The sequence below is a fragment of the Coregonus lavaretus genome (genome assembly GCF_964263955.1).
Source record: "Coregonus lavaretus genome assembly, chromosome: 7".
In the NCBI taxonomy this organism is placed as follows: Eukaryota; Metazoa; Chordata; class Actinopteri; order Salmoniformes; family Salmonidae; genus Coregonus; species Coregonus lavaretus.
Window position 1 is genome coordinate 19,193,650 of NC_139994.1, and position 72,089 is coordinate 19,265,738.

General features: G+C 43.0%; 3 protein-coding genes across 4 annotated transcripts; 1 reads left to right on the forward strand and 2 right to left on the reverse strand.

Moving 5' to 3' along the window:
- Window positions 1-6,839: 6,839 nt before the first annotated feature.
- On the reverse strand, window positions 6,840-27,998 carry LOC311132782 (nuclear migration protein nudC-like). The gene is made up of 9 exons (XM_084166104.1): window positions 27,803-27,998; window positions 25,944-26,021; window positions 25,465-25,683; window positions 11,342-11,440; window positions 11,039-11,152; window positions 10,269-10,463; window positions 10,080-10,163; window positions 9,335-9,453; window positions 6,840-7,254 (listed from the first exon to the last, which is right to left on the reverse strand). Exons 1-9 carry the CDS (start codon window positions 27,872-27,874, stop codon window positions 7,203-7,205), a joined length of 1,032 nt encoding a protein of 343 aa, XP_084022230.1. The 5' UTR covers window positions 27,875-27,998; the 3' UTR covers window positions 6,840-7,202.
- Window positions 27,999-30,789: 2,791 nt separating this feature from the next.
- LOC311132167 (nuclear receptor subfamily 0 group B member 2-like) lies at window positions 30,790-32,177 on the forward strand. The gene is made up of 2 exons (XM_084165387.1): window positions 30,790-31,553; window positions 31,812-32,177. Exons 1-2 carry the CDS (start codon window positions 30,935-30,937, stop codon window positions 32,063-32,065), a joined length of 873 nt encoding a protein of 290 aa, XP_084021513.1. The 5' UTR covers window positions 30,790-30,934; the 3' UTR covers window positions 32,066-32,177.
- A 3,792-nt stretch (window positions 32,178-35,969) lies between these two features.
- LOC311131658 (uncharacterized protein) lies at window positions 35,970-42,069 on the reverse strand. 2 transcript variants are annotated; one of them, XM_084164770.1, is made up of 5 exons: window positions 41,834-42,069; window positions 39,812-40,699; window positions 39,534-39,649; window positions 39,308-39,385; window positions 35,970-36,144 (listed from the first exon to the last, which is right to left on the reverse strand). In XM_084164770.1, exons 2-5 carry the CDS (start codon window positions 40,675-40,677, stop codon window positions 36,098-36,100), a joined length of 1,107 nt encoding a protein of 368 aa, XP_084020896.1. In that variant the 5' UTR covers window positions 40,678-40,699; window positions 41,834-42,069; the 3' UTR covers window positions 35,970-36,097. The 2 variants fall into 2 exon arrangements, with proteins under 2 accessions (XP_084020896.1, XP_084020895.1); XM_084164769.1 differs by having other exon boundaries at window positions 35,970-36,147.
- Window positions 42,070-72,089: the final 30,020 nt, after the last annotated feature.

A 72,089-nucleotide genomic window follows, 5' to 3' on the forward strand; every position in this document is an offset into this window, starting at 1 on the left:
TGCAACACAATGTAACCACAACTCTGTAGTATTATGGCACTTCCTGATACATTGACATGTCTTTATACAATATTTACAGTAACAATGACTTTTCTAGGACTACCGTCCATCCCTTCTGTCCATAGCCACCATTGTAATGAGCTGAAACACAGATTCACAGATTGTGGCTTTGGATTGATTATTTAGATGTTGACTTTTGAAGTGGATACGGCCGGGGCCACAGTCTTATATACTACTTTTTGTAATGTCAGGTAGCCTAGCAACACACTGTTGTTTCATTAGATGTTTTCTTACATTTTACATTTACATTTTTGTCATTTAGCAGACGCTCTTATCCAGAGCGACTTACAGGAGCAATTAGGGTTAAGTGCCTTGCTCAAGGGCACATCGACAGATTTTTCACCTAGTCGGCTCGGGGATTAGAACCAGCGACCTTTCGGTTACTGGCACAACGCTCTTAACCACTAAGCTACCTGCCGCCCCGGCCGCCCCTTGGTTAAACATGCCGCTCATGTTTAACCAAGAAGTGTTCCCACGGGGGGCCAGTATGAAAAAAATATATATATGTATGCACTCACTAACTGTAAGTCGCTCTGTATAAGAGCGTCTGCTAAATGACTAAAATGTAAAATGTAAATCTGAAGGTCCTATATAAATAGACTAATATTTTTTAAGTATAGGAGGGCTCCAGAAAAACTTTTTTCCCCAGTGTCACTGGTGCCCCTGTAACTAGTTTGGCACCTGAACACCAGACCATTTACATTTTAGTCATTTAGCAGACGCTCTTATCCAGAGCGACTTACAGTTAGTGAGTGCATACATTTTCAAGGTAAAATAGTTCACTGCTGGAATGTGAGAGTGAGCTTCTCAAAATATTTTGATAGCATTTATATTCTCACAGGCCTGTATACTATCTCAGAGGGAAAAAGTACAATAATTACAGGTATATGATTAAGGAAAATCCTTATTCTACTGAGGCTATATCATCAAGCCATTTAGTCTCCTGAAACTTGTCTGCCGGCCGGTCCGTCCGTCCGTCCGTCTGTCCCCCCCCCCCCCTCTCTCTCTCTCTCTGTCTGTGAGTGTGTTTCTGTTTTCAGTCTGTTTTAGTGGGTTTGGTGTTGCCTGGTGTTAATATGAACAGCTGAGGTCAGCAGACACTAGTGTGTGAGAAAACATGGTTCAATCTGCTCAGTCCAGCCCCCAGCTGTGCCATCTCCCACACACACGCACACAAGCACGCACACACACATGATCATTGGTCATGTGTGGGTAAGTCATAGTTTGGATTTCCTGACTGCCTTCTCTAAGAACCCAAAACCCTTTCCACTGGATATGAGGTGGCTGGGTTACATACTGTAGGTATGGAAGGAAGGACATGAGCTGGCAGGATGGAGAGAGATCAAAAGGACGGAAGCACAGACACACAGACAGATAGCTCTGACAAATATAAAAATGTGTTAACCACCACCATGCATGGATTAATGGTAGCAGATTTCAAGACCCCTGAGGACGTTATTTACCCAGAAGAGTGATGGGATGTGAGCCCACAGAGCAGACACATCACTGAGCACTCTCTTCCTGTTGCATCACTTCCTCTTTATAAATGCAAAATTACATGTTCACACGATACGGTGTCAGCTACTGATGAATGTTCTATGAACTATTAGGATTTATTTTTTATCTATTAAGAAGCCTTTGTTGCCACTGGCATACAACAGACTAACAACACAATTTATTTGTATGGTTTTCTGGTGTTAATCCTGGGACACATAGGGGAGATGGATTAAGATGGTCTGTTGCTGAGTAGTTGAACGTAATCTTTAGCTAATCTTTGTTAAAAGAGAAAGTGCTGGAACACACACTGCTGAGGCAATGCCCTACAGAAGTACTCCTTTTTTGACTGATCGGCTTCCCTATATGTGTCCCAGGTTTTCCACGTAGGAAGGAGCTCCTCTCTGGGCAGCCAGAACCAAAGCGAGGATAAGAGCCAGCCAGGGCACCAGCCCAGAGTCTTGTCTGTCTGGCCAGTCTGAGGGGGCTAACCAGAAGCTGTAGGCCAGCAGACTATAAAATGGGGTAAACAAAGGGGTTGGGCCGGAGCTGGGGGCTTTTTACTGCATTCCCACGCCAGCAGCAGCAGCAACTCACTGAGAAGTGCTACCTGGAAAACGCAGGCAGCCCCCCCCCCCCCCCCCCCCCCCACCCAGTCTCCACCCATCTACCCCCATCCCCACTACCAGCAGCAGGAGTAGACAACCAATCCAAGGCTAGTGCTGCAGCCCAGGTGTACAAACACTAAACACAGCCCCAGATCAAAGGGTCTCATTAAAGGATAATAGATAGACCCCCGTCCCACAACCTAATCCAGGTTTGTACCACAACATGAGCCTTCTCTATATCAATCCCCTTCCTTAGGCTACACCCGCTAGAGCTCCCCCTACTGTCTGGTCAATCCAGCGGCAAGACAGTCACTTTGAGTCAGGGAATCTATCAGGATCGCAACACTGCCCCTATTGGCCGGTTACTGACTGGCCCTTGTTCTGATCTTTAAGTTTAGCTGAGATTCTAGGTGGTTTGCTTGTATACAACGGCCATACAACTCTACGTTATCATCACCCAGGACTTTACATGTTGTATTGTATACACACAAATAAAGACACACAGCAGTACTGAGCTAAATAGATTGTCCAGAACAATCATTCACTCTATCCAGTCATTTTGGACAGGAAATGCAATATCGAACTGGTACTAGGCAACAGTGGATTTCGGCCTGTTCATGTATTCACCCACACTTGTGAGTGAGCAGTGAAACTGTATCGGCCTCTTATAATAAGATAAACAAATGGAAAAACACAATCAAGTGGATGTCGTGTCACTATGACCCAGATGTGCTGGGTATTACAACAGCTTTATATAGCAATGATAAATATACACAAGTGGGTAGATACTTCATAGCAGAATCATCCTTAAGAATTTGTGTGTCAACTCAGGCAGGCTCTCAAAAACAAGCTGTAAAAAAAGAGAAGAAGATCAGAATCCCCATAAAAGGTGCACTGCCGCATCATTTGATTTAGATTCAGAAAGATTTATTGATAGATGTCAGTGAGTCAGTCAGGTCAGGCCTGGGAAAGGTCTGTCTTTCTGGACTGAACAGACCTCTGAGGCCCCTACCAGCTCCTGTGTGTCTTTGATGGGGAGGCCCTCTCTTTGTAGTTGGCGTGTTAGTCAGTAAAAGTTAAAGGGCTTAAATGGTCCCTAACAGGAAGCAGTTTACACGGTGACGCTCAAGCTGCCTGTGGCCCCTATTGTTCCAGGGCCCCTCACCACTTCATTACCATTTCCATAAGAAAGGAACAGTAATTTACCCTTTTCTTCTTGTCTCCCTTCATCTTGGTGGAGTGCACCTCTCTCTCTCTTTTCTCACTCATTCCTTCTCTCCTCCAACGTACCCATTTATGGTTTGGATATCTAAGGGTTGGTTATGTAATGGCCATGTATGTTTTGAAAGCAAGTTTGAAAGCATTTCAAAATCATGGAGACCAGTTAGTAAGGATTACAAATAAGTAAAATTGCCAAATTAGAATAAAAGTGTGACTAGAAGTAGGACTAATTTGTAGAGCACATTGACCTGAGAAAGTCAGGTCTGTCTATTGATGAAAGAGTGGTTAGAGTTCATAAGGTGAAACTTGATGTCTTTGGTGTCTTCTGAGGAGCTGTACATAGAGAAAATGTTCAAATCCTGACTGACTGAAGGGTCACTTTGACTGACCCCTCTGTCCTCTGACCATTCTGTCTTCTGACCTGGACGGAGAGAAAGCTACCAGCTGAGTTACCGAGACAATTGTGGAGAGCGGGAATGATACTTTCAAGAAAATATAGATATAATGGTCATCCACATTATAAGGCATGGATGGTGTTCAAAACCAGCAAAGTTGACTGTATAGTGAATCCCAGCTGTGGCAACGCAAATGAAGGAAAGAGACCCCCCCCCACACACACACACAGCCCACCCCATCCTCCCCTTCCCCTTCCCCTGCCCCTCATCCCACACTTTGAACCTCTGAAGTGAGAAGGGGAGAAATGCAGCGAGAGCAGAATTAATCTATGCAGAGAGAACGATGTGTAACCTCTCCAGTTAATCCCATCAACCCTAGCGCATGGACACATCCTGGGACACATGCAAACACCGATCAAACATGTCTTCTCTCACTCACACCTGGTAGGATACCCCAGGATCCCCATATAACCTACTGGGTGGGCAAATACCCCTGAGTCTCCTATGGTAGCCCTCAGTCCTGTAAACCTGTGAACGACCTTAGTATTACCCACAGATATAATGCATGACACATCTGGATCACAGCATTACATGTGTTTAGGAGTGTTTGCATGGTTGAATGCACCAGATTCTGTTTTCAGTCCAACAGTAGCCCTGTCCTGCCCTGCCACTCCATTCACAGGAGTAGGTGGTTTGATTGTTCCCCCTCACTATTGAATGTCACTTGTCAACATGAGGTGAAACAGTCTGTCATTATATCATCCAGGGTGGTTATAATTCCAGCTATAACACCTCTCTATAAGGACCCATGGTTCTATGGTTCCTGTTTCTCGAGGGTCTTGGCTGGAAGGCTGGTTGTTGTTCCTCCAGTCTGAGAAGGGGAGAGCACCCGGCAGCGGACCCCCTCAGTGAGTTGGGCTGTTTTACCCACGGCCCCATGCAGACCCTGACAATACAGCCAGGCTGGAATCATCGTCTGACCTATTGTTGCATGGGGAGCCAGAGAGGCTGGAGGCTGGTTGAAGTCCAGAGCACATATTCACAACGTGTCTCAGAGTAGGAGTGCTGATCTAATCAATATGATTTAAAAGGCATAACAGATCCTAGATCTGCAATCCTACTCTGAGACGCTTTGCCACCGCCCCAGCATGCCTCCTTAGTACACTGTGACTCTATTTGATTTGGAGATGACCTCATCCCAGGTGACCCTTTATAGGTTACCGGCTCCTCTTAATGATCCTATATTCCTTTACAATGCCATCATTTTTTTTTGGTCTGACCCACTAACTACATATTCTAAAGAACGAATTTGATAAAAAATATATACTGATACAAATATAAACACAACATGTAAGGTGTTGGTCCCATGTTTCATGAGCTGAAATAAAATATCCCAGAAATGTTCCATACGCACAAAAAGCTTATTTCTCTCAAATTTTGTGCAACATTTTGTTTACACTGCTATTAGTGAGCATTTCTCCTTTGCCAAGATAATCCATCCACAGGTGTGGCATATCAAGAAGCTAATTAAACAGCATGATCATTACACAGGTGCACCTTGTGCTGGGGACACTAAAAGGCCACTCTAAAATGTGCAGTTTTGTCAACAATGTCACAGATGTCTCAAGTTTTGAGGGAGCATGCAATTGGAATGCTGACTGCAGGAATGTCCACCAGAGCTGTTGCCAGAGATTTGAATCTTAATTTCTCAGTCGTTTTAGAGAATTTGGCAGTATATCCAACTGGCCTCACAACCGCAGACCACGTGTAACCACACCAGCCCAGGACCTCCACATCTGGCTTCTTCACCTGCGGGATCGTCTGAGACCAGCCACCCAGACAGCTGATGAAACTGAGGAGTATTTCTGTCTGTAATAAAGCCCTTTTGTGGGGAAAAACGTATTCTGATAAGCTGGGCTTGGCTCCCCAGTGGGGGAGCCTGGCTTCCAAGTGGGTGGGCCTATGCCCTCCCAGGCCCACCCCATGGCTGCGCCCCTGCCCAGTCATGTGAAATCCATAGATTAGGGCCTAATTTATTTATTTCAATTGACTGATTTCCTTATATGAACTGTAACTCAGTAAAATGGTTGAAATAGTTTATATTATTGTTCAGTATATAGATCAACATTTTCTTGTTTATAATGAATATAACATTCTGCAAATACTGTAGTTAAAAAAAAAAAATCAGATTTCCATTACCTATGGACAATTAACAGTCTTATCTTTTAATTTACCTGATCAAATGGATGGTAGAAAACTGCACAAAAAAAAGACTGCTGCTTTTCGAAGTAAAATAACGCTCATTGTGGTGAGATTGTATAAACAACAGGAGACAATATTCCATAAAGAATTATACCTAAATATATCTAAAATAATTTAGTAGGACTTTTAATCATATTTGTTTATTTAGTACACCCGTGACATTTATATTAATAATCTCTTCAGTGATGTCGGGTTCTTAATCTAAAATACCATGATGACCTCACCTAGTAACCTGGTAATATTGACTCAACCATTCCCAACCTATAAACTACAAATATTGATGTCATCCACTCTGTACACACTGAAGTTGTATGCTTGCTCTCCAGCCCCACCTGACACATGCTCCCTACTCTATATACCTGATTCTATCTCAGATCATATTTAAAGCGATTCATAGGGGATTCATACAAACCTCTAGTCTCAAGGGCATCACACATTGCACAATAGCAACACATGGTCACTCAACACCTACAAGTTTCATTTCAAACACATTGAATATGTCAGTCAGTCGGGAGCCCTTGGGCCTGAGGCTTGGATGTCCTCCAAAATCAATACGACTACCTGTTGAACTGGCCTTCAACTACGTTTTACGATAGTACACTTTAAATTCATGGGTAATAAAAACAATATGAGAACAAATAAAAAATGTGACATTTGCCGCCTGTCACAACGTCTCTGAAAGCTCTTGTTAGATTTCACAATGAATTAAATGCCTAATCTGCATGGTAGCTAATCTCACATGGTATTTCAGTAATTTTTCTCTTACAGTAAAGTACCAATGACGCCATATTTCAATGAATGTGGTTTGAATTAATTTATTTTTAAAAAAGGAAAAGGCTCCAAACATTTCTTTAAACATTCAGAACATAGTAACACATGCAACAGAACGAAGATGGGAGTTATTACAGTCGTCAAGTTTCTGTCACAGTCACAGGAAAGAGACTAACAAGAACCCAGAACCTCAGGACTACAGAAAAGGGGAGAGACAGAAAGCGAGAGAAAGGGTAATGAAGACAGATAAAGAGAAGAGAAAGATTCAATTCAACTGTAAGATCGGCGCTGGAGGTTGGTTTTGATAAGGATTCATAGTCATCGTTTTCCTGGGCAGAGTAAGAGCGCAGAGGGGTATGGAGGGTTGGCTGGGGAACGACAGCGACGTCTCTTAGCTGAATTTGGCTTTAGAGAAGTCCATCTCTGGGTGCTGCGACATAAACCTGGAACACAATGACAGAGGGGGGGTCACATCATAGAGTCTGAACAGTGAAAGAGTAGCCTGGTTCCAGGCTACAAGGGTTTGACAACGACCATAGGAGTTTGCAAGACTAGCCATGTTTAATAGAGTCAGATTACACCAGATAAACTCATCCCAGCTTTGAGTCCAGTAAAGGGACAGGGACAGTGGAGGAAGCCAAGCTGGTAGCAGCGCAGTGATGCCGGTTACTCCCGAGTGGCGCAGTGGTCTAAGGCACTGCATTGCAGTGATAGCTGTGCCACTAGAGATCCTGGTTCAAATCCAGGCTCTGTCGTAGCCGGCCACGACCGGGAGACTCATGGGGCGGCGCATAATTGGCCCAGCGTCGTCCAGGGTAGGGGAGGGAATGGCCGGCAGGGATGTAGCTCAGTTGGTAGAGCATGGCGTTTGCAACACCAGGGTTGTGGGTTCGATTCCCACGGGGGGTATGAAAATAAATAAATATATATATATAATATATGCACTCACTAACTGTAAGTCGCTCTGGATAAGAGCGTCTGCTAAATGACTAAAACGTTAATGTACAGATGTGGAAATTTTGGGTGATACCGATAGGTCAATATTTTCTTAGCAATACTGACCTCTCTCTTTGTTTTCTCACCACAACGGGCCGATGCAGATATATTTTTTGGTTATTATGGTCCGATACCGATATGGTCAAAAGAGCACCTACAAAGTAACCACATCAGACTAACATCCATTTATAAAGGATTTGGAATTATTATATTGTGTCACACAGTAATGAACATACGTCTAACCATAGTAAGTGTACTTGATATTTTGAACGAGACACTTTCATAAACAAGAGAGGAAGTGTGAGGCAGAATGACATCACACATATAACCAGCTAACCTATCATTGGCCTCGCCTCGTCATGACCAGGACAGGGAGTAGAAGGGCTTAATAACCTGAACTCTGATAAGAGACTGCCCTCTACATCCATCACCGACGCCTCCCCTCAAACAGTGTTTCTAGTAAGCCACAGGTGAACAAGGGTAACCTGGCCTTGCTCGTGACAGGAACTAGAAGAGGTTAATAACCTCCAGTGATAAGAGAAGGTCCTGTACATCCATATCCGATGGTTACTGCTCCTTCCCTCTATCCCTTACACACCCCTTATCTCTGTGTAATGGTCCTTCCACCTATACTAGCGTAGTGAGTCATACAGAGATAATTAATGCAGTATTTGCCAACCATCCCTAATGCACCTCACGATGCCCAAGTCACGTCACTAGGAAATAAGGACATTGTCACTGTCTGGTCATGTAATCTGTCGAATACAGAGCATATTCACAAGACTTATGCAGTATGTAAACTGCATATAACTTCATTCGTCAATAAAAAAAACAGGGCACATAAACTATGCAATCCACCTGCTCATATAACAAAAAGTTCAACAGTGGGAGACATGCGTTTCCCACAAACACACTGAGACTGCCTGTACAATGATGGCCGAGGTCAGTGTGCGTTCCTGACTTTGAATAGGGATAACTTATGCACTACTCATAACAACACACTGCATAATCCACCTGCTGAAAATGTGTGCAGTGGGTGACATGGTTACAGTGTATTATGATGGTGGAGGAGGAAGAAGCGAGGTCAGCTCTAGTCCCGGACTCCGTTGGGAAGCTGGTACAGACGTCTCACTATCCGTTTATGGCCGCAATGATCGTGTGACCTGACCTTGACAGGAAACAGTAGGAGGCAGCCTGCTTTTACATTCACTCTTTCCTTTTACCTCATTTCTATGGCTATGTTAAACTATCCAGTATACAGGAACATGTTAGACAATAAAAAGAAAAGCACCAAGTAAACCTATAGAAAGTTAACAGCATATAGATCATTTTCAGTAGGTGTATAATATGAAGTACTCTATTCTAATGTTAAATTCTGTCAGTAGATTGTCAGTAGTTAAGTCCCAGGGATGACTGGGAGGGGTCAAACTTTTCACTGTCTATGTGAAGAAAAGTATTGCACTACTTAAACGTTATCATGATGGACATGCTATATGATGGTGCTATAACCAATGTACTGAAAGCTACTTTTTGAGGATGTCTTGTTTCTTCTGCTCTTCGGAGGTGGGTAGACCCATAGACTTCTGTCTCTGGTCGTACATCATCTTCTCCACCATACCACGGGTCTCCCCATCCAGATCGGACAGCTGAGACAGCAGTGAGAGAGAGATGGAGAGGGAGATGGAGGGTGAGAGGGAGATGGAGAGGGAGAGAGATGGAGGGTGAGAGGGAGGGGGAGGGGGAGGGAGGGAGATAGGTTGAGAGAGAGATGGAGAAAGAGCGATGGAGAGAGATGGAGGGTTAGAGAGGGAGAGATATAGAGAGACGGAAGAGGAGAGAGAGATGGAGAGAGCGAGATGGAGGGTGAGAGTGAGGGAGAGAGATGGAAGAGCAAGGGAGGGAGAGAGGGAGAGAGAGAGAGAGATGGAGGGTGAGAGGGGGGAGATAGATGGAGAGAGATTGATGAGAGAGATGGAGGGTGAGAGGGAGGGATATAGAGAGATAAAGAGATAGAGGGTGAGAGAGGGAGGGAGGGATATAGAGAGATGAAGAGGAGAGAGAGAGAAAGAGATGGAGGGTGAGAGAGAGAGAGATAGAGATGGAGGGTGAGAGAGGGAGGGAGGGATATAGAGAGATGAAGAGGAGAGAGAGAGAAAGAGATGGAGGGTGAGAGAGAGAGAGATAAATTATTCACCTTTAAATAAAGGAGAATAATTACACGTTCTCTTGCAATATACAGTGAGCCTTGCATCTGTAGATTGGCGTTGGTTACCTTAGAGTTCTCAGGACAGATCTTCTTTGTATTGAGTTCTGGATCCGTGGTCACTATCTTATTCCACCACTCCATCTTGTTGATCTGAAACAGACGCAAGGCATGATTTAGTGACTTAAAAGGTTTCAGCGTGAAATACTTTTAATCTCAATGAAAGCACTTGTAATAAAATATAAATAAAAGCAGTACCTTCTCCAGGTGAATGGTGACCACCTTGCCGTCCTCAATGAGCCAGGAGCTCTCCTCTACCTTGACGTCGTTGTAGAGCTGTCCCTCAATCACAGGAGGATGGCCCTTCAGACCCACCTTCAGCACACGACGCTGGATGTCCACCACTACATCCTTCCCCTTCATACGGAACTTCACATCAAAAGGCACCACCAGCTGGGGGGCGGGATAAAGGGGAACACCCAATTAGAATGAAGGCACGACCAGCTGGGGGGCGGGATACAGGGAAACTCCCAATTAGAATGAAGGCACCACCAGCTGGGGGGCGGGATAAAGGGGAACACCCAATTAGAATGAAGGCACCACCAGCTGGGGGACGGGATAAAGGGGAACACCCAATTAGAATGAAGGCACCACCAGCTGGGGGGCGGGATAAAGGGGAACACCCAATTAGAATGAAGGCACGACCAGCTGGGGGGCGGGATAAAGGGGAACACCCAATTAGAACGAAGGCACCACCAGCTGGGGGGTGGGATAAAGGGGAACACACAGAATGCCTGATTACCTTGTCTGCCCAGATTACATGTTGCCCAATACTAAACCAATCCCTAGTGACTGGGGGCAAAAAGTTGATCAACATTTGCTGTGAAATAGAGGGAGCTGCCCATGCAAAATGAACAGAGAGCAGAAAATACCTCTTCATAGTTAAAGCAACAACCATGCTACAGTTAAACAACTTTAATATCCATATACTAGGGAACACTAACACTAAAGGCAAAAGGGAAACTCACGTCCACTTCAGACAAGGACTGTGTCCAGCGATAATTGGCCAGGTCAGCTCCGTTGCCAGCGTTAGGTTTTATTTTGTCCTTGTCTTTCTCATCATCTTCTCCATCTGAATCAGTCTGGCAGAAATGAACAAGTTATTCATTAGCTTCAATTGCCTTCAACATGCATAAAACACCCCTGTGCTGTAAACTATGTGCATACGTTTTTTCCCCATAGTTTATTTCCCAGGTGAGACGCCACGCCTATATGATAGCGGGGGAAACAGTGGTGTACCTCTACTGAGGCATCCCAACAGAATCTCTTACCCCCTTGTCTCCCTTCTCTTCCCTTTCCTTCTCAGCTTTCTCAGGTGGAGTTACAGCATTTGTGTTTGTGGCCTCTTTCTTCTCCTCTTGTTTATTTTGCTGAAACCAAGACAAGACAAAGACATTAAAGTAGTGCACATACGCTTCATCAAGACAAAGACATTAAAGTAGTGCACATACACTTCATCAATTCCTGAGTGGCGCAGTGGTCTAAGGCACTGCATCGCAGTGCTAACTGTGCCACTAGAGATCCTGGTTCGAATCCAGGCTCTGTCGCAGCCGGCCGCGACCGGGAGACTCATGGGCGGCGCACAATTGGCCCAGCGTCGTCCAGGGTAGGGGAGGGAATGGCCGGCAGGGATGTAGCTCAGTTGATAGAGCATGGCGTTTGCAACGCCAGGGTTGTGGGTTCGATTCCCACGGGGGGCCAGTATAAAAAAATATATATATGTATTCACTAACTGTAAGTCGCTCTGGATAAGAGCGTCTGCTAAATGACTAAAATGTAAATGTAAATGTAAATCAAGACAAAGACTAGGGCTGTCCCCGACTTTAAAAATCTTGGTTGACGTGTATTTTTCCATATATTGACACATCCTATGTCTTTTAATCAAATCAACTATATTCACTGAGCTTGTCTGATGCTTTAAGCACACTGTTTGATTAAATAATTAAGACACAAATGCCTAGAGAGTCCGACCAGCAAATTATTTGACTGTGCCGGGACGGGCTCAGACTTACTGCCCTGTGTAAAAAAAAAAAGACAGCAAGTGACTGTGACTAGCACCCATTGTCTCTCTCTCCTCCCTGCTGCCATGACCACCACAAAACATCAAAGTGTTTATCGCAATGTCCGTGTTGCTGAAACAGCAACATAATTACAGCCATTTCTGACTGAAAAGTTCTGTTACCAAAATCACTCATTTGTTTAGGAAAAACATTCCCTATTCCTTCAACCCTTGATCTCTTTACGTGACACGTGTATGAATCGCATGCATGTGACCAAAGACCTATTAGCACAGGACTAGTATTACTAGAGAAAACCTGAAAGCACGAACCACCGCATTTAACCATGGCAAGGTGACTGGGAATATGGCAGAATACAAACAGAGTGGTCGTTCCCTCCGCAAGGCAATTAAACAGGCAAAACGTAAATATCAAGACAAAGTGGAGTCGCAATTCAACGGCTCAGACACGAGACGTATGTGGCAGGGTTGACAGACAATCACGGACTACAATAGGAAAACCAGACACGTCGAGGACACCGACGTCTTGCTGCCAGACAAGCTATACAAGTTCTTTGCCCGCTTTGAGGATAACACAGTGTCACCGACGCGGCCAGCTACGAAGAACTGTGGGCTCTCCTTCTCTGTGGCCGACGTGAGTAAGACATTTAAACGTGTTAACCCTCGCAAGGCTGCCGGCCCAGACGGTATTCTTAGCCGCGTCCTTAGAGCATGCGCAGACCAGCTGGCTGGTGTGTTTACGGACATATTCAATCTCTCCCTATCCCAGTCTGCTGTCCCCACTTGCTTCAAGATGGCCACCATTGTTCCTGTACACAAGAATGCAAAGGTAACTGAACTAAATGACTATCGCCCTGTAGCACTCACCTCTGTCATCATGAAGTGCTTTGAGAGACTAGTCAAGGATCATTCACCTCCACCTTACCGGTCACCCTAGACCCACTTCAATTTGCATACCGCCCCAATAGGTCCACAGACTATGTAATCGCCATCACACTGCCCTATCCAATCTGGACAAAGGAATACCTATGTAAGAATGCTGTTCATTGACTATAGCTCAGCATTCAACACCAGAATACCCTCCAAGCTCATCATCAAGCTTGAGGCCCTGGGTATCAACCCCGCCCTGTGCAATTGGGTCATGGACTTCCTGACGGGCCACCCCCAGGTGGTGAAGGTAGGAAACAACATCTCCACTTCGCTGATCCTCAACACTGGGGCCCCACAAGGGTGTGTGCTCAGCCCCCTCCTGTACTCCCTGTTCACCCATGACTGCGTAGCCATGCACGCCTCAAACTCAATCATCAAGTTTGCAGACGACACAACAGTAGTAGGCTTGATTACCAACAATGATGAGACAGCCTACAGGGAGGAGGTGAGGGCCAAAAAGATAATCAAGGACAACTACCACCCGAGCCACTGCCTGTTCACCCCGCTATCATCCAGAAGGCGAGGAAAGTACAGGTGCATCAAAGCTTGGACCGAGAGACTGAAAAACAGCTTCTATCTCAAGGCCATCAGAATGTTAAACAGCCATCACCAGCACAGAAAGCTGGAAAATCACTGGCCACTTTAATAAATGAAACACTAGTCACTTTAATAATGCCACTTTAATGTTTACATACAGTGGCTTGCGAAAGTATTCACACCCTTGGCATTTTTCCTATTTTGTTGCCTTACAACCTGGAATTTAAATAGATTTTTTGGGGTTTTGTATAATTTGATTTACACAACATGCCAACCACTTTGAAGATGCAAAATATTTTTTCTTGTGAAACTTGAAAACTATACAGAAAACTTGAGCGTGCATAACTATTCACCCCCCCAAAGTCAATACTTTGTAGAGCCACCTTTTGCAGCAATTACAGCTGCAAGTCTCTTGGGGTATGTCTCTATAAGCTTGGCACATCTAGCCACTGGGATTTTTTCCCATTCTTCAAGGCAAAATTGCTCCAGCTCCTTCAAGCTGGATGGGTTCCGCTGGTGTACAGCAATCTTTAAATCATACCACAGATTCTCAATTGGATTGAGGTCTGGGCTTTGACTAGGCCATTCCAAGACATTTAAATGTTTCCCCTTAACCACTCAAGTGTTGCTTTAGCAGTATGCTTAGGGTCATTGTCCTGCTGGAAGGTGAACCTCCGTCCCAGTCTCAAATCTCTGGAAGACTGAAACAGGTTTCCCTCAAGAATTTCCCTGTATTTAACGCCATCCATCATTCCTTCAATTCTGACCAGTTTCCCAGTCCCTGCCGATGAAAAACATCCCCACAGCATGATGCTGCCACCACCATGCTCTACTGTGGGGATGGTGTTCTCGGGGTGTTGGGTTTGCGCCAGACATAGCGTTTTCTTTGATGGACAAAAAGCTCAATTTTAGTCTCATCTGACCAGAGTACCTTCTTCCATATGTTTGGGGAGTCTCCCACATGCCTTTTGGCGAACACCAAACGTGTTTGCTTATTTTCTTCTTCAAGCAATGGCTTTTTTCTGGCCACTCTTCCGTAAAGCCCAGCTCTGTGGAGAGTATGGCTTAAAGTGGTCCTATGGACAGATACTCCAATCTCCGCTGTGGAGCTTTACAGCTCCTTCAGGGTTATCTTTGGTCTCTTTGTTGCCTCTCTGATTAATGCCCTCCTTGCCAAGTCCGTGAGTTTTGGTGGGCGGCCCTCTCTTGGCAGGTTTGTTGTGGTGCCATTTTCTTTCCATTTTTTAATAAAGGATTTAATGGTGGTCCGTGGTATGTTCAAAGATTCAGATATTTTTTTAGAACCCAACCCTGATCTGTACTTCTCCACAACTTTGTCCCTGACCTGTTTGGAGAGCTCCTTGGCCTTCATGGTGACGCTTGCTTGGTGGTGCCCCTTGCTTAGTGGTCTTGCAGACTATGGGGCCTTTCAGAACAGGTGTATACAGTAATCCCTCGTTTATCGCGGGGGTTACGTTCCGAAAATGACCCGCGATAAGTGAAATCCGCGAAATAGAAAACTTTTTTTTTTTACAATTAGCAACTATTACATGTATACAAATACAGTGACTCACGTGTAGGCCGTTTCACTGCTCTTCAGACTGGGCCGCTGCATCCTGACTGCGCTCTGCAGTGTTCTCTTCTTCTGAAGCCCGCGGTGCAGGTGTGTTTGTTCGGGAGAAGAACATAGTGATAGGCAGCTGTTGTCGCTCTTTTTTCTTCTTTGCAAAAAGATCCTTGTACACCGACATGCCACCATCGATTACGTTGGAGAACTGTAATGAACGGCTCATCAAAGGGTCCCATTCCTCAGCTACTCGCTTAAGTTCAGTGGCCATTCGCACCATGGTTGCTAAGCGACCAAGCGTTAGTCCTTCCTCCTCATCTCTCGTGTCCTCTTCTCCCTCTTCTCTTTCATCGTCGCTTTGTGGCTTTGTCATTTCTGCCAGCTCTGCATCGGTCAGCGGCTGTGCGTCTCCATCAATCAGGGCGTTTATGTCATCCGGACTCATGTCATTAAAGCCGTCTCCTCCAATCTGTTTAGCCAGATTCACAGCTGTTTCTACGGCAGAGTGGTGGACCTCGTCAAGCGAGCCTCCGGTTGCGTTTTGCACTGCCTCTGGCCATAGTTTTTTCCAGCAGGCCTTCAGAGTTTCCGTTTTCATTTCCTGAATGGCCCTCTGAATGTTTTGGAGACACGATGCGATGGTGTATCCACGCCAGTAGTCCTTCAGTGAGAAATCTTGATCCGAGTCCATAGCGTCAACAAGATGTTGCAGGGTGTTGCGCGTATAGAGAGCCTTGAAAGCACGGATGACTCCTTGGTCCATGGGCTGAATCAGGGATGTAGTGTTTGGCGGCAGAAATTCGATTTGCACACCATCATATGCCAAATCATTACCGTGACCTCCGGCGTTGTCAAGGAGCAGAAGCACTTTAAAGTCCAGTCCCTTTCCTCTCAAATAACACTTAACCTCCGGGATGAAACAGTTTTTGAACCAATCCAGATTGAGCGCTTTTGTCATCCAAGCCTTTGCATTGTACATCCAGTAAACAGGCAAATCATCCTTATTTTTGTTTTTCAGCGCCCTGGGATTTTTAGACCTGTAAATCAGCCCCGGTTTAATCATGAAACCTGCGGCATTTCCGCACATAGCCAGGGTCAAACGGTCTTTGTGAACTTTAAATCCTGGGGCTTTGGCTTCTTCCTGCATGATGAAGGTGCGGGAGGGCATTCGTTTCCAAAATAAGGCAGTCTCATCCATGTTAAAAACTTGTTCGGGCTTATATCCCCCCTCCTCAATGATCGCCTTGAATTTATTGTTCACGAAGGCTTCTGCCTCAGCGGTATCCGCAGACGCCATCTCACCGTGCAGACAAACATTTTTAAGTCCAAAGCGTTTCTTAAACTTTTCAAACCAGCCCTTGCTTGCATTAAATGCGCTTGGCACTTTGTCAGCAGCACTTGCTGGGGGCCTGGCATCCTCTCCCACTGTGTCAGCAGCACTTGCTGAGGGCCCGGCATCCTCTCCCTCTTCCCCGTCACTGACAGCAAAGTTTTCATACAGCATTCTCGCTTTTGTGCAGATAACGTTTGTATCCAGGGTTATGTTTTTTTTCCTGAAGTCATTAATCCACAGAGCTAATGCCGTCTCCATCCGTACCATGGTCTTGTTGCGGACAGTTACAACCCTTTTTGCATTCGTATTAAAATTGACTGCTGCTGTCGTCCTTATGTTTTTTTCCTCCTTCTTTATGTAACGAACGGAAGATTCATTGATTCCGTAATGGCGAGCAACGGCTGCATAGCTTTTACCTTCCCTTAGCATGTCCAGAAGTTTAACTTTATCTGAGATAGGTAGCATCTTCCGCCGTTTGGGCCCATCCGCAGGTGCTTTTGTCGGTCCAGGCCGTTTCGTCGACATTATGGGTTTAGGAGATGTTCGAAATTACAAGATAATTTGGCCAACTTAATGTAAATTTGCCAAGCTGTTTTATGTACGTACACATAACTGCACGAGACGACAAAATGATAGCACAATTCGTAGCATGTTTTGATACAAGAAGCGGGAGTGAGTTTTTAGCGAATCAGAATGCAGAGCACAATGCACCAAAAAAAAAAAAATGCATTATGAAAATCCGCGAAATAGCGAATCCGCGATAAGTGAACCGCGAAGTGGCGAGGGATCACTGTATACAGTGGGGAGAACAAGTATTTGAGAGACGGAATCTAAAACAAAAATCCAGAAAATCACATTGTATGATTTTTAAGTAATTAATTTGCATGACATAAGTATTTGATCACCTACCAACCAGTAAGAATTCCGGCTCTCACAGACCTGTTAGTTTTTCTTTAAGAAGCCCTCCTGTTCTCCACTCATTACCTGTATTAACTGCACCTGTTTGAACTCGTTACCTGTATAAAAGACACATGTCCACACACTCAATCAAACAGACTCCAACCTCTCCACAATGGCCAAGACCAGAGAGCTGTGTAAGGACATCAGGGATAAAATTGTAGACCTGCACAAGCCTGGGATGGGCTACAGGACTATAGGCAAGCAGCTTGGTGAGAAGGCAACAACTGTTGGCGCAATTATTAGAAAATGAAAGAAGTTCAAGATGACGGTCAATCACCCTCGGTCTGGGGCTCCATGCAAGATCTCACCTCGTGGGGCATCAATGATCATGAGGAAGGTGAGGGATCAGCCCAGAACTACACGGCAGGACCTGGTCAATGACCTGAAGAGAGCTGGGACCACAGTCTCAAAGAAAACCATTAGTAACACACTACGCCGTCATGGATTAAAATCCTGCAGCGCACGCAAGGTCCCCCTGCTCAAGCCAGCGCATGTCCAGGCCCGTCTGAAGTTTGCCAATGACCATCTGGATGATCCAGAGGAGGAATGGGAGAAGGTCATGTGGTCTGATGAGACAAAAATAGAGCTTTTTGGTCTAAACTCCACTCGCCGTGTTTGGAGGAAGAAGGATGAGTACAACCCCAAGAACACCATCCCAACCGTGAAGAATGGAGGTAGAAACATCATTCTTTGGGGATGCTTTTCTGCAAAGGGGACAGGACGACTGCACCGTTTTGAGGGGAGGATGGATGGGGCCATGTATCGCGAGATCTTGGCCAACAACCTCCTTCACTCAGTAAGAGCATTGAAGATGGGTCGTGGCTGGGTCTTCCAGCATGACAACGACCCGAAACACACAGCCAGGGAAACTAAGGAGTGGCTCTGTAAAAAGCATCTCAATGTCCTGGAGTGGCCTAGCCAGTCTCCAGACCTGAACCCAATAGAAAATATTTGGAGGGAGCTGAAAGTCCGTATTGCCCAGCAACAGCCCTGAAACCTGAAAGATCTGGAGAAGGTCTGTATGGAGGAGTGGGCCAAAATCCCTGCTGCAGTGTGTGCAAACCTGGTCAAGACCTACAGGAAACGTATGATCTCTGTAATTACAAACAAAGGTTTCTGTACCAAATATTAAGTTCTGCTTTTCTGATGTATCAAATACTTATGTCATGCAATAAAATGCAAATTAATTACTTAAAAATCATACAATGTGATTTTCTGGATTATTTTTTTTTTGATTCCGTCTCTCACAGTTGAAGTGTACCTATGATAAAAATTACAGACCTCTACATGCTTTGTAAGTAGGAAAACCTGCAAAATCGGCAGTGTATCAAATACTTGTTCTCCCCACTGTATACTGAGATCATATGACACTTAGATTGCACACAGGTGGACTTTATTTAACTAATTATGTGACTTCTGAAGGTAATTGGTTGCACCAGATCTTATTTAGGGGCTTCATAGCAAAGGGGGTGAATACACACCACTTTTCTGTTATTTATTATTTGGAATTTTTTGAAACAAGTAATTTTTTTCATTTCACTTCACCAATTTGGACAATTTTGTGTATGTCCATTACATGAAATCCAAATAAAATCCATTTAAATGACAGGTTGTAATGCAACAAAATAGGAAAAACGCCAAGGGGGATGAATACTTTTGCAAGGCACTGTTTCTTGCATTACCCATCTCATATGTATATATTGTATTCTATACTATCTATTGCATCTTAGACTATGCCTCTCTGATAATGCCATATATTTATATATTCTTATTCCATTCCTTGACTTAGATTTGTGTGTATTAGGTTTTTGTTGTAGAACTGTTAGATATTACTTACTAGATATTCCTGCACTGTTGGAACTAGAAGCACAAGCATTTCGCTACACTCACAATAACATCTGCTAACCATGTGTATGTGACCAATACATTTGATTATATTTGAATGGTGGTTATGTAGTTTTTACTCCAGAATGTCCGTTATTCCAGAGGACGATTCGGACGGGATTAGTTTTCCCCCAATAAATTGACAGTAATAACGAAAGCCTGGAGGTTTATATTCTAGGCGTGAAGATACAGTATTTCAACATGCCCAGGTGATAGGGCCACACTGATAACTCCAGCTTGATTGCCAAGTTTCTAAACCATACCAATCCATCTTTCCTATAGTGTCGCCATAATATTTGAATTCAGGAAGTGTGATCATAATCATTAGGATATTTTAGCGATCCGCAGGATGTCCAAATGCCCCCCAGCCTTCAGATGTGAGCTAAACAGTGCAAATGCACTTGAGATGCATTTTTAGGCTATGGATGAGAAAGTTAATTTATCATTTCCAAACGTTTAGGTCAGTTGTATGCTGCTTTGCGAACTATTAACAACAAGGGTTGCATTAAATAGGCTCAATATTTTTTTACTGATGCATTTGGCAATATTCAATTCATACGCACAAAATATATAAAAAAAAGCATTCACTGTGAAAGCTGATAGGCTACATGTAGGCCAGTCATATATAGCTTATGCGCAGCACTTAGATCAATTGATTTAATCAGTTATTGTTTTCTTGCGCAATCCACGAGCAACACTTGTCAAACTCAGACATTTCTCTCAAAACACAGCGATGTCGATTCGCACGGGACTAGTATTATCAGAGGACCTTGGAGTTCGCCAAAAAACAGTCAGTTATTCTTGGTGGAATTGTTACTCTCCTGCCATTTAAAAATTACTGAAATGGCTGATTCGGACGGGACTAAAATTACAGATGTGGTGTTTTGTGCTCGTGCACATAATTACATTACCTGACCTCCCCCAGTAAAACTAATCCTGTCTGAATAGGGTACAATAGGTCCTGACCTATAGCATATCATAATCACGTCAATACATTGGTTATAATAAACTCTGAACACCATAACACGTGACAGCAAAATGGATGCAGAGGACGTGACAAAGAAACTTGAAATGTGGGAAGGTTTACTGGTTGCTCAGGAGGTAAAGGGAAAGTCAGATGTGTGGAATAAATGTGACTAGTTGTGGAAAATCCCAGAGATCAAGAAAAATAAGGTAAGGAGCAAGCGCTGCGTGCATATTATGTGTGCCAAACAGGTGCTGTATTGATTACACTATAATTATTCGGAACGTTTGGAACAATGTAAACAACACTAAATAAGGTATAAGCGTACCAGAGAGTCTGTTGTAATGTTTTTTTTTTTTGTTAAGCCTTCATTACAGTGAAGACTAAAAACAGTCACATTCATTCGTGAATGCAATTTCCCAAATGGAACGGTTTATTTATTGTATAAGCTAATTATTAAAGGCTCACTTTATTGTATTTTAAACCTAAAATGCTTGATTGCATTTAAAATCATGAATGACTCGTATGCTGTGTGATGACATGAACGAATGAATGATTGATACAGTAGCCTATAGAAGTATTGAAATATAGGCCTAAGTAAGTCACGGTATTAAGACTAAACAGGATGTGCTCTTAGGCCTACAGTTCGATGGTGGTTATACAAGGCTGCTATACTAAGCTTACTAATGATAATGACATTGCTTATTATTATGATAATAATAATAATAGTAATAATAACAATAAGGAGATCAAGAAAAAGGAGCGTTATTATTATTATTATAAATATAATTTTTCAGACAATTTGGAACAGTGTAAACACAAAATAAATTAAAAATAATACAAGAGAGGCTGTTCTAACAAAAAAAAATGTTAAGCCTTTATTACAGCAACGCAAAGATTAAAAACAGTCGAATTTGTGAAATTGTTTACTTAACATGTCGTTGCGTGAGGCTTGGCGCTCACGGAATCAGTAGGCTATTAAACAAACACTCAAACAGGCAACAGTAGCAAGATCTGTCTTATTTCTGTAGATACATTGATGAATTATAAAGCCAGGCACATTTAACAGTTAGGCTTTTGATTATAGACCTAATTAAGTTGGGGTTTCCTCTCTCCTCACTTTTCTTAGACAATAAGGCAAGGGCTGTTTTCTCATCTCCTCATTCTGCTGCTGCCGCCACGGCATTGTTCTCAACATCAATATGCTGGTTAACTTTGCTATTATGCACATAGCAACATGGTCTAGGAAAAGGCACTAATTCAACAGCGCACTGATGTGTTTCAGAACCGTGGACAGCGACCGCTATCCAATGAGGGAAAAAGCGCATTTGTTATAAAATAATATTATTTCTATTAGTGTTGCACCATTGTTTTTATGTAATATAACCATATACAATTTCAGTATAACATGTCTTACACTGATGGACTGTGCCATCCCCACGGCCTCCACAATGGATCAGTCCACTCAGTGCGAATAAGACAGGTGTCTTGTACACCATAATATTTTTAGCTACTGCTCGACTAAAGAAATTGACCAGTAGACTAAATGGGGTCAGCCCTAACAAAGACAAACGGTTAAATCTAGTGTGTATAGCACATCAATCAATCATAACTGACAATCCGTTTTTATTTTAATTTTATTTTTTATATTGCAGATAGATTGTAACTTCCATCAATGTAATTGTCTGCATCACTTCCAATCCCCCATGTTTTTTTTTCTCCTTTTCTCGCATATACAGTGAGGGAAAAAAGTATTTGATCCCCTGCTGATTTTGTACGTTTGCCCACTGACAAAAAAATTAGCAGTCTATAATTTTAATGGTAGGTTTATTTGAACAGTGAGAGACAGAATAACAACAACAAAAATCCAGAAAAACGCATGTCAAAAATGTTATAAATTGATTTGCATTTTAATGAGGGAAAAAAGTATTTGACCCCCTCTCAATCAGAAAGATTTCTGGCTCCCAGGTGTCTTTTATACAGGTAACGAGCTGAGATTAGGAGCACACTCTTAAAGGGAGTGCTCCTAATCTCACTTTGTTACCTGTATAAAAGACACCTGTCCTCAGAAGCAATCAATCAATCAGATTCCAAACTCTCCACCATGGCCAAGACCAAAGAGCTCTCCAAGGATGTCAGGGACAAGATTGTAGACCTACACAAGGCTGGAATGGGCTACAAGACCATCGCCAAGCAGCTTGGTGAGAAAGTGGAAGAAACACAAAAGAACTGTCAATCTCCCTCGGCCTGGGGCTCCATGCAAGATCTCACCTTGTGGAGTTGCAATGATCAGTGATGTACAGTGGGGAGAACAAGTATTTGATACACTGCCGATTTTGCCATGCTTTGTAAGTTTTCCTACTTACAAAGCATGTAGAGGTCTGTAATTTTTATCATAGTTACACTTCAACTGTGAGAGACGGAATCTAAAACAAAAATCCAGAAAATCACATTGTATGATTTTTAAGTAATTCATTTGCATTTTATTGCATGACATAAGTATTTGATACATCAGAAAAGCAGAACTTAATATTTGGTACAGAAACCTTTGTTTGCGATTACAGAGATCATACGTTTCCTGTAGGTCTTGACCAGGTTTGCACACACTGCAGCAGGGATTTTGGCCCACTCCTCCATACAGACCTTCTCCAGATCCTTCAGGTTTCGGGGCTGTCGCTTGGGCAATACGGACTTTCAGCTCCCTCCAAAGATGGTCTATTGGGTACAGGTCTGGAGACTGGCTAGGCCACTCCAGGACCTTGAGATGCTTCTTACGGAGCCACTGATGCCCCACGAGGTGAGATCTTGCATGGAGCCCCAGACCGAGGGTGATTGACCGTCATCTTGAACTTCTTCCATTTTCTAATAATTGCGGCAACAGTTGTTGCCTTCTCACCAAGCTGCTTGCCTATTGTCCTGTAGCCCATCCCAGGTCTACAATTTTATCCTTTATGTCCTTACACAGCTCTCTGGTCTTGGCCATTGTGGAGAGGTTGGAGTATGTTTGATTGAGTGTGTGGACATGTGTCTTTTATACAGGTAACGAGTTCAAACAGGTGCAGTTAATACAGGTAATGAGTGGAGAACAGGAGGGCTTCTTAAAGAAAAACTAACAGGTCTGTGAGAGCCGGAATTCTTACTGGTTGGTAGGTGATCAAATACTTATGTCATGCAATAAAATGCAAATGAATTACTTAAAAATCATACAATGTGATTTTCTGGATTTTTGTTTTAGTTTCCGTCTCTCACAGTTGAAGTGTACCTATGATAAAAATTACAGACCTCTACATGCCTTGTAAGTAGGAAAACCTGCAAAATCGGCAGTGCATCAAATACTTGTTCTCCCCACTGTACATATATACACTGCTGAAAAAAATAAAGGGAACACTAAAATAACACATCCTAGATCTGAATGAATGAAATAATCTTATTAAATACTTTTTTCTTTACATAGTTGAATGTGCTGACAACAAAATCACACAAAAATTATCAATGGAAATCAAATTTATCAACCCATGAAGGTCTGGATTTGGAGTCACCCTCAAAATTAAAGTGGAAAACCACACTACAGGCTGATCCAACTTTGATGTAATGTCCTTAAAACAAGTCAAAATGAGGCTCAGTAGTGTGTGTGGCCTCCACGTGCCTGTATGACCTCCCTACAATGCCTGGGCATGCTCCTGATGAGGTGGCGGATGGTCTCCTGAGGGATCTCCTCCCAGACCTGGACTAAAGCATCCGCCATCTCCTGGACAGTCTGTGGTGCAACGTGGCGTTGGTGGATGGAGCGAGACATGATGTCCCAGATGTGCTCAATTGGATTCAGGTCTGGGGAACGGGCGGGCCAGTCCATAGCATCAATGCCTTCCTCTTGCAGGAACTGCTGACACACTCCAGCCACATGAGGTCTAGCATTGTCTTGCATTAGGAGGAACCCAGGGCCAACCGCACCAGCATATGGTCTCACAAGGGGTCTGAGGATCTCATCTCGGTACCTAATGGCAGTCAGGCTACCTCTGGCGAGCACATGGAGGGCTGTGCGGCACCCCAAAGAAATGCCACCCCACACCATGACTGACCCACCGCCAAACCGGTCATGCTGGAGGATGTTGCAGGCAGCAGAACGTTCTCCACGGCGTCTCCAGACTCTGTCACGTCTGTCACTTGCTCAGTGTGAACCTGCTTTCATCTGTGAAGAGCACAGGGCGCCAGTGGCGAATTTGCCAATCTTGGTGTTCTCTGGCAAATGCCAAACGTCCTGCACGGTGTTGGGCTGTAAGCACAACCCCCACCTGTGGACGTCGGGCCCTCCTACCACCCTCATGGAGTCTGTTTTCTGACCGTTTGAGCAGACACATTCACATTTGTGGCCTGCTGGAGGTCATTTTGCAGGGCTCTGGCAGTGCATTGTGTTGTTTAAGTGTTCCCTTTATTTTTTTGAGCAGTGTACATATACATGCCCGTCTGAAGTTTGCCAAAGAACATCTGAATGATTTTTTTGTTGTTATTCTGTCTCTCACTGTTCAAATAAACCTACCATAAAAATTATAGACTGATCATTTCTTTCTCAGTGGGTAAACGTACAAAACGTTTTTCCCCTCACTGTATATATACATACATATCCTTAAAAATATATATATATTTCCCTTTATTACTTTCCAACCCCACCATCCCTCCCCTAATTGGAGTAAACTAGTGAACAACAATGCTTAGGCCTCTACTTCATGCTTATACATACTATATACATTTTATGGACCCAGTTAATAATTATATTTTGTTTGTTTTTACTCCTGAACTTCCTCCGATCATTTTCATGATGTTCATGATGTCCATCTGGTATGCTTCTATATATCTTTCTAACTGTGCTCTTTCACAAAAGCTCACAATATATAACCTATATACTTATTATGGACACAGCATGTCTTACACTAGTTATTAGTCGTTGTTATTAGTCCCATCCTTCAGCTCCATTCAACACCTCCCATATATCTCCTAACACCATCCATATTGGATTTCTATTTGCCATATATATTTTTTCAACTGTATTGTGATGTTTTACAAAAGTTCTGAACCTTTCTATTCTCATTGTTTCTACAGTTTGTGAATTGAAAATAAACATTTTTGCTAAAAGTATTATTATATTATTGATCGATTGACTATGACTTTTCAGATAGTGCTATCTGCAGGGTCCGTTTTTCTTACCTTGTCGATTTCGGACTGAAGTCTCTCTGCCTCTTCATCTGTCAGTTCTTTGATTTTGGGCTCGACATCTGCTTTCTTAATCTTCTTTTTCTCCTCTTCCTCAGCTAGCTTGGCAGCCCTCTCTGTTTTCTCTCTCTTCTCCTTCTCCTGTCTCTTCTCCTTCTCTCTATGGGCCTTCAGGGCAAGACCGCTGTGGTGGGCAAACGACTCCGTCACCAGCTGGGGACAGAGGGGTCGTCACTAGGTAACACAGCCACAAAGTCATAAACCCCTCTTATTTCTACAATTTCTCTTCTTAAAATCTGATTTTAAACCTGACCATAACCACAACCCTAAAACAAATTTTTGTTTTCATACATTTTTACAATATAGCCAATTTGGACTTTGTTATTGTGCTAGTTCATAAGATTAGACAGATTAGTTCAGTATCTCTTGATGTATGCATCTTTGTTCTGTTAGGTAGCCAATTCTGGACTTACCTTCTTTGGTGCACCTGCCTCGCCACCCGTGAAGAAGTCTGTTTTACGCCGGAGGAAGCTGAAAAACGTGTTTACTAACTGTTGGACGAATAAAAATTACATTAGAGATGATACAGTTAGTTTCTCAACCGACTGCCTCGCCTGGTTCACCAACTACTTTTCAGATAGAGTTCAATGTGTTAAATCTGAGGGCCTGTTGTCTGGACCTCTGGCAGTCTCTATGGGGGTATCACAGGGTTCAATTCTCGGGCCGACTCTATTCTCTGTGTATATCAATGATGTCGCTCTTGCTGCTGGTGACTCTCAAATCCACCTCTACGCAGACGACACCATTTTGTATACATCTGGCCCTTCATTGGACACTGTGTTAACAAACCTCCAAACGAGCTTCAATGCCATACAACACTCCTTCCGTGGCCTCCATCTGCTCTTAAAACGCTAGTAAAACTAAACGCATGCTCTTCAATCGAATGCTGCTTGCACCCGCCCGCCCGACTAGAATCACTACTTTCTGGTCTGACTTAGAATATGTGGACAACTACAAATACCTAGGGGTCTGGTTAGACCATAAACTCTCCTCCCAGACTCACATTAAGCATCTCCAATCCAAAGTTAAATCTAGAATCGGCTTCCTGTTTCGCAACAAAGCCTCCTTCACTCATGCTGCTAAACATGCCCTCGTAAAACTGACTATCCTACCGATCCTTTACTTCGGCGATGTCATTTACAAAATAGCTTCCAACACTCAACTCAGCAAATTGGATGTAGTCTATCCCAGTGCCATCCGTTTTGTCACCAAAGCCCCATATACTACCCACCATTGTGACCTGTACGCTCTCGTTGGCTGGCCCTCACTACATATTCGTCTCCAAACCCACTGGCTCCAGGTCATCTATAAATCACTTCTAGGCAAATCCCTGCTTTATCTTAGCTCATTGGTCACCATAGCAACACCCACCCGTATGATACGCTCCAGCAGGTATATCTCACTGGTCATCCCCAAAGCCAACACCTCCTTTGGCCGCCATTCCTTCCAGTTCTCTGCTGCAAATGACTGGAACGAACTACAAAAATCTCTGAAGCTGGAGACACTTATCTCCCTCATTAACTTAAAGCATCGGTTGTCAGAGCAGCTTACTGATCACTGTACCTGTACACAGCCCATCTGTAATTAGCCCACCCAACTACCTCATCCCCATATTGTTATTTATTTTGCTCATTTGTACCCCAGTATCTCTATTTGCACATCAAATAGCTCCAGTTTTAATACTAAATTGTAATTATTTTGCACTATGGCCTATTTATTGCCTTACTGCCATAACTTACTACATTTGCACACACTGTATATAGATTTTCTATTTTCTATTGTGTTATTGACTGTACGTTTTTGTTTATTCCATATGTAACTCTGTGTTGTTGTTGTTTTTATCGCACTGCTTTGCTTTATCTTGGCCAGGTCGCAGTTGTAAATGAGAACTTGTTCTCAACTGGCTTACCTGGTTAAATAAAGGTGAAATAAATAAATAAGTAAAAAATACATAGCCAACCTGAGCCTTATACAAGTCACAAGCCTATTTGCTATGGCTTACTAACGTTACCACACCAGCATGCATAAACACAACTAGCTAGCTAGCTAGCTAAACTATGGTTAACGATTACGCTACTGGTGTGATATTTATTATATGCGACTAACATTAGCTACAGGTTTGTGTTGCTATATGCATGGTGCAAACGCTGGACACTTTCCCATCCCCCATATAGCTAACATAATTTAGCCGGCTAGCCAATGGTTTAATGAGGAATGTGCTAGCTTATGTTAGCATACTAACTTGCTAGCATGCTATCAAGCTATAGTTTACCTCCTGTACACCTCCTTCGTGCTGTTGTGCCATAACAAGCAACATCCCGTCATACTTTTCATCATCACCCATTTTCTGTCCTAATGTTTACACTTGATTGAAAATATAATTTGAAATGGACAGGCTAGCAGCAACAGGGAGCAATGTAAAGTCACGTTGCTGTGCTACTTCCTGGAAACAAGCACCACCTTGTTTCTAAAAGAATGGGAAGTTTGATGCAATAGGAGGCCAACTTTTTGATTGACAAACCAAACAGCCAATTAGATCGTGTTAGATGAACGGATATGGCACGTTCAAATTATGATGGTGGGAAACGGAGTGCAGCAGCGAACCGAATATTCTAGATGAGGAATTAGTGTTTGATTGATGGCCAAAAATATTGGTAATTATTTATGCCACAATTATCGTATATTCATTTCATTTCACTATTACAACTTATTTCTTAGGTTAATCTGTTATAACTGTGCATTTTAATGAATTCAAATGTATTTATGGACAGATATTTTCACATGCAAACACATGATTTGTATGCCCAAGGATAACGTTCTGATTCTGAAATTCTTTGTTGTAGCCATTATAGCTAATTTCCCCACCTCTGAATTGGTAATGACCCATGTTTGTCTTCAGAAATCCCATTGAAAATGTTACATTTAATAGTTGGATAACATCTTTCTAATTCTAATCCTCATTTATTGTCAATGATAGTGATTTAGCAGGAGATATCGCTGATGGATAGGTGTCAATGACCAACAGCTCACTGTTCCATTCTTTGACCCCGATAACATATCTGTGGAGCCATGACTGAACTATTCAAATAAACTGAAATAAGGGTCACAGTGACCATCACACATTGTTATGTTAAGTGATATGCAACATGGGTGGAAAGATTAATGTTTTCTAGGTTGGATAGCCTATTTGCAAAAACACATGTAAGGCCAAAAATAAAGTAGGCTATTGATCATGAGAATAAAATTATATCTATCTATGTGATTAGGATCTAGGCTACTTGTGTTGTTATTTTCCTAAAATTATATTACTCCTTGTCAATACCAAATGCTGCTATCCTATGATCCTGAGTCCCCTTTTGTTTACCCCTTAACTAGCACGTAATGGAAGACTGAACCAAGGCTGTGTGTTGGGGTAGCAGTCTGTATGGGATCATTGACCCCGTCCTTGGTAGCCTGGTACAGGCTGAGTTAATAACTGGAGATAAACATGATAAATGATAAATGTCATTGACCCCGTAGTGCAGCCGGCTTCCTCATGTCTCTCCCTCCCTGCAGGGCAAATGTCACAGTTGTATTGAATACGCCCTTTCACCTCGCTCCACGTGGAGAGAACCTGCCTAAGTGATTACCGCCCCGTAGCCCTCATGTTGGTTGCCATGAAGTGCTTTGAAAGGCTGGTCATGGCTCACATCAACACCATCATGCCGGAAACCCTAGACCCACTCCAATTCGCATACCACCCCAACAGATCCACAGATGACACAATCTCAATCACACTGCCCTTTCCCACCTGGACAAAAGGAACACCTATGTGAGAATGCTGTTCATTGACTACAGCTCAACGTTCAACACCATAGTGCCTACAAAGCTCATCACTAAGCTAAGGACCCTGGGACTAAACACCTCCCTCTGCAACTGGATCCTGGACTTCCTGACGGGCCGCCCCCAGGTGGTAAGGGTAGGCAACAACACATCTGCCACGCTGATCCTCCACACTGGGGCCCCTCATAGGTGCGTGCTTAGTCCCCTTCTGTACTCTCTGTTCACCCATGACTTTGTGGCCAAGCACGACTCCAACACCATCATTAAGTTTGCTGATGACACAACAGTGGTAGGCCTGATCACCGACAACGATGAGACAGCCTATAGGGAGGAGGTCAAAGACATGGCAGTGTGGTGCCAGGACAACAACCTCTCCCTCAATGTGAGCAAGACAAAGGAGCTGATCGTGGACTATAGGAAAAGGAGGGCCGAACAGGCCCCCATTAACATCGACGGGGTTGAAGTGGAGTGTGTCGAGAGTTTCAAGTTCCTTGGTGTCCACTTCACCAACAAACTATCATTGTCCAAACACACCAAGTCAGTTGTGAAGAGGGCACGACAACACCTTTTCCCCCTCAGGAAACGGAAAAGATTTCGCATGGGTCCCCAGATCCTCAAAAGGTTCTACAGCTGCACCATCGAGAGCATCCTGAGCGGTTGCATCAACGCCTGGTATGGCAACTTCTCAGCATCTGGCCGTAAGGCGCTACAGAGGGTAGTGCGTACGGCCCAGTACATCACTGGGGCCAAGCTTCCTGACATCCAGGACCTATAGACTAGGCGGTGTCAGAGGAAGGCCCAAAAAATTGTCAAAAACTCCAGTCAACCAAGTCATAGACTGTTCTCTCTGCTACCACACGGCAAGCGGTACCGGAGCGCCAAGTCTAGGACCAAAAGGCTCCTTAACAGCCTCTACCCCCAAGCCATAAGACTGCTGAACAATTAAACAAATGGCCACCCAGACTATTTACATTGACCCCCCTACTCGCTGTTTATTATCTATGCAGTCACTTTATTATCTATGCAGTCACTCGACTAACCGGTACCCCCTGTATATAGCCTTGTTTTTGTTATGTAATTTTCTTGTGTTACTTTTTGATTTTGATTAGATTTTTTGACTTTAGTTTATTTAGTAAATATTTTCTTAACTCTATTTCTTGAACTGCATTGTTGGTTAAGGGCTTATAAGTAAGCATTTCACAGTAAAGTCTACACCTGTTGTATTTGGCACATGTGACAAATACAATTTGATTTGACCTAACACAGCGAGCAGAGCAGTCCAGGGTCACTCTGTTGTTTTCAGGTGTGTGTGTGTGTGTGTGGTCTGAGGGGGAGGGGTCAAGGCTGACTTGTCACACACAGATCAGAGGAGCGTGTCCTATCTTCCTATAAATAGGACTCGGGCTACTGGAGTTGTCAGGCAGTCAGATCTGCTGATCATACTGCTGGACAATATTTCAAAGAGAGAATATGACTGTTCTCACCTCTGTAGCATAGCTCTGTAATAAAGCTTCTGCCCTGGTGACATCTTATCATCTATTGATTGGTTGATACTTTATTGATCCTCAAAGGGAAATTCATCATGATGTTTCCTCTTGAAGAGATGAAGACCACCTGTCACTGTTCAGGTTACCGGGAGCAACAACAAAAACCTCACAGCATCCTGTACAATATCCTGAGCTGGGCAGACAGTAACTACAGCAACAACAACAGCCTGATCAAAAACAACCACGTGAACCAGTACGACTACAACATGATGATGCCTCACAACTGTCATTGCGAGCGGCGACGGGCAGTGTGTCTGAAGAACCCTGAGGGAACTTGTCAGGTGGCATCTGATGTTCTGGTCAAAACCATCCGCTTCATGAAGAGTTTACCCTCCTTCAGTCAGCTTCCAGTGGAGGATCAGCTAACTCTGCTGAGGGACTGCTGGGTGCCCCTGTTCTCTCTGGGACTGGCCCAGGAACGGACTGTGTTCGAGGTGAAGGATGTACCACAGGCTAGCATGCTGAGGAGGATCCTCCTCAACGGTCAGGGGCCACAGAGTGAGGAAGAGCATGAGGAGGAAGATGAGGGGAAGAGGTCACTGCCCACGCTTGCTGGGGTGCATAAACTCAGATCCTGTCTGTACAGACTGTGGACTCTGGATCTCAGCCCAAAGGAATATGCCTATCTGAAGGGTGCTATGCTGTTCAATCCAGGTAAAGATCTTCTTCTTCTACTTCTTCTCAGCAGTCTATGATGTAATGTGGAACTCCAAATCTACCTGAACTGACATTCTATTAATGTCATTCGATTGAAATATTTGAAGCAATCAATGGCATAATCAATGATTATTTAATAATCTAACATGACAAATGATGGCAAACAGCTTAACTCTTCTGTCACATTAGTGTTGAACTGCTGATGGTGGAATACAGTTGAATTGACATTCCATTTACCCCACTTCCTCTTAATAGCTGTCCCAGGACTGAGCACCACTGTAGTCATTGACGGTCTTCAACAGGAGGCCCAGAGAGCTCTACAGGAGGTTGTCCTGACCCTTCACCCAGGAGACTCGGGTCGATTCAGCCGCATCCTACTATCGACCTCTGCCCTACAGGCTGTCAGCCAATCACTCATCACAGAACTGTTCTTCAGACCTGTTATTGGTCAGGCAAATCTGTTTGACTTGTTAAGTGAGATGCTGTTTATTAGACAAGAGTACAGCTGAAAGTTTGTGTGGGTGTATGGTGTATGTGTTTGAATGATATTTTAGGGTATTTTCTACTGACAAATATGAATGTGAAGATTGCAACCAAGCATTAAAAGTTGTATAAACACAATTTTTCAGTTTCTCTCTCTTCTATCCATATGTTTAATCATTCTTCTATCATTCGTTTTTGGCATACATCTGGCAATTTATCAGTGGTGTGAAAAAAATAAATGAATATAGTGAGAGCTACTGTATTTTTAATTGATAGAAAAATCATGGACTATTGTACTGGCTCGTAGCATGATATGTACTCTGGCTCCCACTAGTGGTTTTCTACCTGTAACTACAAATATCTGTTGTGCCGTATACTGAACAGGGGAGTATGGAATGGAAAGTACCAAAAATCCCTTGAGTGACGTTACCTGGGATTTAACATTTCAACGCATGGTAAGGGAGACTTACAAAACTCCAACTAGCTCAACAATGTGTCAACACTCATCTATTTCCTGTCTATGGCCAGAACCAGAATAACCTGTTTTACATGAACAACCAAACATGTAATCAGTCATCTTGTTACAGTCGTTTGGTGGCCTGTATTATTTTGTCCTTGCCAAAGATAAAAGTTGTCCCCAAGGGGCACAAATGAACACCCGGTCACTGTGCACCTGCAAGAGATGTCTGTGTAGCTTAAGTCATAAATGTGGGCCTGTTCAACAAGGCAAAACATTACAGAACATTCAGACAAAAATGGATTGAGTAAAATAAAAAATAAATGCTTGCCTTCCATTGTAGAATAAGAGAATTGTGTCAGATCTTTTCATTTCAATCTGCAACGTTCTAAATGTTTCACTTCACAGAACCCTCATTGGTTCTCACTGTCTGCATGTTGTCAGACATTCTTCCATTTTGATACATCAACTCCACAGAACTGAGTTGTAAATAGATTGGAAGAATACTGCGTGTTGTAAATAGATTGGAAGAATACTGCGTGTGAGTAACTCGCTGACTCATGTCCAGTCATGCGAGGGGAAAAGGCTATTTAGAGAGAAAGAAAACACAGACATACACAGAACTTAATGTCAACAACAGACAAAACGTAGTACTCTTGACTCTTCTACTGGCAAGCTAATGAAAGGTGAGCTAGTCACAGGTTCTGACATACTTGCCTGGAAGATTTTTTTATTAAAATGTAAGTCATTAATTTAGACACGCTTAGAGTGGAAGATCCTAACTTCCACATAAGCCCACTTAGTCTGCCATTATGCATCACAAAAATTAGACTTAAGTGGAAGTTAGAATTCTCAAAATAGAGAGCAACTCATTTCCTTTATACCGACCACAATAAAACAGAAGACAAAATGTGCAAGATTAGAATGGCATTAATGCCTTTACAACTTAATTTATGTATCACTTTTTTTATAGTTTTATTTAAATCACAGAATTGCATACATTATAAGTTAATTTCACATTGTACTCATTGGAGTCTACAATATCATGTTACAGCATTAGCTGGGCCACATGCTCACTAGAGATTGAAGCATAACCAATCTTAAAGCGATACCAGGATTAAAGTTATGTATAGTAGTATGATATTCCCATGGCATCAAAACGTACATCTACAATTGTATTTCACAGTCACCAATAAGTCAATACCATCATCCATTGTCTTTGAGGTGTTCTGTGTTCTTTCTTCATACGTTCCGAGTGGTTTTTGGCCTTCTTTCTTCATACGTTCCGAGTGGTTTTTGGCCTTCAGTACATTCCAGGTTGGTTCTTGGTGTCCAAACCACTGCATTATTCACATGGGTTAACCCTTACGAAGACTAAGACCGTCGGGTCCAAACATTGCACAATAAAACCGTGGAGCAATCAAGTGTGCAGTTATCTATATTTCTTGGGTCAGTATACTTCACCCTGCACCACACTGGAAGTGCTTACACTACCTTGAAACTGGTTCTTGTACCACAGTGTTGTGGGTTGAACTGATAAAGCAGAAAGAGGTCAAACAGCAGTGGAGAGTCGGGTTTCCTATCAACACAGCTAGTTGTTATTCAAGGGTAAAGGGACACACACAGCACTAATGTAATATGAAGGCGATAAGAAGAACGGACATCAAAACAGGGGGAGCTGCTTTAAGGGTCTGGTAAGTCTACGGTACCTTCTCTCTGAGACAAACCAACACCCAAACATGGACGCAATATGTCAGAATCAAAAATACATTCACTACCCTGAGTACATTATAATCCTTCAAAATACAGATGACACGATTCATAGTATAGTTTTCAAAGCAAAGTCATGGTCTTTGGAGGAGTTTGCCTCTGCGTAATACTCCTCCCACTTCATTAAACCGAGTGCAATTCTCTGGCTCCTTCAAGGTCCCAACACAGAATTAAATATAACATACAGTGAGGGAAATACAGTGAGGGAAAAAAGTATTTGATCCCCTGCTGATTTTGTACGTTTGCCCACTGACAAAGACATGATCAGTCTATAATTTTAATGGTAGGTTTATTTGAACAGTGAGAGACTGAATAACAAAACAAAAATCCAGAGAAACGCATGTCAAAAATGTTATAAATTGATTTGCATTTTCATGAGGGAAATAAGTATTTGATCCCTCTGCAAAACATGACTTAGTACTTGGTGGCAAAACCCTTGTTGGCAATCACAGAGGTCAGAGGTTTCTTGTAGTTGGCCACCAGGTTTGCACACATCTCAGGAGGGATTTTTTTTGTCCCACTTCTCTTTGCAGATCTTCTCCAAGTCATTAAGGTTTCGAGGCTGACGTTTGGCAACTCAAATCTTCAGCTCCCTCCACAGATTTTCTATGGGATTAAGGTCTGGAGACTGGCTAGGCCACTCCAGGACCTTAATGTGCTTCTTCTTGAGCCACTCCTTTGTTGCCTTGGCCGTGTGTTTTGGGTCATTGTCATGCTGGAATACCCATCCACGACCCATTTTCAATGCTCTGGCTGAGGGAAGGAGGTTCTCACCCAAGATTTGACGGTACATGGCCCCGTCCATCGTCCCTTTGATGCAGTGAAGTTGTCCTGTCCCCTTAGCAGAAAAACACCCCCAAAGCATAATGTTTCCACCTCCATGTTTGACGGTGGGGATGGTGTTATTGGGGTCATAGGCAGCATTCCTCCTCCTCCAAACACGGCGAGTTGAGTTGATGCCAAAGAGCTCGATCTTGGTCTCATCTGACCACAACACTTTCACCCAGTTCTCCTCTGAATCATTCAGACGGGCCTGTGTATGTGCTTTCTTGAGCGGGGGACCTTGCGGGCGCTGCTGTATTTCAGTCCTTCACAGCATAGTGTGTTACCAATTGTTTTCTTGGTGACTATGGTCCCAGCTGCCTTGAGATCATTGACAAGATCCTCCCGTGTAGTTCTAGGCTGATTCCTCACCGTTCTCATGATCATTGCAACTCCACAAGGTGAGATCTTGCATGGAGCCCCAGGCCGAGGGAGATTGATAGTTATTTTGTGTTTCTTCTATTTGCGAATAATCACACCAACTGTTGTCACCTTCTCATCAAGCTGCTTGGCGATGGTCTTGTAGCCCATTCCAGCCTTGTGTAGGTCTACAATCTTGTCCCTGACATCCTTGGAGAGCTCTTTGGTCTTGGCCATGGTGGAGAGTTTGGAATCTGATTGATTGATTGCTTCTGTGGACAGGTGTCTTTTATACAGGTAACAAACTGAGAGTGTGCTCCAATTCTCAGCTCGTTACCTGTATAAAAGACACCTGGGAGCCAGAAATCTTTCTGATTGAGAGGGGATCAAATACTTATTTCCCTCATTAAAATGCAAATCAATTTATAACATTTTGGACATGCGTTTTGCTGGATATTGTTGTTGTTATTCTGTCTCTCACTGTTCAAATAAACCTACCATTAAAATTATAGACTGATAATTTCTTTGTCAGTGGGCAAACGTACAAAATCAGCAGGGGATCAAATACTTTTTTCCCCTCACTGTATAATATGTGTATCTCTATGGGTCCAACCTCTCCAGCTGGGGACTGGTGAGTAGCTTCATGGCATCAGAAGTGTTGAGGATGGGTCATCATGTTCTGATGCTCAGAACTTTCTGCTTAAATCAAAATATGATAAAGAAGGCATGAGTTGTAGAATATAATAGAACAGACAAACTTCATTGTCCACGTAATGAGGAAATGTGTCTTTGGCTTCATAGTTCACATATAAAATGCAAATTACATAAAAACATCAGGAGTACCTAGTCATCAACATCATTAACTTACAAAAGTGTGCAAAATGAAGTTAAGTCCACAGGTTTAGTCATATTTACATAATTGGTTCAAGACCTACATCATCAAGAACAACTTGTCATCTACATGATTCAATAGGTTCATATTCCAGGGTTTCGTTTCTACCAATAGTTACCAGCAGAATGAAGTGAAACCTATTTATTTGTGTCTGACAAATACAATACAAGTCTGACTTGCCCAATGAGATACAACCTTAAGGCAACCAATCAACCTCTTGGATAGGCTTAAATAAATAGGATGTTCACAATAAATGTCACGGAAAGGTAAGTACAGTATCTATCAGGGGAAGAGATAACGCTGGATATTTGCCACAACATTCAGTCTATTAGATCTCTCTCACTCACTCAGATACTAACCCAAACAGTTTCAGTGCTTCCCCTACATAATTTTTTGTGCAGCGGTGGCAAAGTTCGTGGAAGGGGGGGAATCACCGGGGAATTCCCATCTGGATAATTTTTTTGTATAAGGACTGTGAGAAGAGATATATATATATATATATATATATACACACACACACACACATACACAAAAGTATGTGGACACCCTTTCGAATTAGTGGATTCGGCTAATTCAGCCACACCCATGGCTGACAGGTGTATAAAATGTAGCACTCAGCCATGCAATCTCCATAGACAAACATTGGCAGTAGAACGTCCTTACTGAAGAGCTCAGTGACTTTCAACGTGGCACCATCATAGGATGCCACCTTTCCAACAAGTCAATTCATCAAATTTCTGTCCTGCTAAAGCTAACCCGGTCAACTGTAAGTGCTGTTATTGTGAAGTGGAAACGTCTAGGAGCAACAACGGCTCAGCCGCGAAGTGGTAGGCCACACAAGCTCACAGAACAGGACCGCCGAGTGCTGAAGCACGTAGTGAGTAGAAATCGTCTGTCCTCGGTTGCAACACTCACTACCGAGTTCCTAACTGCCTCTGGAAACGACGTCAGCACAATAATCGTTCGTCTGGGTTTCTATGGCCGAGCAGCCGCCCACAAGCCTAAGACCACCATGTGCAATGCCAAGCTTCGGCTGGAATGGAGTGGTGTAAAGCTCACCGCCATTGGACTCTGGAGCAGTGGAAACACGTTCTCTGGAATGATGAATCACGCTTCACCATCTGGCAGTCCGACAGACAAAACTGGGTTTGGCGGATGTCAGGAGAACGCTACCTGCCCGAATGCATAGTGCCAACTGTAAAGTTTGGTGGAGGAGGAATAATGGTCTGGGGCTGATTTTCATGGTTCGGGCTAGGCCCCTTCGTTCCAGTGAAGGAAAATCTTAACGCTACAGCATATAATGACATTCTAGACGATTCTGTGCTTCCAACTTTGTGGCAACAGTTTGGTGAAGGCCCTTTCCTGTTTCAGCATGACAATGCCCCTGTGCACAAAGCGAGGTCCATACAGAGATGGTTTGTCGAGATCGGTGGGGGAAGAACTTGACTGGCCTGCACAGAGCCCTGGCCTCAACCCCATCGAACACCTTTGGGATGAATTGGAACGCCGACTGCGAGCCAGGCCTAATTGCCCAACATCAGTGCCCGACCTCACTAATGCTCTTGTGGCTGAATGGAAGCAAGTCCCCGCAGCAATGTTCCAACATCTAGTGGAAAGCCTTCCCAGAAGAGTGGAGGCTGTTATAGCAGCAAAGGGGAGACCAACTCCATATTAATGCCCATGATTTTGGAATGAGATGTTCGACGAGCAGGTGTCCACATACGTTTGGTCATGTAGTGTAATTTCTGGTGACATTTTATAAGGAGATTCTACTCCAAAATGAATGAAAATCAAATGTTGCCAACACCATCTATCTATAACCCCTCCCAGAAATGAGCCCAATAACATATTGGTAAAACAATATTTTAGTACCGATTATTTTACCATACATGGCACCATACACTATTATCAGGCAGGTGTGTGCAAGGTTTTTTCTGGGTCAAAAGTGGCCTACTTTCCTTCTAGGAACATTTCCATGGAGCTGAGACAACATTTTACCATTTTAAAGCAAATTGTCTGCAATTCTACAAATGTTGCTATGGCTAATTCTGTGTTCTTATGCTCAAACATAAAATCAATGGGGACCCCAACTGGGACCCCTGTGCATGTGCCCTGCGTGCCTGGGCGGTAATCCAGCCATGCCAAAAGTACTCCTAAATTCATTGTTTTATTTAATTGGTTTCATTGCTGTAGATTTTCTTGGGGTGATTACAAGTTATCAAAGACTATAGGATTTAAAAGTTGAGTAAGTAAGATTTTTATTAAATATACTGACATTTCTATTGTAAATAGTTTATGATTAGTGAATTACATAATGTAGTTATTTTGTTAGATACTTCTCCCTCTTAGCTGAAAACATATTTTTTCCAAAGCCATTTTAGCTGTCGTGCTAGCTGTTCAAATAATGGGAATTTGTTTCTCAATGCAGAAGTTAACTTCCTCCGAGGAACAGGTTGCTAGGCAACACCCCTGCACTTGCCGCTCTGTTCGTGGCTAAAGCCAGTATGAGAAACGTGCTAACAAACGTTTGTGCTATAAAACTAAATAAATACTGCACTCTGACCCACAAAACATCTTTGCTAGATTCATGATAGTATTGTTAGAAAAAAGTAAGGAAAGTGAACTTGAAAACATAATGTTGTTTTATTGGAACTTACAGATATTGTTGGTAAGTAATGAATCTGCTAGCTTCTGACAAGACTTACTGCATCTTAAAAAATATATAGATCAATTATATTTTCTATAAACTTAGTCTGGTTTTAGTCATTTAAGTTTACACTGAAATAGTTTTTCGATCCCCACAATTTTTCTGGGGTGTAGTGGCAACAATTTAGCAGAGGCAATGCGGTTTCAGTAAAAGTGTGTCTTGAAGGACTCTAACCCTATCATAACAAGCGCTTAATGATGACTACAATAACACTGTACAGTACACACAGCAACATACAGTACACACGTCAAGTCTCTTACCTGCTCCACTGTTCATCCTCATGTTCCTAGCGTTCATATCAGAATCTGTCTCCTTGGATATCTGGATATCATAATCATCTTCGAGGTAAAAAAAACAACAAACAGAGAGAGTGACAGTCAACTAACAGTGTAATAACAAATTAATGACAATGAAGTATCACTTCAACAAGTATGTAAAATAAGGGAAAAGCTATTGGAAATGTTTATCAGTAGAGGTGTTGCTTACTGTTATTGCTGATGGTTGATGCTTGGTAGTTGCTCATGGTTTCGTTACCGCTGTCTGAGGTTCTCCTCTGTGACCTTTTGCACTGAGGTCTCTTCTTGCTCTTCCTAGTGCTGATCCTGATAAAATAGATGAAAATAGTATATCAACTTTATTGTCCATTTTACAAAGTAAATGTATTAATTTGCTGTCACGATACCCAACTGCTTGTGCGCACGCACACACACACACGTTGTACCCTTGATCAAGGCAGTTAATCCCTACCAGTGAATGGTAGCTACCTGATGATGCCCTTGACCAGTCGACACTCTGCATCCTGCTCATCAAGCTGATGCTCCTCAGCCAGGTCACTGATAAGCTGGCTGATTTCACTGGTCTTCTTCAGGAACACTGAGTCTGAGGTGCAGTGGGCCAGCTCCTCGATCTGGTACTCAGAGTATAGCTCCAGAAGCTTCTGGGTGATCAGAGAGTCCACGTCACCCATGCTCAGATCACCCATATCCCCCTCATTCCAGGAGTAGGAGGGAGGGCTGTACAGGCTCCCTCCTCCTCCACAACCTCTTCCATTGTGTAATGGAGGCCTGGTAATGATCACCGGCTCCTCCTCCATTCTGGGAATGTCCACTTTGACCCCTCTGATGTAGACGTCCTCCGACCAATCAGAGCCACCACCCCCACTCTCCTTCCTGGTTCGGGGGTCATTGGTCACAGGGTGGCCCTGGAGACCCCGGAGGCTGACCTTCTCCTGATCGTCATCTGGGGAGCTCCCTCTGGGACTGGGGGCCAGGATGGTGCTCCAACACTCCCTGTAGAGTCCACAGGTCAGCACACTGCACACCCAGCTCTTACAGCTGCCTGGGGAGGAGGGGGCACAGGGACCACACCCCTGACCCCCTGAAGGAGAGTCTGCTGATCCGGGGATGAAGCCGATGGTCTCCTCAGCCTCCCTGCCGTTGGCCTTGTGGTAGGTCACCTTGGGCCCCTGGTGCCTCTCCTCTACCGGGTCCACACATCGCTCCTCATAGCAGTACTCCTGGCTGGTGCTGCTGCCCCGGGAGAGTTGATGGTTGGGTCCCACAGGGGCGAGGCCGTCCTGGCCCCCTGGCTCTGACCAGGGTCTGGGGCTCCCTGTGCTGCTGCTGGGCATGGTGGTTAACTAGAGCCAGGGCCTGGGAAAGAAGAGGACAGGGAGTGTGGGGGGGAAAGGGCAATGCATTACGTTAATGTATGAAATATGTATGTTATATTTATAAAGAACATTGCTTAGCCCTGTCATAATAATCAGCGGTTTCAGACAGACAACGTAAAGTAGACGTGAATCAATAGACAACAACGATACTACATAGATATTAAGTCAATGCCTGACTATATGACATGTCAAATGTATGCTGCAGGCCCTTGGCATGGCAAATCAAACTTTAAACATTAGTCACCTGAGGCTGCAACCCCTTCCAAACCAACCAACAATATCAACCATCACATATCCCTTAGTGCCAAGAAAAGTTACCCAATCTATCCTGTGGGTGTGGGGTGTACGTAACCTACAGGATCAATGAAACACAACAAGATTAAATACAAAAACTTCAATTTCAGCCTTATATGTGTTATGGCCGACACTACGGTGACCCCTGCCCACAGTGGTGCACGTTTGTGTTCTAGCCCAATATTAACACACTTGATTCAACTAAATCCAAGGGCTTGGGGATTAGATGAGAACCTGATTCAGGTGTGTTATTACTGTGCTAGGTCAGAAAATTGCGCCCTGGATCTCCAGAACGCCCTGGCCTATATGTTAAAAACCTTCTTTCACAGAAAGTAAACAACACGCTATTAATAATGGCATTATAGAAGCCAGAATGAGGACGGTGACAGTCCATTCAACGTAGGCTGCTGAAGTAGGCCAAAATGTAAACAAATGTGTCATAAGGTGAACGTCATCAAAATATTTTGTTTGATAGACTTTACGGGGAGTTGAGATTAAAACAATCCGCCGAACAGCTGTTTGATAAACCGGCCGGGCCTACTTCATATAATAAAAGGTTACTAATTTGCTGACACTCAGCACCGCAAACCAGCGGGTTGAACTGCACGACGACTTTTTCAGTCCATCTACAGCCTTCTGTCAAAATAAGTTACTATAATTGTCAAGGTGCCACTTCCAAAATACATATCCAATCAAATATCGTGTTTTGTTCCATCTGTAGTGTATTGTTACAAAAATTACACTTGGGTTTATTAATTTGCCTGTTTTAACAAAGACAGTACATATGCGTTTCCATGTGTTAAGGCTACGTTTTACTCACGGCATAGGAAGAGTGATCGCGGGTCTTCCACAGAGTTTTCTTCCGGAAGGTTATATTCCTCAAAGAGCAAGAGTTTACATTTGTATTCTACTATTGTTCTTAAATTAAATTGGCCACAAAACAGATGCGGTATAGTTTCGTTTCCCAAATGCTTCCTACAACAGTTTTTTACCTGCGAGACAAGGTAAACCAACTATAAACTCAACCAGAGAGGAAGAGGCGAAGCCAGAGGGTTTACTCCGCCCAAAATTTGTCCACGAAAATACATCTACGAAGTGAGGAATTTTTCGATGGCGGTCAAGAGACTGCCGAATTTGGTCAACAAAAAATGGAATTGCTAATTTCCCTAGTCAAAAAATCCTATAGGATTAATGATTTTTATAGGATTCTCACAATCCTATAGGATTTTATACAACGGGTGGTTCTAATCCTGAATGCTGATTGGTTAAAACCGCATTCCAGCCAGTGTCTATTCCACAAATTACCACTGGCTAAATCTATGACATAAAAATGTCTATTTACTCTGTTCCATTTTACTGTGCAATCCACTACCTCATCAGCCCAGCCAGACAATTTATAAACTTGATCTCCACTATAAAAAGCAGGTAGACATTGACTAACATTTCGTTTTCAACAGTGGAGATTTGTATAAACCTTGCCTGTCTCTCCGACATTTGCAACATTGTTTCAATATTCAAATTCGATCTCCAGCTGTGCATAGAAATGAACATGTCGGGATTCGGGATGAGACAGACAGGCAGGCAGCTTTTCTCAGCCAGTCGAAATCATGAATCATGAAATCGTGCTTCATTAGCTAATTGTTAGGAATCTATCCAAGTAAATGCAACTAGAAAACAGCTTATGCAAATGCGCTACTTTGTTGTTCTTCTGGCTGCACTGTTTGACGTGACTGTAAATTAGTCGTAGTTGCTAGCTGGCAAGCAAGGGATAAAGAACGTTGTCAGCCAGTATGACAACAGAACATTTAGAACGAATGACTGAGTCACGTCCATTGATACAGAACAAAAAGACTTAAGGACTGGGTCACATCAAGGGCAACCAATCTGATAAAACGAACGACCAGCCTGCTTGGGTAGCAATCCTAGATTTGTGTTGGGACTATATCTTGTGGAAGGATGAAAGAGTATGAATAAATTCATCAAAATAACGTTTTTAATTAAAATATATAAATCATATTTGAATATGTTGGTAACCCCTTGTATAAAAGTGATAATGCCCTTGTAGCTGGTGTTGGTTAGGATTTATTGCCAATATATCCTCCAAACATAGGCTTTTCTGGCATTATCACTTAAATATACAACGGATGGGTCTAATTCTGAATGCTGATTGGTTAAAACCTGTGTCTATTCCACAAGTTACCACCGGCAAAATCTATGACATTAAAATGGCCATTTACTCCCGTGCCAATATATCCCCCAAACACCGGCTTCTCGGGCATTATCACTTAATTGTGTCACCTCTATCAGAATCCCATTGGAATCCTATTGGACTACTTTTTTCCTATTGGGAATCAAAACTAATCCTATTGAATGCTATATGATTCTTGCAATCCTATAGGATTTTGTATCACCCTTATTGGAAACCTATTGAACTACTTCTTTTCCTATTGGAAATCCAAAGTAACGCGATTGGATCCTATAGGTAGGATTTTGTCACCCCAATCAGAATCCTAATATTTAAAAAAATATTGAACCCATTAAATTATAATTTGTTGTCATTAGTTCCAGTACAATATAACATTAATTACAAAACAGTTCTATATTAATTTCAATTTTAGTCACCTGTAAGAAAGCCTGTCCCTTTAAGGGTGACTGATGACGTCACATCTAACAGGCGCTCGCAGTGTTATGCAGCTAACTCCCAGCTAAATTTAGCTCGTCACCTGTAGCTGTGCAGAGAATCACTGGTTTTCTAACATTATTATTCTAACTGTTTTATCCTTTACTGCGCGTGAATTCAAGAACTGTGAGTACAATATTTCCATTTCTATGTAGCTAGTTTTCGAGTTACTGTATTGTTATAGCAGATGAGAAATGTTTTTTTTTTTCGTGTTTATTGCTAGGTACACTGAGTATACAAAACATTAAGAACACCCACTCTTTCCAGGTGAATCTAGGTAAAAGCTATGATCACTTATTGATGTCACTTGTTAAATCCACTTCAATCAGTGTAGATGAAGGGGAGGAGACAGGTTAAAGGAGGATTTTAAAGCCTTGAGACAATTGAGACATGGATTGTGTATGTGTGCCATTCAGAGGGTGAATGGGCAATACAAAATATTTAAGTGCCTTTGAACTGGGTATGGTGCCAGGTGCACAGGTTTGTGTCAAGAACTGCAATGCTGCAGGGTTTTTCACACTCAACAGTTTCCTGTATGTATCAAGAATGGTCCACCACCCAAAGGACCTCCAGCCAATTTGACACAACTGAGTCAACATGGACCAGAATCCCTGTGGAACACTTTCGAAGCCTTGGAGAGTCCATACATAGATTAATTGAGGCTGTATCAATATTACGAAGATGTTCCCAATGTTTGGTGTACTAAGTGTATACAGTTGAAGTCGGAAGTTTACATACACTTAGGTTGGAGTCATTAAAACTTGTTTTTCAACCATTCCACACATTTCTTGTTAACAAACTATAGTTTTGGCAAGTCGGTTAGGACATCTACTTAGTAATTTTTCCAACAATTGTTTACAAACAGATTATTTCACTTATAATTCACTGTATCACAATTCCAGTGGGTCAGAAGTTTACATACACTAAGTTGACTGTGCCTTTAAACAGCTTGGAAAATTCCAGAAAATGTCATGGCTTTAGAAGCTTCTGATAGGCTAATTGACATCATTTGAGTCAATTGGAGGTGTACTTGTGGATGTATTTCAAGGCCTACCTTCAAACTCAGTGCCTCTTTGCTTGACATCATAGGAAAATCAAAAGAAATCAGCCAAGACCTCAGAAATACTATTGTAGATCTCCAAGTCTGGTTCATCCTTGGGAGCAATTTCCAAACGCCTGAAGGTACCACGTTCATCTGTACAAACAATAGTACGCAAGTATAAACACCATGGGACCACGCAGCCGTCATACCGCTCAGGAAGGAAACGCATTCTGTCTTCTAGAGATTAACGTACTTTGGTGCGAAAAGTGCAAATCAATCCCAGAACAACAGCAAAGGACCTTGTGAAGATGCTGGAGGAAACAGGTACAAAAGTCCTATATCGACATAACCTGAAAGGCCGCTCAGCAAGGAAGAAGCCACTGCTCCAAAACCGCCATAAAAAAGCCAGACTACGGTTTGCAACTGCACATGGGGACAAAGATTGTACTTTTTGGAGAAATGTCCTCTGGTCTGATAAAAAAATAAAATAAAAATAGATGGCATCATGAGGAAGGAAAATTATGTGGATATATTGAAGCAACATCTCAAGACATCAGTCAGAAAGTTAAAGCTTGGTCGCAAATGGGTCTTCCAAATGGACAATGACCCCAAGCATACTTCCAAAGTTGTGGCAAAATGGCTTAAGGACAACAAAGTCAAGGTATTGGAGTGGCCATCACAAAGCCCTGACCTCAATCCTATAGAACATTTGTGGGCAGAACTGAAAAAGTGTGTGCGAGCAAGGAGGCCTACAAACCTGACTCAGTTACACCAGCTCTGTCAGGAGGAATGGGCCAAAATTCACCCAACTTATTGTGGGAAGCCTGTGGAAGGCTACCCGAAACGATTGACCCAAGTTAAACAATTTAAAGGCAATGCTACCAAATACTAATCGAGTGTATGTAAACTTCTGACCCACTGGGAATGTGAAGAAATAAATAAAAGCTTAAATAAATCACTACTATTATTCTGACATTTCACATTCTTAAAATAAAGTGGTGATCCTAACCTACGTAAAACAGGGAATTTGTACTAGGATTAAATGTCAGGAATTGTGAAAAACTGAGTTTAAATGTATTTGGCTAAGGTGTATGTAAACTTCCGACTATATTTTTGCAAACAATTTCTAAAAACCTGTTTTTCCTTTGTCATTATGGGGTATTGTGTGTAGATTGAGGAAAAAAATATATTTAATCCATTTTAAAATAGGGCTGTAACGTAACAATTTGGAAAAAGTCAATGGGTCTGAATACTTTCCGAATGCACTTGTGATGGAAATGTTAATGTTGGTGCTTTCCCATTCTATACATTTCTATATTCTATTTAATGTGCTGTTCTAATAACCCATTTCTGTGTTCAAGTAAGTGCCTGATCGGACGAATCCTCACTCATCAGTATCTGCAATTTGGCAGTATGCCCAGACCTTGTTTTGAGAACGTGAGGAGAAAGATATCTCAGTTTCAAGGTATCAGCTTGGAGAGAAGAAGCCTTGTGAGGTATTGGTCTGTCACATGTTATGAACCAGTATTGGTCAGTCACATGTTATGAACCAGTATTGGTCGGTCACATGAATAGAACTAAACGGGAATGATTAATTAATTATGCTAAATCATGCAGATGTAACTTGTCTGTGTTTAGCCGTAAATAAGACTAGCAGAGCTTCTGACAGACGTGTACTATGGTGCATTGAGTTGGTTTGACCCTCTCCAGCACGCTGTGAAAAACAGATTCATTTAAGATTGACTTCGAGTGTCCCTGTGTAACAATGTCCACAACAATATGGCGTCACAAACAGGATCAGTGATTTCACCTGTGGAGCATCCCAGTTAAGGTCTGCGAGGGAGACACCGGTGCCGCATTCCCTAGCGGGAAAGCGTAAGGGAAATTCCCTGTCTGATCAAAGACGACATGGAACCGCCCAGACCAGACTTTTACTGAGAGCTACCCGGAGGAAGATACCTGATTTGTCTTCTGAATTTCAGTAAGTCAATTTAAATGTGTGTGTATATATATTTTTTTAATGATTAAAAAAATACAATTTAAGTGAGTAACGCATTAAAAGGTACCCATAGTCTTATAGAGAGAAGACCATTCACTAGTTTTAGGAGAAAACTAGAGAGAGGGTGTAACGGTACCATGGAAAGCACCACTGACAGCTGTCTGTAGGCATTTATAAGAGAAATGTCTACGTGGTGTGCAGCCACTACAAAATAACACAAGGTATTTTTGAATTCGGGGTGTTATTATACACTACCGTTCAAAAGTTTGGGGTCACTTAGAAATGTCCTTGTTTTTGAAAGAAAAGCAATTTTTTTTGTCCATTTAAAACAACATCAAATTGATCAGAAATACAGTGTAGACATTGTTAATGTTGTAAATGGCTATTGTAGCTGGAAACAGCTGATAAAAAAAAAATGGAATATCTACATAGGCGTACAGAGGCCCATTATCAGCAACCATCAGTCCTGTGTTCCAATCGCATGTTGTGTTTGCTAATCCAAGTTTATCATTTGAAAAGGCTAATTGATCATTAGAAAACCCTTTTGCAATTATGTTAGCACAGCTGAAAACTGTTGTGCTGATTAATGAAGCAATAAAACTGCTTGAGACTAGTTGAGTATCTGGAGCATCAGCAATTGTGGGTTCGATTTACAGGCTCAAAATGTCCAGAAACAAATAACTTTTTTCTGAAACTCGTCAGTCTATTCTTGTTCTGAGAAATGAAGGCTATTCCATGCGAGAAATTGCCATGAAACTGAAGATCTCGTACAACGCTGTGTACTACTCCCTTCACAGAACAGCGCAAACTGGCTTTAACCAGAATAGAAAGAGGAGTGTGAGGCCCCGGGGCACGTAACATGTCTCGTTAGTAACGAGGATAACATGTCTCGTTAATGTCCAGGATAACATGTCTCATTGGTAACGAGGATAACATGTCTCTGAGGTTAACGTGACTTTAGATTACATGAGGATAACATGTCTCATCAGTAGTTTGATGTATAACGTTATTATGTGCGTGGAGTTGTGAAAGAGTACTATTCCGAAATGCTGTTAAACAGGACTAGTGTAGATATCTAAATACCGGTTAAATAGAACACTAGCGTATGAGAGAAATGTGTTAAAGCAATGTGCTTGTGAGAGTTAACAAAATATGAGTATTGTGTGCTTGACTAATTTACTGAACAGATTAGCTCCAGCATGAAAGCTGTGTGGTTGTGAAGGTAAGTGATAATTTGAGGAACATTTTTAGAAGATGTTAGTTTTTTTTCCTCCCTCTTAAACACTTTAATGATGGGTAAGAAAAATAGTAAGAGCAGGAGGGACGATCTGAACAGGGGGCCGTGTAAAATAATGGCTAATAAATTTGGTAGGGGGTTACTGAACCAAACAGAAGATTGGACAAAATGAACAGATGGAGATTTCCCAGCTGATGGGACAGTGAGCATTGATAAACTGGAGTCTGTGAGAAGCCACCTTGAGAGAAAAGAGAGACAGAACAATAAAATGAAAGTGAAGTGGGACGATTTCAGAAAATGGGAGAGGGAAGCAGAAAAGGCAAAAGATAAAGCTGTAAGAGGACTGATGGTGAAACGAGTGGAACTACCAGAGAAGAAAGAGGAGGATGAAGAAGAAAAAGCCTGTCTGGCCGTTCTCCGATGGGAACCCTTTCATGGGGCTCCCCTGGTATCCACCACTGCCCAATCCTCCACCAGTGGACGGAGTTGGTGGCCTCCCACCCCTTCACAACCCATTTGGGGGTGCCCAGGTGCCCGGAGGAGCAGGATATTTAGGAGCTGTCGGTAGAGCTGCAGAGGGAGCTACCTGCAAAAACAACAGGAACGGAAGAGAGCGAGAGTGAAGAAGAACCACTAGAGGACCTCAGAAGAGAACTGGAGAAATGTAAGAGACAAAAAGAGAAGCGAGAATGTAAAAATACTAGACGCAAATTAAGGAGCGAAAGCAGCAGGAAGTAAAGAAGAAAGTAGCCAAGATGAAACAAGCAGCAGTGAAGACGGCAACGAGAAGGAAAGAAAAAAAAGATACGAGAAAGAAGAAAAAGGCTCCCCCGGGAATGTATCAGATAATGCGCTACCCCAACCCCAATGGTGATGGCATGTTGGAAATGGAGAGACCGTGGGATGTTGACGAAATTAAAGCAATAGTAGGTGATGTCACTGACCCAGCAAAAGATGCTGTAAAATGTGAAGAGGTAAAAGCAATCATTTCCATGTACAACCCCACCACCAGAGAAATTGAAGAAATATTCAGCCGCTGTTTAAAATTTAAATGGAAGGACTATAAACATGTGGGATCGCGATGTACTAGTGGCTGATCGTGGTGACCATCTGGATGCAGTGTTTACAGCTATAAAGGCTGCTTTCCCTAAACACACAAACTGGCAGAAACATTGAGTGACTACATGGAAAGAGTAGAAAGTCTTCCTCCAACACTCAGGCCTGACTCATACAGCAGCCTATTGTACCATGCTGTGGTGACAGGACTGAGACAAGATTTGAAGACAGCTGTAACAAAAACTTGTATCGCATGGGAAACAACCACTGCCTGATGTAAAGCCATACATCACCCATGCGGAAAGACAGTTGAATGAAAATGAAACTAAGGACGGAAAGACACTGAAGAAGGCGCAGCTGATGTACTACTCTGGAAGAGGAAGAGAACATCAATGAAATGGAGGTAACCTTGGAAACCGTAGGGGCAGAGGAAGAAGTAGAGGCCGAGGGGCCCCTGCTGGAGCTGACGGAGAGGGAGAGACTGGAGCTGCTACAACTGTGGGAAGTTAGGGCATTTCTCAAGAGATTTTCCTGAAGGAGGAGAAAAACTAAACAATTGGCCTTCCCCACCTGTTGGCATACAGGTTGACAACCCAATTGGAAGAGGAGGTCGTCGAGGGGGCTACCAAACAGGATGAGGTGGAAACAGAAGAAGAAGAAAACTGATGAGGAAGCAGAAGAAACCTGTCAAATGTTAAAATTGACCACCTTGTCAACCCAAAAACCCCTGATTTGACATTTTAGTAAATAACCATCCAATTCCATTTTTGGTGTACACTTGGGCCGCGGTCTCAGTGTTAAACATCTGTTCTCCCCTCAAAGAAAACAATGCGCACAGTTGGAGCGTCTGGAATTCCCTATGAAGAATGTTTGACCTTTCCCCAGAGATGGTTAAACCAAAAAGAGAAAGTTGAGAACTATGAATGGGATATACAGAGGAGAAGACTTCGTAGCAGCTGGAGTGTTGTTGACGGATACTAAGAGTAGTCTGTATGAAGTCCCTGGCTCTGTTCCCCATTGTAGCTCCTGGAAAGCAATAGAATGATGTGGGTGTGTGGATGAAGACAGTGATGGAAGAAACTGATTGGGTATCTTGGGAAGGAGAAGGAAAGTGGTCAGCTTCAACAGCAATTTTCTATTCCCCATTCTGGGACATGACATTACCAAGAAAATAACCAATTCCCATTGAAACCATGCCTGTGGTATTACAAGATAATTCACACATTGATTGGCTAAAAGACATACCTGAAGAACTGTGGGCTAAATCAAAGACTGACATTGGACGCATGAAAGGAGCTGCACCAGTTGTGGTAGTTCCAAAAAGCACCCACAGACCTTACAAAGCTCAGTACCCTCTTAGCAAAAAAGCTGAAATGGGTATTATTCCCATTCATAGTGTGTTGGTTGAAATATGCCCTCTGGTTCCCTCCCCGAATTCACCCTGTAAGACACCAATTTTACCTGATGATTATCGTTTTGTGCAAGACCTTAGAATGGTAAACGATGCTGTACATGCTGGAGCACCGCTGGTGCCTAACACTGTTACCATTTTATCCCAGGTGCCTCCAGGTAGTTGTTGTTTTTCAGTGATTGATTTAGCTAATGCTTTCTTTAGCATCCCTGTAGCTGAAGAGTTACAGGACTGGTTCTCGTTTATGTTTCTTGGAATCACCGGCGATCTTTGCCTAAAAAATGTCTCAACCTAGAGGGTTTTGTTGCTCCGGGAGGGAGTACTTTGGTTCAATATGTTGATGATTTGTTGCTTTGCTCACAATCAGAGGAGATATGTCATGAGGACACTCAAGCATTGTTGATTTTCTTAGCAGAAAATGGTCACAAAGTTTCCCCAAGTAAAATGCAGTTATGCCGGAGCTCCGTTAAATATTTAGGTCATGACATTACTTCTGAGGGTCGTGCCCTCTCCAAAGATAGATTAGAGGCAATTCAAGTTTTGCCTAAACCTGTTACTAAGCAGCACATGATGTCTTTGTTGGGTGTGGCTGGTTACTGTCATCCGTGGTTGAAAGACTATGCAGAGATAGTTCAACCATTGCATTTATGGGAGAAAGATGGAGGCGAGTGAGATTGTGGTCTGGACAGATGAGGCTGAGACGGCATTGGTCAAATTGAAACAAACTGATGTCAGCCCCTTGCCTGGGCCTGCCAGACCATATGAAACCTTTTCATCTGTATGTTTCTGAGATGGGTGGGTTTATGTCAGCAGTTTTGACACAGTATCATGGTGTGGGATATAGACCTGTGGGTTATTATTCTAAACGATTGGATAGTGTGATCAGGGGAATGGTTTCCTGTTTGAGATGGGTAGCGGCTGCTACTGAGGCTGTTTTGGCATGTTCTGATATTGTGGCTATGTCTCCCCTAACCGTCCATGTGCCCCATGTTGTGCACGCAATTATTACACAGGCAAGAACATTTACATTACATTTTAGTCATTTAGCAGACGCTCTTATCCAGAGCGACTTACAGGAGCAATTAGGGTTAAGTGCCTTGCTCAAGGGCACATCGACAGATTTTTCACCTAGTCGGCTCGGGGATTAGAACCAGCGACCTTTCGGTTACTGGCACAACGCTCTTAACCACTAAGCTACCTGCCGCCCAGGTTCATTTGACGCCTGCGAGACTGCTAGATTATCAGAACATTCTGTTGACAGTGTCCCATGTTACTCTGAAACGATTTACAATTCTTAACCCTGCAAATCTTCTCCACACAGCAGAGGCCGGTGAAGACCATGCTTGTGATTTAGCTATTGAAATTGACTGTAGGCCTAGGTTGGACTTGAGACACCCCATTAGAGAATCTGGATTTAGAGTTTTTTGTAGATGGGTCTGCTCAGCGTAATAATAAAGGAGAGCCTTTAGTTGGTTATGCTATTGTGACTAGTTTAGAGACGGTGGAGAGTGCAAGGCTCCCATCGCACTTGTCTGCTCAAGCAGCCGAATTATTTGGTTTGACTAGAGCTTGTAATTTGGCTAAAGATAGCTCTGTTAACATATACACCAACATTAGATATGCGTTTGGTGTAGGGCATGGTTTTGGAACATTGTGGAAGAATAGAGGGTTTTTGACTTCCTCTGGAAACCAAATTGCTCAGCGTAAGCTTGTCTTCTCTGTTGGAGGCTGTTTAACTCCCCTCGTTAATCTCGGTGATAAAGTGTCAGGCCCATACTCCCTCTAAAGATAATGTTTCTCTGGGCAAAGCCAAGGCTGATTGTGCAGCTAAACAGGCTGCATCCTCTTCTGTTTCCCCCCTCCTACGGATGGTGGTAGTTCCAGCTCCCACCAACTTTTTCTTAATGATATCGTTGCTTTACAGGCCACGACTGATGCTTCAGAGAAATGCAAGTGGGCCGGGTGCTACCATAAGGACGCCTCGGGTGTGTGGCTTGATGAATGGAGCAGACCTGCCATGCCCCATTGTACATTCCATTTCCTCACAAAATTGTCACATGGTCAAGACCATGTGTCAAAAGTAGGGATGGTGAATCTTGTAAATAAATATTGGTGTACAGTAGGTTTTACTGTGCCGGACTGGATACGCGCACCACTGGTTTGGTGCGGGGAGCAGGTACGGGGCGTACCGGGCTGGCGACACGCACCACTGGTTTGGTGCGGGGAGCAGATATGGGCCGTACTGGACTGGATACGCGCACCACTGGTTTGGTGCGGGGCGCAGGTACGGGCCGTACCGGACTGGATACGCGCACCACTGGTTTGATGCGGGGAGCAGGTACGGGGCGTACCGGGCTGGCAACGCGCACCACTGGTTTGGTGCGGGGAGCTGGTACGGGCCATACCGGACTGGATAAGCGCACCACTGGTTTGGTGTGCGGAGCAGATACGGGCCGTACCAGGCTGGGGAGGCGCACTGGTGACACAGTGCGTCGAACCTGAGCAGGATATACTGGACCGTGGATACTTACTGGAGGTCTGGAGTGTACAGCTGGCACAACTCATCCTGGCTGGATGCCCACTTTCGCACGACACATGCAGGGCGCTGGCACAGGACGCACTGGGCTGTGAATGCGCACTGGCGACACAGTGCGTATCTCCGCATACCTTGGTTCCTCAATGAACACGCGCTCCTTTTGTTGCCTGACCAGCTCCTCTCTCCGTGCATCCACTACTTCCTTCTCCCTACAGGCCTCCTCTTGAAGGGAGCTCTCCTGCTCTAACCTCGCCATCAGCCCCCGTAACGTGGTGGCCTCCTCTCTTAAATTGCTGATCCGCAGGTCTTGGAGGACCTCTAAAATAGCGGCCTCCGCCTCTACAGTCAGCCCTTTCACGGCCTCCTGCTGCCCAGTCGACCACCCCGTGTGCCCCCTCTGCTCCTCCTGGGTACGCTGCTTGGTCCTTGTTTGGTGGGATCTTCTGTCACGATCGTTGAGAGATGGGTCAGACCAAGGTGCAGCGTGGTATGCATACATGTTTATTAATAAGAATAAACACTTGACAAAATAACAAAAACAACGAAAATGTGAAGTCCTATGGGCTATACACACAACAAGCCTAACAGGAACACAAACAAGATCCCACAACTAAGGTAGGCAACATGGCTGCCTAAGTATGATCCCCAATCAGAGACAACGAGCGACAGCTGCCTCTGATTGGGAATCACACCCGGCCAAACATAGAACTACAAAACTAGATATACCCATAGAAATTCACACCCTGACCAAACCAACTATAGACAACCGGGCTCTCAAGGCCAGGGCGTGACACAAATGCGCCTTTTCCACAGAACAGGTTGTCCCTGCAAGTTCCTGATCCAGAAGACGATGGACGTTCGCCAGTTCCAGTGATGCAGTGTGGCCCTCCTCTGCATTAGCACAGGAGTGAGAACCGTAGGTTGTCCCGTTGTGGGAAACCTGACAGAGGGTAGAAGGAGCCCTGAGCGAAAGGGGCCAACGCTGGTCTGGAGCAGTGACCCAGAAGCAGATGGTCATCATTGAAAGAGAGCCCTGCTGTGCCCTCACAATAATGAGGACAATTTGTTTGCGTAATTGTGTTATTAACGTGCTATAAGGCGATCTGTGCCTCTCTGGCTGGTAAGATTTCAGCAGCTATCATGTTTTCTGCTCCTCCAGAAGATGGTGAACTTAATGAACTGCCAACTCTGGATGAGCTGCCATTTCCCACTGTAGATACAGACGATGAGTAATGATTGAAGGTTGTTTTATTTTAACAAGTTGAGGGTAAGGTCATCTGAACCCTTAATCTGTTTCCCATGATGTGGAACACTGAGCTAATGAGCCAGCACCAACCTTTTGAAGGTCTTAGCAGAATTGTTAAAGAACAGGGTTGTATATTTTCACTAAGTTGATGTCCCAGGGACAGTTAGAAAAACATAGGTCAATCCAACCCGATTGTGGTAAGAGATATGGAAACAATGGTTAACATTGAGAGATTTATTCACCTCTGAATCTACAGATCCCTTGTATGTGTGTGTATTTTTGATACTCACTCCCAAATAGAAGTATAACCTTTATTGTGATTATAGTATTACCATAATAATTGGATTGTACAACCCAGAATGAAGGGTTTGAAATGATGAAGTGTCTGGTTTTTATGTGTTGATTTAGCTTATTTTAATATAAATATTTTGATAGAACCTCCTTTGAGGGAAGCTAAAATCTAAATGATTACATAAAAATGTTATGATTATTATCACACAAGTGATAAGAGGATGGAATTTGATGGAAATGTTAATGTTGGTGCTTTCCCATTCTATACATTTCTATATTATATTTAATGTGCTGTTCTAATAACCCATTTCTGTGTTCATGCAAGTGACTGATCGGACGAATCCTCACTCATCAGTATCTGCAATTTGGCAGTACGCCCAGACCTTGTTTTGAGAACGTGAGGAGAAAGATATCTCAGTTTTAAGGTCTCAGCTTAGAGAGAAGCCCTGTGAGGTATTGGTCTGTCATGTTATGAACCAGTATTGGTCGGTCACATGAATAGAACAAAACGGTAATGATTAATTAATAATGCTAAATCATGCAGATGTAACTTGTCTGTGTATAGCCATATAAAAGACAACAGCTGGGACTGCCCCAGCAGAGCTTCTGACAGACGTGTACTATGGTGCATTGAGTTGGTTGGAACCTCTCCAGCACGCTGACAAATAAACTATGATTAATTTAAGATTTAAGCTTTTATTTATTTAACCTTTATTTAACTAGGGAAGTTAGTTAAGAACACATTCTTATTTACAATGACTGCCTACCAAAAGGCAAAAGGCCTCCTGCTGTGATGGGGGCTTGGATAAAAAATATAGGACAAAACACACATCATGACAAGAGAGACACCACAACACTAATGACACTAATGTCTGTATATTATTGTATATATATATACAGTGGGGAAAAAAAGTATTTAGTCAGCCACCAATTGTGCAAGTTCTCCCACTTAAAAAAATGAGAGGCCTGTAATTTTCATCATAGGTACACGTCAACTATGACAAACAAAATGAGAAAAAAAATCCAGAAAATCACATTGTAGGATTTTTAATGAATTTATTTGCAAATTATGGTGGAAAATAAGTATTTGGTCAATAACAAAAGTTTCTCAATACTTTGTTATATACCCTTTGTTGGCAATGACACAGGTCAAACGTTTTCTGTAAGTCTTCACAAGGTTTTCACACACTGTTGCTGGTATTTTGGCCCATTCCTCCATGCAGATCTCCTCTAGAGCAGTGATGTTTTGGGGCTGTCGCTGGGCAACACGGACTTTCAACTCCCTCCAAAGATTTTCTATGGGGTTGAGATCTGGAGACTGGCTAGGCCACTCCAGGACCTTGAAATGCTTCTTACGAAGCCACTCCTTCGTTGCCCGGGCGGTGTGTTTGGGATCATTGTCATGCTGAAAGACCCAGCCACGTTTCATCTTCAATGCCCTTGCTGATGGAAGGAGGTTTTCACTCAAAATCTCACGATACATGGCCCCATTCATTCTTTCCTTTACACGGATCAGTCGTCCTGGTCCCTTTGCAGAAAAACAGCCCCAAAGCATGATGTTTCCACCCCCATGCTTCACAGTAGGTATGGTGTTCTTTGGATGCAACTCAGCATTCTTTGTCCTCCAAACACGACGAGTTGAGTTTTTATCAAAAAGTTCTATTTTGGTTTCATCTGACCATATGACATTCTCCCAATCCTCTTCTGGATCATCCAAATGCACTCTAGCAAACTTCAGACGGGCCTGGACATGTACTGGCTTAAGCAGGGGGACACGTCTGACACTGCAGGATTTGAGTCCCTGGCGGCGTATTGTGTTACTGATGGTAGGCTTTGTTACTTTGGTCCCAGCTCTCTGCAGGTCATTCACTAGGTCCCCCCGTGTGGTTCTGGGATTTTTGCTCACCGTTCTTGTGATCATTTTGACCCCACGGGGTGAGATCTTGCGTGGAGCCCCAGATCGAGGGAGATTATCAGTGGTCTTGTATGTCTTCCATTTCCTAATAATTGCTCCCACAGTTGATTTCTTCAAACCAAGCTGCTTACCTATTGCAGATTCAGTCTTCCCAGCCTGGTGCAGGTCTACAATTTTGTTTCTGGTGTCCTTTGACAGCTCTTTGGTCTTGGCCATAGTGGAGTTTGGAGTGTGACTGTTTGAGGTTGTGGACAGGTGTCTTTTATACTGATAACAAGTTCAAACAGGTGCCATTAATACAGGTAACGAGTGGAGGACAGAGGAGCCTCTTAAAGAAGAAGTTACAGGTCTGTGAGAGCCAGAAATCTTGCTTGTTTGTAGGTGACCAAATACTTATTTTCCACCATAATTTGCAAATAAATTCATTAAAAATCCTACAATGTGATTTTCTGGATTTTATTTCCTCAATTTGTCTGTCATAGTTGACGTGTACCTATGATGAAAATTACAGGCCTCTCTCATCTTTTTAAGTGGGAGAACTTGCACAATTGGTGGCTGACTAAATACTTTTCCCCCCCACTGTATATAGACTACAGCACAGAGGTAAGAAGGTAGAGCCAACAATACATCACGCGAAGCACCCACAAGTGTCAGTAAGAGTGTCCTTGATTGAGTCTTTGAATGAAGAGATGGAGATAAAACTGTCCAGTTTGAGTGTTTTTTGCAGCTCGTTCCAGTCGTTAGCTGCAGTGAACTGAAAAGAGCAGCGACCCAAAACGGGTGTTGTATGTGGAGGATGAGTGCAGCAGTAGGTATCTCAGATAGGGGGGAGTGAGGCCTAAGAGGGTTTTATAAATAAGCATCAGCCAGTGGGTCTTGTGACGGGGATACAGAGATGACCAGTTTACAGAGGAGTATAGAGTGTAGTGATGTGTCCTATAAGGAGCATTGGTGGCAAATCTGATGGCCGAATGGTAAATAACATTTCTCACTAGTTTAACAGAGTAAAAAATGCTCTTATGCACAATTTAACCGGGCGCTCTAGAAAGAGCTCCCATAGTGACTGTGCAGCAGCCCGTTTATTCGCCCTGCCTACTTATTATAACCTGTCAAGCCATAGTATTGATATTATTCTACTCATTGGCATTTCAGACCACATTGTATGGACACTACAATTATCCAATAAAACTGTATTTTTCCAATCTCAAAGCTAAATATGGCACAGAAACTTGAACATATATGTTAAACTGCAATCAAAGACCAGTAAACTGAGGAACAGCCTATTTCCCGTGTCTCCGGAGCACAATCTCCATATATTTGCCCTCTCACACCAGTGATATTTACCTGAGGTTTTCAACCTCTTCAACACACCATCACAATATGGGAGTTATTCAAGGCTGCAAGTTAAATATGAAGTATGACCAATCGAAAAATCCTATCAAATTTTGGAACCAGTCCTTTTGGCGTCCTATAGGATAGGTTCCAAAATCTGGTAGGATTTTCTATTGGCTATTATTTTATTGGAATCCTATAGATTTGTTTTACTAGGGTTGCTATGTGAGCTTATTTGATCGAATACAAGTTTCCTACCTTGTGAATATAATAGAAAATCTTTGGCTCAACCCACAGGTGAGAGATGACATCATACCCACTCGAGGTTCTCCCCACTAACCAGGTTTTAATGCGAGTAAAGTACATGTCGGAAAATAATGTCACGACAGGCTTGATAGAAACATCAAATTTGTCGGTAAACTTTCCAAATGTTGACAAAACTAAATACGCTAGACAAAGTGGGATCCTTTTGTGTCTGTAAAATTAATTTTGCGAGAACGGGCGGTGGACTACGACTCGGGAAAGCATGCAGTTTATTTGGCAACAGATGAAATATGATGAACTACACAGGGTGGTGAAAGTGCACGTGATGAGCTTGATGCTCCTTTCCAATTAATATCGAGGTGACATGATGATCGATCCTTGACTGCCATTTGTCCACAATAATCTCATGTAGGCCAGCCAATTTGCACTGTATCTGCAAGCTGTTGGCTAGAGCGCACAAACCAGAATGGGCACATTTACTATATAATGCAACATATTTTGTGACAAAACCATCAGTAGACTTGAAAATGCGATGGAAACTCATGAAACTTGTATTTTTTATTCTGTACATGGGAATTTAACTGCAAAAGTTATTTTTATGTGCACTATGTCATCACGCACAGCCGTTTATTCGCAAAAAGTCAATCTGATGGTGTGGTAGAAATATTTAACTGAATAGTATCTCTCAAAAAACCGGAGCTTGTGAATTCAGAATATACTTTATTATAGCGCAACAAAGCCGGGCTGGTCCATGGAGCAACTGCCTGCCCTGTCTCTGAGCTCTCCTTTTACACAGAATCAATGCATAGTCATGCTTATACAACCTACACAGTTACTTTTTGGGCATACATTGTTTCCTTACAAGGGCTACGTGCGCTTCTCTAGGTTGGGCCTCTGTCTCTTATCCTATTATATTGGTGGCGTGACTCCGACACTTTATTAAAAAATAATATACATTCACACATTAAAGAACAGTTACACACTGCATTGACTATATTCACTATTCAGGCATGCATCTGGATTACATAGTATCAGTCATGTTTACTATATTTTACCTTTATCATTTCACAACATTTGTATTAGAAAATTATCTATAATGGAAACATCTCTGGTGGGAAAATGCAACTAGTTTTTCTGCAGATTTTTGAATATTCGCATGAAAACTTGTCGCCAATTGGATGGAAACATAGCTAATGTTAATGATGTATAGGCCTATCATTGGTTCCCCCTAGTGATTTAAATGAACTCTGCTCTACTCATATTTTAGGGCCACATTAGCTAGGTTTCCATCCAGTTGGCAACAGATTTTCATGCGAATATTCAAAAATCTGCATAAAGAAAATATGCGCATTTTCCCACCAGTGGTGTTTTTCTACTAAACGGACTTGTTGCAGATAAAAATCAGTGGCCGGCAGGGATGTAGCTCAGTTGGTAGAGCATGGTGTTTGCAACGCCAGGGTTGTGGGTTCGATTCCCACGGGGGGCCAGTATGAAAAAAAATAAAATAATGTATGCACTCACTAACTGTAAGTCGCTCTGGATAAGAGCGTCTGCTAAATGACTAAAATGTAAAAATGTAATGTTAGGTGTGCTGTCATTATAAAATGTCTATCAGCTGCCTCCAGAAGGTGAGTGAGAAGGGATGCATTATGTTCTACTAGGCCCTCTGCACCACCAACTCCCTGATGTTCATCCACCCTATCCTACCTGCAATTCAGTAGTGGTCTTCAGTGAGGTGCACAGCTGCAAGTTTTGTCCTCCGTGACTGGGAAAGACCCAGAAGATCCTACATGCACCTGGTTTGCATCCCAGTATTGTGTTAGTTTTCACAGCCCTTTAAGTAGTGAGACTTTAAGATGGTGACCATACAATTAGGAGTAAGATTACTATGCATGTGTGGGCTACTATGCTATCTGAACTATGAATACAAAGACAGACAGTTTAACATATGGCTCAGATGGTACAAGCAATACAAAATACTTTTATGACAAAAACAACAAATGGGTTAACTTTTTATTTGGAGTTATATGATGGGGTAAGACAGGACAGTCAACCAATATTTATTCATAAATAGGGGTAAAAACAGTAGCAATAAATTCGTCTCAATTCAAGCTGATCCAAAAAGTTGCGTAATAGACCCCTTCACTTTTTCCACATTTTGTTACGTTACAGCCTTATTCTAAAATGGATTAAATAAATAAAACTCCTCATCAATCTACACACACTACCCTATAATGACAAAGCGAAAACAGTTTTGAAATGTTTGCAAATGTATTACAAATAAAAAACGGATACCCTATTTACAGTGCCTTGCAAAAGTATTCATCCCCCTTGGCGTTTTTCCAATTTTGTTGCGTTACAACCTGTAATTTAAATGGATTTTAATTTGGATTTAATGTAATGGACATACACAAAATAGACCAAATTGGTGAAGTGTGAAGTGAAATGAAAAAAATAACTTGTTTCAGAAAATTCTAAAAAATAAATAACGGAAAAGTGGTGCGTGCATATGTATTCACCCCCTTTGCTATGAAGCCCCTAAATAAGATCTGGTGCAACCAATTACCTTCAGAAGTCACATAATTAGTTAAATAAAGTCCATCTGTGTGCAATCTAAGTGTCACAAGATCTGTCACATGATCTGAGTATATATACACCTGTTCTGAAAGGCCCCAGAGTCTGCAACACCACTAAGCAAGGGGCACCACCAAGCAAGCGGCACCATGAAGACCAAGGAGCTCTCCAAACAGGTCAGGGACAAAGTTGTGGAGAAGTACAGATCAGGGTTGGGTTATAAAAAAATATCAGAAACTTTGAACATCCCACGGTGCACCTTTTTTAAATCCATTATTAAAAAATGGAAAGAATATGGCAACACAACAAACCTGCCAAGAGAGGGCCGCCCACCAAAACTCACGGACCAGGCAAGGAGGGCATTAATCAGAGAGGCAACAAAGACAGCAAAGATAACACTGATGGAGCTGCAAAGCTCCACAGCGGAGATTGGAGTATCTGTCCATAGAACCACTTTAAGCCGTACACTCCACAGAGCTGGGCTTTACGGAAGAGTGACCAGAAAAAAGCCATTGCTTAAAGAAAAAAATAAGCAAACACCGTTTGGTGTTCGCCAAAAGGCATGTGGGAGACTCCCCAAACATATGGAAGAAGGTACTCTGGTCAGATGAGACTAAAATTGAGCTTTTTGGCCGTCAAGGAAAACGCTATGTCTGGCACAAACCCAACACCTCTCATCACCCCGAGAACACCATCCCCACAGTGAAGCATGGTGATGGCAGCATCATGCTGTGGAGATGTTTATCCATCAGCAGGGACTGGGAAACTGGTCAGAATTGAAGGAATGATGGATGGCGCTAAATACAAGGAAATTCCTGAGGGAAACCTGTTTCAGTCTTCCAGAGATTTGAGACTGGGACGGAGGTTCACCTTCCAGCAGGACAATGACCCTAAGCATACTGCTAAAGCAACGCTCGAGTGCTTAAGGGGAAACATTTAAATCTCTTGGAATGGCCTAGTCAAAGCCCAGACCTCAATCCAATTGAGAATCTGTGGTATGACTTAAAGATTGCTGTACACCAGTGGAACCCATCCAACTTGAAGGAGCTGGAGCAATTTTTCCTTGAAGAATGGGCAAAAATCCCAGTGGCTAGATGTGCCAAGCTTATAGAGACATACCCCAAGAGACTTGCAGCTGTAATTGCGGCAAAAGGTGGCTCTACAAAGTATGGACTTTGGGTGGGTGAATAGTTATGCACGCTCAAGTTTTCAGTTTTTTTGTCTTATTTCTTGTTTGTTTCACAATACAAAATATTTTGCATCTTCAAAGTGGTAGACATGTTGTGTAAATCAAATGATACAAACCCCCCTTAAATCCATTTGAATTCCAGGTTGTAAGGCAACAAAATAGGAAAAATGCCAAGGGGCTGAATACTTTCGCAAGCCACTGTACATAAGTATTCAGACCCTTTGAGATGAGATGTTTCTACAACTTGATTGGAGTCCACCAGTGGTAAATTCAGTTGATTGGACATGATTTGGAAAGGCACACACCTGTCTATATAAGATCCCACAGTTGATAGTGCAAGTCAGAGCAAAAACCAAGCCATGAGGTCGAAGGAATTGTCCGTAGAGCTCCGAGTCAGGATTGTGTCAAGGCACAGATCTGTGGAAGGGTACAGAAAAGATTATGCAGCATTGAAGGTCACCAAGAAGACAGTGGCCTCCATCATTCTTAAATAGAATAAGTTTATAACCACCAAGACTCTTCCTAGAGCTGGCCGCCTGGCCAAATTGAGCAATATGGGAAGACGGGCCTTCATCAGGGAGGTGACCAAGAACCCGATGGTCACTCTGACAGAGGTCCAGAGTTCCTCTGTGGAGATTAAATCTCTGCAGAACTCCACCAATCAGGCCTTTATGGTAGAGCGGCCAGACGGAAGCCACTCCTCAGTAAAAGGCACATGGCAGCCCACTTGGAGTTTGCCAAAAGGCACCTAAAGGACTCTCAGACCATGAGAAACAAGATTATCTGGTCTGATGAAACCAACATTGAACTCTTTGGCCTGAATGCCAAGCGTCACGTCTGGAGGAAACCAGGCACCGCTCATCACCTGGCCAATTCCATCCCTACGGTGAAGCATGGTGGTGGCAGCTTCATGCTGTGGGGATGTTTTTCTACGTCAGGGACTGGGAGATTAGTCATGATCGAGGGAAAGATGAACGGAGCAAAGTACAGAGAGATCCTTGATGAAAACCTGCTCCGGAGCGCTCAGGACCTCAGACTGGTGCGAAGGTTCACCTTCCAACAGGACAACGACCCTAAGCACACAGCCAAGACAACGCAGGAGTGGCTTCGGGACAAGTCTCTGAATGTCCTTGAGTGGCCCAGCCAGAGCCCGGACTTGAGCCCGATCAAACATCTCTGGAGAGACCTGAAAATAGCTGTGCATTGACGCTCCCCATCCAGCCTTACAGAGCTTGAGAGGATCTGCAGAGAAGAAATGGGATAAACTCCCCAAATACAAGTGTGCCAAGCTTGTAGCGTCATACTCAAGAAGACTCGAGGCTGTAAGCGCTGCCAAAGGTGCTTCAACAAAGTACTGAGTAAAGGGTCTGAATACTTATGGAAATGTAATATTTCATATAATTTTTTGTATTACTTCTTTTTAACCTGTTTTTGCTTTGTCATTATGGGGTAGTGTGTGATGATTGATGAGGGGGGAAAACAATTTGATCATTTTTAGAATAAGGCTGTAACGTAACAATGTGGAAAAAGTGAAGAGGTCTGAATACTTTCTGAATGCACTGTATCATTAGCATGCACCAGAGTGTCAGTTGGTTGGGATTACAACATGTATACAGTTAACCAATTATTGAAAAGGGGAATCTCCTGAGGACTTAACAGTTGACAAGAAGTACCATCCTGTCATGGGAAAACTTGATGGCCAAACAAGTCAGTACCCCTAAACAAGTCAGGACCTGGGGGTTTTGGAGGGCCAGACAGCACCTCATTCAATTAAGTAAGTAGGCTTTCACGGGCATGGCTTGTGCGAGCCGGAACAGCATCTCCTTAATGCTGTGCCATACAGATACACATTGGGTCCCATTTTTACAGTCCTTGCTAAACTCAGACGGGGATCGAACTTCCAACCTTCCAATCATAGGGTGGACACTAACCACAAGACCACACTGACAGCCCCTACCCCCTCTAAAATAAATCACTAGGACAAATGTATTTTTTTGGCCCATTCGACCCCTTGCCTTTCCGCTGCATATTGTCAGTGTGCTGCTGCAACTCAAAACTACGGTTTTAGGTTCTACTGTGATTTCACCTTCAAACAAGTTGTTTGAGGGCAATCGCTTAGCGAAACCGTTTTAATGCATTCTGAGTTGTAAACATTGGTGGTGGCCAGACACAATTCGTTTTATAATGATTAAAAATATAAACGCAACATGCAACAATTTCAGTGAGTTACAGTTCATATAAGGAAATCAGTCAATTGAAATAAATTCATTAGGCCCTAATCTATGGATTTCACATGACTGGGCAGAGGTGCGGCCATGGGTGGGCCTGGGAGGGCATAGGCACACCCACTTGGGAGCCGGGCCCACCCAATGTGGAGCCAGGCCCAGCCAATCAGAATCAGTTTTTCCCCACAAAAGGGCTTTATTACAGACAGAAATACTCCTCAGTTTCATCAGCTGTCCGGGTGGCTGGTCTCAGATGATCCAACTGGTGAACAAGCAAGATGTGGAGGTTGGACGTATTGCCAAATTTTCTAAAACGACAGAGGCAGCTTATGGTAGTGAAATGAACATTACATTCTCTGGCAACAGCTCTGGTGGACATTCCTACAGTCAGCATTCCAATTGCACGCTCCCTCAAAACTTGAGACATCATTGGCATGTGTTGTGTGACAAAACGGCACATTTTAGAGTGGCGTTTTATTGTCCCCAGCACAAGGTGCACCTGTGTAATGATCATGCTGTTTAATCAGCTTCTTGATATGCCCACACCTGTCAGGTGGATGGATTATCTTGGCAAAGGAGAAATGCTCACTAACAGGTATGTAAACAAATGTGTGCAAAAACATTTAGAGAAATAAGCTTTTAGTGCATATGGAACATTTCTGGGATCTTTTATTTCATTTCATGAAACATGGGACCAACACTTTACATGTTGCATTTATATTTGTGTTCAGTATATATTTACAGGATGCATGACACACCCATTTGTGTACACTGAGTCAAAACCATATTTTCTGTTCGCATTTGGTAGACTGGGACAGCAGGTTAGATAAACTGGGACACCATTATTATAGTCTTAATTGTACCCCAATGACAATTCAGTTCAATTTTTGTGTGATTAGGAAACATCTGAGGATTTCAGAAATGTATCATCTGCTGGACTAATATGTTGGATAGATGTCTCGAGGTCACAGAATATGGAAATGTGTCCCATTTTTCTAAATTCATTAAAATAACAGTACAAATATCAGTACTAATAACAGTACTACAAGAAAAGATTTACAGGATATTTTTATTTATTTAACCTTTATTTAACTAGGCAAGTCAGTACTACAAGAACCAGAGCCCTGCCTAAACTAAGTACAGGGGGTCCCTAATGTAAACTGGATCTCTTTCCTCCATTGGAAAAGCCTATAAGACTGTCCCACTTTAGCTACTCCATGCTGTCCTACTTTAGCTAGCTATGGTTGGTAAAGCAAAAAAAAAGAAAATTTGTAAATTTAAACATGATATTGGCAACTTTTTAATGTAGGCACATTTACATCACAATTTGGCACAGTACATTATTTGACAGTTTTATAACCTTAACATCAAAACAGAAAAACATCTATGTCACTGAACTTACCATGTGCTTTGTAGGGTGGGCTTCCTGTTTGAAGCTTGCTCTGCCCCCCTCTATGATGTCACACCAATTAAGTGATATGGTTTTGATCATGTGGTTTCTCTGCAACGGCTTAGTAACAATAGTTTAGATTTTATTTTGTTAGACCAAGAAATAAATAAATGTGTCAGGATTAAGCAGTCCCAGTTTATATGATGTCCCACTCTTTCCAAATTCACCCTAGTTAAGTCTACTTACACAAGCCTCAGGGCTGGATTCAATCCGTATTGCGAAAGATCTGCGTAAAAATGTAAAGGTCATTTCCGATTGAGCTGACATATGCAGTGTTTACAGTGAACGAACGCGGGAACATTGCCTTTACATTTCAATCTAGCTGTAACACAGCTCTTCCGCAATACAGATTGAATCCAGCCCTCACAGTGGATTTCCACAGGGGACGACATGGGGCGATGAAACTTCGGAAGCCATTCATTTTCAATGGAGGGAAGGGAAGGGAAGGGAAGTGAGCGGTGCGAGCAGGACCAAAGTTGGGGAAAGCGGAACTTTATGCAAATAGGCTACTCTTAGACATTGCGGCACTATTGACCAATCAAAGCTCACTATAGCTTCCAGCCGCTACCTAGCCTGCTTGTTAGCTTGCTGGCACCCACATGAGGGTGAAGCTAGCGGAATTATCATGTTATGTGGAAATCCCCAGTCAGACTTTCTACAGTTTACTGAAGCAAGGGTGTAATCATTAGTCCACACTGTAATCATTAGTCTACCACTGTAGCTCAGCTGGTAGAGCACGGCGCTTGTAACGCCAAGGTAGTGGGTTCGATCCCCGGGACCACCCATACACAAAAAAATTTGCACGCATGACTGTAAGTCGCTTTGGATAAAAGCGTCTGCTAAATGGCGTATTATTATTATTATTATTATTATAAAACGGAACATTTTGTAACAAAAAAGAGTTTCTATTGGACATATTCATTAAGGTCCCTCCCCGTTTTGTTCCATTTGCTTCCGTTTAAGAAATGTTTTGCAACAGAATTGGTGTAATGAATACGCCCATGATCCACACTACCCAATTACACATGGCAGTGCACCATTTCACCAGTAGATGGCACCCACTTCACATCTATAAAGAGTGACATGGAGATCGAGGACCTACTTTCATACAGTAATCAATGCCTGGCCACTGGTCTCTAGGGTTAAAGGATGGCTTGCAGGTTCTTTCTCAACAATGCAACAACAATAAGAAATAATAAAATATAAGAATACAAACATAAAGTAAATGGCTGTTGAATAGAATACATTTTTTAGCATAAGTATAATACAGGAATGCACAATTTATAGTCCAATATTTACACGTATATTGGAGAAGGGGGGGTTGTGGTCAAGTGTATAAATTGAGCAGTATAATTAGAGTCTGGTAGCAGCAGTTGTGATGTGTGTAGCATGAATATACAGTATATGTGTGTGAGCGTATGTCTGTGGGTGTGTGCATGAGTGAGTGCATGTGTGCGGAGAATCAGAGCAGGTGGTCAGTCCAGTTCAAGTCCATTTCAAATGTTCAGCAGTCTTGTAGATAGAAAATGCCTCAGAGCCTGTTGGTATCAGACCTTATGTTCCAATACCATCTGCCCGACGGTAAGGGAGAGAACAGCTCGTGGCTGGGGTGTGTGGGGTCCTTGATGATGCTGCGTTCCTTCCTCAGGCACAGTTTCGAGTAGATGTCCTGTATGGGTGAGCCATCTTCAGCACCCGCTAGAGGGCCTTGTGGTCATGGATGGAGCAATTCCCGTACCAGGCCGTGATGCAACCGGTCAGGACGCTCTTGATGATGTCGTATTTGGAGAGGATCTGGGCGGCATACCAAATTTCTTCAGCTGCCTTAGGAAGGAAAGACGCTGTTGCGCCCTCTTGACAAGAGTGGTGGTGTTGTTGGACCATGACATGTCCTCGGTGATGTGTACGCAGAGGAACTTAAAACTCGTGAATCTCTACTGCAGTCCCGTTGATGTGGATCGGGGCATGTTCCCTCCTCTGCTTCCTGAAGTCAACAATCAACTCCTTTGTTTTGCTGACATTGAGGGAGAGGTTGTTGTCATGACATCACAATGCCAGTTCACTTACCTCCTCCCTATAGGCTGACTCGTCGTTGTTGGTTATCAGGCCTACAATCTTGGTGTCGCCAGAAAACTTGATGGAGTTGGTGTAATGCAAAGCCACACAGTCGTGGGTGAACAAGGAGTACAGCAGAGGACTGAGGACACACCCCTGGGGGGGCCCTTTGTTAAGAGTCAGTGTGGAGGAGGTGTTGTTGCCAATCCTCACAGCCTGTGGTCTGCCCTTCAGGAAGTCCAGGATCCAGTTGCAGAGGGTGGTGTCCAGACCCAGTGCTCTGAGCATGTTGTCGAATAGTGTTGAATGCTGAACTGTAGTCAATGAACAGCATTCTCTCATAGGTGTTCCGCTGGAAGCAAATTGGAGTAGTTCCAGTGTACCTGGTATGCTGGCCTTGATGTGGGCCATGACCAGCCTCTCGATGCACTTCATGATGAACAAGGTGAGCGTGATGTGGTGATAGTCATTTGGGCATGTCACCTTGTTTTTCTTAGGCACTGGGACGATGGTGATCTCCTTAAAGCAGGTAGGGACTAAAGGTCTTCACGGATGAACCTGTACCCCAATACCCGAGACCCGATCCGGGACCCGAGCGGATCCGGATCCAGAATTCTAAATAATGTCACCGGTCTGTGTCGGATCTGAAATTATTGTCACAGCTCAGGTATGTGTAATTTTAACTGACTTGTCTGGAAGGGCCAGTACAGATCCGAATGTGACTGCTACAGTAGAGAGAGAGAGACTGAGAGAGAGACATTTTATCATTTTTATTGCTGCTCTTGCTTTTCACGAGAGTGTAGCGTGGTACGTGTAGCTTGTTGTTGACCAATCATTAGTCATCAAAGCGGCAATACAATAGGCTACAGCCTCCGTGTGTGGCAAAAGTTAGGAGATGGAAGATGGAATTAAAATTAGCTAATTAAAAGGAGGCTAGTTGTTGTTATTTGTAACTTTAGGATGAGAAAACGCATGCATCGCAGCCTCAATTAACCTAGCTAGCTAACGTTAGCTAGCTTAACAAGCTTCTCCCGGTTTGATGCAGTCAAGACAGGTACTATGCAATCATACTTGGTTGGTTGCTGTCTCTCGTCTCTCCCTCCCTGCTCCCTGTGTCACTCGCTCACAGTGCGGCCCCTCCCCCGCCTGCTAGAGCGGCACCTCTCTCTCCCTCCTCTCGCGCTTTATCAGCTCTGGTTAATAAAGTAGCTTAAAAATATATATTGTCTGCCGCTTCCCTCACTCAGATCGGGTTTGGATCCAACCAGGTCTATATGGAATGGGTCTGGTTGTCCTCGGGTCCTTTCGGAACGGGTCTCTACATTAGAAAAATATTCGGGTGGGAAAGCCCCAGGTCCATTTCAGAACGGGTCCAACTTTTTGGACCTGTGAAGACCTCTAGTGGGGACTACAGCCTGGGACCGGGACAGGTTGAAGAAGTCCGAGAAGACGCCCACCAGCTGGTCAGCACACACTTTGAGGCCAGGGATGCCATCTGGGCCGACGGCTTTGTGAGTATTCACTCTTTTGAGAGTTTCCTCACATCAGCCTCGGCGAGTGAAAGCACCTGGTCATCCGGAACAGCGAGAGTCTTCCTGGATGGCTCGGTATTGTCTGCCTCTAAGCGAGCATAGAATGTGTTAAGCTCGTCTGGGAGGGAGGCATCAGTGGGCACTGCACAGCTCGATTTGCTTTGTATTGCAAAGGCTGCAGTGGAGCAGGTTGAGAGTTCCTCTGTATCCAAATCACCTCTTCTCCCTCAGGATTTCACAGTAAGGTCTACGACCTGTTGTATTCGGCGCATGTGACAAATACAATTTGATTTGATGAGATTGAAAAGATTTGGGAAGGGCCCTCCAAATAGTTCTACAGCTGTATCAATGACAGCTTCTTGACTGGCTGCATCACTGTTTGGTATGGCAATAGCACTGCCCTCGATCGCACGGTGCTGCAGAGGGTGGTGCAGACAGCCCAGTACATTATTGGGGCCGAGCTGCTTGCCATCCAGTACCTCTATATCAGGCGGTGTGAAAGGAAGTCCCGGGAAAATCATTAAAGAGTCCAGCCACCCAAGCCATAGACTGTTCTCCATAGACTGTTATCTCTGCTTCCACATGGGAAGTGGTACTGGTGCATCAAGTCTGGCTCCTGAACAGCTTCCCCAAGCCATGAGACTGCTACATTGCTAAATAAATGGCTACACAGACTATTTTATTTTAACACTGTCTCTATGCACACTCACAGGGCCCTACACACTCAGGCATACTGACACTCCATCACACACACAAACTCATTTCATAATTTGCTCACACACAAATAATATGCCCATATATTTATACTGACTCTACACACACACACACACACTCACATACAATCATCATATACAGCACGCTGCTGCTACTCTGTTGATCATATATCCTGATGCCTAGTCACCATACCCCTATACATACAGTGGGGAGAACAAGTATTTGATACACTGCCGATTTTGCAGGTTTTCCTACTTACAAAGCATGTAGAGGTCTGTAATTTTTATCATAGGTACACTTCAACTGTGAGAGACGGAATCTAAAACAAAAATCCAGAAAATCATATTGTATGATTTTTAAGTAATTCATTTGCATTTTATTGCATGACATAAGTATTTGATACATCAGAAAAGCAGAACTTAATATTTGGGGATCTTTTATTTCATTTCATGAAACATGGGACCAACACTTTACATGTTGCATTTATATTTGTGTTCAGTATATATTTACAGGATGCATGACACACCCATTTGTGTACACTGAGTCAAAACCATATTTTCTGCTCGCATTTGGTAGACTGGGACAGCAGGTTAGATAAACTGGGACACCATTATTATAGTCTTAATTGTACCCCAATGACAATTCAGTTCAATTTTTGTGTGATTAGGAAACATCTGAGGATTTCAGAAATGTATCATCTGTTGGACTAATATGTTGGATAGATGTCTCGAGGTCACAGAATATGGAAATGTGTCCCATTTTTCTAAATTCATTAAAATAACAGTACAAATATCAGTACTAATAACAGTACTACAAGAAAAGATTTACAGGATATTTTTATTTATTTAACCTTTATTTAACTAGGCAAGTCAGTACTACAAGAACCAGAGCCCTGCCTAAACTAAGTACAGGGGGTCCCTAATGTAAACTGGATCTCTTTCCTCCATTGGAAAAGCCTATAAGACTGTCCCACTTTAGCTACTCCATGCTGTCCTACTTTAGCTAGCTATGGTTGGTAAAGCAAAAAAAAAGAAAATTTGTAAATTTAAACATGATATTGGCAACTTTTTAATGTAGGCACATTTACATCACAATTTGGCACAGTACATTATTTGACAGTTTTATAACCTTAACATCAAAACAGAAAAACATCTATGTCACTGAACTTACCATGTGCTTTGTAGGGTGGGCTTCCTGTTTGAAGCTTGCTCTGCCCCCCTCTATGATGTCACACCAATTAAGTGATATGGTTTTGATCATGTGGTTTCTCTGCAACGGCTTAGTAACAATAGTTTAGATTTTATTTTGTTAGACCAAGAAATAAATAAATGTGTCAGGATTAAGCAGTCCCAGTCTATATGATGTCCCACTCTTTCCAAATTCACCCTAGTTAAGTCTACTTACACAAGCCTCAGGGCTGGATTCAATCCGTATTGCGAAAGATCTGCGTAAAAATGTAAAGGTCATTTCCGATTGAGCTGACATATGCAGTGTTTACAGTGAACGAACGCGGGAACATTGCCTTTACATTTCAATCTAGCTGTAACACAGCTCTTCCGCAATACAGATTGAATCCAGCCCTCACAGTGGATTTCCACAGGGGACGACATGGGGCGATGAAACTTCGGAAGCCATTCATTTTCAATGGAGGGAAGGGAAGGGAAGGGAAGTGAGCGGTGCGAGCAGGACCAAAGTTGGGGAAAGCGGAACTTTATGCAAATAGGCTACTCTTAGACATTGCGGCACTATTGACCAATCAAAGCTCACTATAGCTTCCAGCCGCTACTGGATTGGCTGTTGATTCCTATCACTACCTAGCCTGCTTGTTAGCTTGCTGGCACCCACATGAGGGTGAAGCTAGCGGAATTATCATGTTATGTGGAAATCCCCAGTCAGACTTTCTACAGTTTACTGAAGCAAGGGTGTAATCATTAGTCCACACTGTAATCATTAGTCTACCACTGTAGCTCAGCTGGTAGAGCACGGCGCTTGTAACGCCAAGGTAGTGGGTTCGATCCCCGGGACCACCCATACACAAAAAAATTTGCACGCATGACTGTAAGTCGCTTTGGATAAAAGCGTCTGCTAAATGGCGTATTATTATTATTATTATTATTATAAAACGGAACATTTTGTAACAAAAAAGAGTTTCTATTGGACATATTCATTAAGGTCCCTCCCCGTTTTGTTCCATTTGCTTCCGTTTAAGAAATGTTTTGCAACAGAATTGGTGTAATGAATACGCCCATGATCCATACTACCCAATTACACATGGCAGTGCACCATTTCACCAGTAGATGGCACCCACTTCACATCTATAAAGAGTGA

Excerpts from the sequence above, each read along its gene's own strand:
- LOC311132167 (XM_084165387.1), top strand. The coding sequence starts at position 30,935 with ATGATGTTTCCTCTTGAAGAGATGAAGACCACCTGTCACTGTTCAGGT. Across the intron at positions 31,554-31,811 it reads TGCTATGCTGTTCAATCCAG|CTGTCCCAGGACTGAGCACC; the intron begins GTAAAGATCTTC and ends TCCTCTTAATAG.
- LOC311131658 (XM_084164769.1), bottom strand. The coding sequence starts at position 40,677 with ATGCCCAGCAGCAGCACAGGGAGCCCCAGACCCTGGTCAGAGCCAGGG. Across the intron at positions 39,386-39,533 it reads ATCAACCATCAGCAATAACA|ATGATTATGATATCCAGATA; the intron begins GTAAGCAACACC and ends TTTACCTCGAAG. Across the intron at positions 36,148-39,307 it reads GAGGATGAACAGTGGAGCAG|CAGAAAGTTCTGAGCATCAG; the intron begins GTAAGAGACTTG and ends TTTTGATTTAAG.
- LOC311132782 (XM_084166104.1), bottom strand. The coding sequence starts at position 27,874 with ATGGGTGATGATGAAAAGTATGACGGGATGTTGCTTGTTATGGCACAA. Across the intron at positions 25,684-25,943 it reads AGGCAGGTGCACCAAAGAAG|CTGGTGACGGAGTCGTTTGC; the intron begins GTAAGTCCAGAA and ends CTCTGTCCCCAG. Across the intron at positions 7,255-9,334 it reads AAACAAGACATCCTCAAAAA|GTTTATGTCGCAGCACCCAG; the intron begins GTAGCTTTCAGT and ends ATTGTGTTCCAG.